Source organism: Phyllobates terribilis, unplaced genomic scaffold, assembly GCF_046119375.1.
Source record: "Phyllobates terribilis strain yellow unplaced genomic scaffold, ASM4611937v1 Scaffold_201__1_contigs__length_3545014, whole genome shotgun sequence".
Taxonomy (NCBI): Eukaryota; Metazoa; Chordata; class Amphibia; order Anura; family Dendrobatidae; genus Phyllobates; species Phyllobates terribilis.
In genome coordinates, this window is record NW_027362961.1 from 559,471 (window position 1) to 631,559 (window position 72,089).

Consider the following 72,089-nt stretch of genomic DNA (forward strand, 5'->3'; position numbering starts at 1 on the left):
CGCGGCTCCGCTCCGCACACCTAGTACACGCGCGGCTCCGCTCCGCACACCTCGTACACGCGGGGCTCTGCTCCACACACCTCGTACACGCGCGGCTCCGCTCCGCACACCTCGTACACGCGCGGCTCCGCTCCGCACACCTAGTACACGCGCGGCTCCGCTCCGCACACCTCGTACACGCGGGGCTCTGCTCTGCACACCTCGTACACCCGCGGCTCCGCTCCGCACACCTAGTACACGCGCGGCTCTGCTCCGTACACCTCCTACACGCGCGGCTCCGCTCCACACACCTCGTACATGCGCGGCTCCGCTCCACACACCTCGTACACGCGCGGCTCCGCTTCATACACCTCGTACATTGTTGAGTTGATCAAAAATGTTGTGACGTTTGGTGTTTTCACGTCAGTTTTGCCCAGCTTCACCAAAATGGGCAGAGTTGGGGCAGGATGGAAGTGTGGCACCACAGCTTGTCTAATTCATAGCGAACTGTGGCTTCCCTTACACCAGAAATCTTACTCCAGTCCGTGACTGGAGTAAGATTTGTGGCAAGATGCACACACCACTTGTCAGAAGTGCATAATTCATGCTCCACTTAATGAATGTGGACCGTCTGACTCCAGCACGCTCCCTCATCAAGAGCAGCTTGAATATGGCCAGTCTTAATGAATCCGTGTCCTAAGTGCTTTATTAGTTAAAGAATAACCGTTGTTTTAATTTTTGTTTTGTAAATTAATATTACACATGAAAATAAGTAATTTTATAATCTTATCAGAGAAGTCTTCTTTTTCCTGCTGGATTGATCTTTCAGTCTCAATTCGCGGTAACATCTGTAAAATCTGTATTCAGTGAAGACAAACTTTCCTATTAGTGAGATAGATGACAGTTAGTGCTATTAATACTCTTTAAAGAAGGAAGGGGAGGAGCTAGCGGAAGGGGGAGGAGCTAGCGGAAGGCACAGACCTTCTGCTGCAAGTTCTCCTGAAACCACAGTTACTTCTCCATGGAAGATTGCAGCTGGTGTTTATACATAGAATCCTAGAACATTAGAATTGGAGGAACCTCCAGGGTCCTAGTGTCCAACCCCTGCTCAATGCAGGATTCACTAAACCATCTCAGACAAATGTCTGTCCAGCCTCTGTTTGAAGACTTCCATTGAAGGAGAATTCACCACCTCTCGTGGCAGCCTGTTCCATTGAAAAACGCACCAAATCTGCAGCGTGTGCACACAGCCTTGTTGTTCTTTTGGTCACAGGCAGGTCTTTGCACAGTCCTGAATGATAAGTACAGCACATACACGCTAAGGCTATGTGCCCACGTAGCAGATTTACATGCATTTTTTCTGCCAGAGAGAAGTGTTTTTTCAGCATTTTTTCAGCGTTTTTTCAAGCACTTTTCCAAGTGATTTTGAGCATCACCTGGAAAGTGCTTGACAAGTTGGTCACACAATATAAATCCATGGAACCGGCAACCGGCATGGATTTATATTGTGTGACCAACTTAGATGCTTTAAATGCTGCATCTATAGTAAAAAAAAAAAGAAGTTAAAAATAAAAAAAAACCTGTATACTCACCTCTCCAGTCTCCTCCCGGCGGCGTTCTCTCTCTTTTCAGCGTCCAGCGGTATACTGGCAGGACCTGCGGTGACGTCATTTAGTCAGCTGATGGTCACGCGACCATCACCTGACCTCTGACGTCAGCGGTCGAGTGACCATCAGCTGACTAGATGACGTCACCGCAGGTCCTGCCAGTACACCGCTGGACGCCGAGGAGAGAGGATCGCCGCCGGGAGCAGACCGGAGAGGGGAGTATACAGGGTTTTTTATTTTTAACTTATTTATTTCTTTTTTTCACCGCTTGGTAGCCGGGATGAAGAGGAGTTGTAGTCTCTTCTTCATCCTGGGTACCACACGCACCCCGATTACGCTGCAAATTCTCGGCCATTGAATTTAATTGAAACGCAGCAAATCCACATATACCTGCGGGTTTGCTGCTTTTCAATGGCCGTGTAATCGCGGTAGAAATGGTCATGCTGCGTTTTGCAACGCAATGCGAATTCGGCGCTCTAATTAGCGCATCATGTGCACAGCACATCCCAATTCACATTGCTTTGCATGGCAGACGGTTTTACATGGGCACATAGCCTAAGAGCGGGGAGCGGCTCTAGTGTCACCTGCTGGGATGGCACAATCACTGTCAGCAGGATACAGGGGACATTATCAGAAAGGAGGAGATGACGTCTCTTCCCTCTCGCCTATCAGAGAATAGATTGCTGTATACGGGGGGCCTTATCCTCCTCTATTACACAGCACTCAGCTCCTAAAGGGAATGATTTGACCATAATACAATATATTTGAGTGGGGCCAGTGCTCCAGGTTTACCTTCATAATGTTGAATGGAGATTGATCAGTTCCAGTGTGTCTGAACAGGGTCCGAGCCCACATCTCCTGAGCTCAGGCTTTACACTGAGCATCACTGTCACGGAGGTCAGATTAGAAGGGCATGGAGCACGATGTGGATGGTTGCCTCCGTATCCGCCATTACCTGGACTGCTAGCTTTACCTGGACACTCTGGATCAGCTCCTCCGTCTTGTCGAGACCTCTAAGGGCCTGTTCACACAAGCAGATAAAATATCATTCAGAGTTTCATCCAGAAAAGTGGGAGAATTCTTTTCTCACTTGTCGTCCATGTGCAGTCCAGATCTAATCTGGCTTTTTAACCATTTACAGTTTCCAGGGCTACAGGATTGCAATGTATCTGTAAAAAGCAGATTTTTTTCTGTACCCATAGACTTGAATGGGTGAATCTTGTCTGACGGATGAAACGAGGACATGCTGCCATTTTCTTTCTTTATTTTTTGCTCACACACAGATTCGATCAGTGACAAAAAAGAAAAATGACTCCTCTGCACTTTCCCATTGAATCCCATTGGTCTGAGTGCCGTCCATTTGTTCCACAGACAACTTTCCTACTGAAAATACATTCGTGTGAACGAGTCCTAAGAAAGACATTGGAATTGGTTATTAGATGTTGACTGAAGTTTGGCTCTGAAAATGCAGGGCTCTTAAAGACGTTCTCTAATACTTTAATGCAGATGATTTATGCATAAAATAGGTGGTCTATATCAGATCGTTGTAGGTCCGACTCTTGGCTCCCCACCAATAAGCTGTTTATAGCTCTGGCAACGGCCGGATGTAACTTGTGAACAGAGCGCACCCCAGTGGCCACTGCCTGGTGCTGCAGATCACCTCCGGTACTCCTCAATAGCTGGTCTGCACCCGGCAGCGGCCGCAGTGTACGGAGCGGTTTTGTTCCACTTTGAACATTGCCTGCATCTTGCCAGAGGTGATGACAGCTGATCATCGGGGGGCCGATGGTTGGACCCCCACCTATCTTATATTAATGACCTATCCAGTGGAGTATAAAAGTGTTTGATAAATCTTGTTTCCATCCCATTGTCTTATACAGCATGTATCTGTGTTCTTTCTGTAACCAGATGGGCCTGACCTCTGATGGTTCTTCTAGGCTTCTATTACAGCTCTTACAGCCCCAGCATGCATCATTTGTGCTGGAGAGGAATATGAAGACGCAGGAGCAAATAGAAGAACAATTAGGAAAGCTTGGATTATTAGAAGAGCAAAAAATGCTCATAGTGGAGGTGAGCCGATTATTTTTTTTTATTTTTATTTTTTAACTTTTTTTTATATTTTTTTATTTTTAGGACATTTGTTTCCTCTCTTCAGAAAATAACAGTAGATAAGATTGATTAAAGCTTCTGGAAAGGTGTTCAATAACGTCTGATCAGGTGGCTGGTTTGTAATGGTTGTCCCATCTTACCAATCCCTCTCTTCTACCATGAATGGGACATTGTGGGATGAATATATATAAACACCACTGCACGACCAGCTCTACCCTCACCTACTGTATCCTCACCCATCCCTCGTAGACTGTGAGCCCTCGCGGGCAGGGTCCTCGCTCCTCCTGTACCAGTCGCTGACTCGTTTTGTTAAGATTATGTAAATGCTTTTGTTATGTATATCCCTATCACATGTAAAGCGCCATGGAATAAATGGCGCTATAATAATAAATAATAATAATAATAATAATATATATGTATATGTGTATGTGTGAAAAGTTGTTTGCCCCTTCCTGATTTCTCATTCTTTTGCATGTTTGTCATACTTAAATATTTCAGATCTCAAAACAAATTTTAATATTAGACAAAGATAACACAAGTAACCACAAAATGCAGTTTTTAAATGAAGATCCTAATTATTAAGGGAAAAAGAAATCCAAACCTACAGGGCCCTGTGTGAAAAAGTGATTGCCCTCTAAACCTAATAACTGGTTGAAGCACCCTCAGCAACAACAACTACAATCAAGTGTTTGGGATAATTGGCAATGAGTCTTTTACAACACTCTGGAGGAATTTTTGCCCACTCATCTTTGCAAAATTGTTGTAATTTAGCCACATTGGAGGGTTTCCAAGCATGAACCGCTTTCTTAAGGTCAGGACTTTGACTAAGCCACTGCAAAGTCTTAATTTTGTTTTCCTTAAGCCATTCAGAGGTGGACTTAATAGTGTGTTTTGGATCATTGTCCTGCAGCATAACCCAAGTGCACTTCAGCTTGAGGTCATGAACAGATGGCCGGACATTCTCTTTCAGGATTTTTTGGTTAACCAGCAGAATTCATGGTTCCATTTACCACAGCAAGTCTTCCAGGTCCTGAAGCAGCATAACAGTCCCAGACCATCAAGCTACCGCCACCATATTTTACTGTTGGTATGATGTTCCTTTTTTGAAATGCAGTGTTACTTCTACGCCAGATGTAATGGGACATACGCCTTCCAAAAAGTTCAACTTTTGTCTTGTCAGTCCACAGAGTATTCTCCCAAAAGTCTTGGCGATCATCAAGATGTTTTCTGCCAAAACTGAGATGAGCCTTTGTTCTTATTGCTCAGCAGTGGTTTTCGTCTTGGAACTCTGCTATACGTGTCATTTTTGCCCAGTCTCTTTCTTATGGTGTAGTCATGAACACTGTCCTTAACTGAGGCAAGTGAGACCTGCAGTTCTCTGGATGTTGTTGTGGGGTCTTTTGTGACCTCTTGGATGAGTCGTTGCTGCGCTCTTGGGGTAATTTTGATCAGCCGGCCACACCTAGGAAAGTTCACCATTGTTCCATATTTTCGCCTATTGTGGATAATGACTCCCACTGTGGTTCGCTGGAGTCCCAAATCTTTAGAAATGGCTTTAGAACTTTTTCCAGACTGATAGATCTCAATTACTTTGTTTCTCATTTGGTCCTGAATTTCTTTGGATCGCAGCATGATGTCTAGCTTTAGAGGATCTTTTGTTCTACTTCACTTTGTCAGGCATGTCCTATTTAAGTGATTTCTTGATTGAGAACACGTGTGGGAGTAAACAGGGCTGTGTGGGGCTACGGAAATTGAACTCAGCTTCCCAAAGATGTGACAAATTACAGTTAATTTATGTTTTAAGGAGGGAGGTGCATCACTTTTTCACACAGGGCCCTGTAGGTTTGGATTTCCTTTTCCCTTAATCATAAAAACCTTCCTTTTAAAAACTGCATTTTCTGTATACTTGTGCTATCTTTGTCTAATAGGAGTCTGCTGCTGACATTGGTATTGGGGTAATGTCCCCCAATTCTGTTAATATCCTCCATCCTGGTATGTATGGTCCCTCCTTCCTGGTTATATGTGGCTCCCATCCCATCTTGGTATACGTGGCCCTCATCCCCATCCTGGAATGCATGGCACCCCTTGATCCCCCATCCTGGTATTCATGGCACCTCTTTGATCTACCATCCTGGTATGCATGGCACCCCCTGATCCCCATCCTAGTTTTCATGGCACCCCTTGATCCCCCATCCTGCTATGCATGGCACCCCTTGATCCCCCATCCTGTTATGCATGGCATCCCTTGATCACCCATCCTGGTATGCATGACACCCCTTGATCCCCCATTCTGGTATGTATGGCACCCCTTGATCACACATCCTGGATATATACAGTAACAGACCAAAAGTTTGGACACACCTTCTCATTTAAAGATTTTTCTGTATTTTCAATGACTATGAAAATTGTACATTCACACTGAAGGCATCAAAACTATGAATTAACACATGTGGAATTATATACTTAACAAAAAGTGTGAAACAACTGAAAATATGTCTTATATTCTAGGTTATTCAAAGTAGCCACTTTTTGCTTTGATGACTGCTTTGCACACTCTTGGCATTCTCTTGATGAGCTTCAAGAGGTAGTCACCGGAAATGGTTTTCACTTCAGGTTTAATAAGTGAGATTTCTTGCCTTATTAATGGGGTTGGGACCATCAGTTTTGTTGTGCAGAAGTCTGGTGGATACACAGCTGATAGTCCTACTGAATAGAATTTGTACTATGGCAAGAAAAAAAGCAGAAAAACACGTCCCCAATATGAGACACCCATTCAGGGCCGATGTAAGGGCAGGCAGACTAGGCATCTGCCTGGGGCCTCCAGCCCGTGGCGTGCCGCTATAGGGCCCGTGAGTTCGTTCCCCCGCATTGGGCATTGAACTGTATCGGTAGCGGGGGAATGACTGTGCCTGCAGAGTGGAGCTGCTGAGACGCTCTGCAGAGCATGGAGCAGCTGGAGAACGAGGAGAGGTGAGTATTGTATGTATTTGTTTTTTATACGTGGTGACCATAATACTGCAGAACTGGGGGGCTGCATTATACTGTATGGAGTGGCTGAATTATACTCTATGGTTGGGGCCGAATTATACATTACGAGGACTATGGGTTTCATTATATTATATGTACTATATGTTTGGCTGCATTATACTATAGGGAGGCTGCATTATACTCTATTAAGGACTGAGGAGAATGCATTATACTATATGAAGGACTATGGGGAGTGCATTATACACTATGAAGAACTATGGAGAGTGCATTATACTATAGGGAGGGCTATGGGGAGTGCATTATACTATAGGGAGGGCTATAGGGAGTGCATTATACTATATGGAGGGCTATAGGGATTGCATTATACTATATGGAGGACTATGAGGTGCATTCCATTATATGGAGGACTATGGGAAGTATATTATACTATATGGAGGGCTATGGGGAGTGTATTATACTATATGGAGGACTATGAGGTGCATTCCATTATATGGAGGACTATGGGGAGTATATTATACTATATGGAGGGCTATGGGGAGTGTATTATACTATATGGAGGACTATGAGGTGCATTATACTATATGGAGGGCTATGGGGAGTGTATTATACTATATGGAGGACTATGAGGTGCATTATACTATATGGAGGGCTATGGGGAGTGTATTATACTATATGGAGGACTATGAGGTGCATTATACTATATGGGGGGCTATGGGGAGTGTATTATACTATATGGAGGGCTATGGGGAGTGTATTATACTATATGGAGGGCTATGGGGAGTGCATTATACTATATGGAGGACTATGAGGTGCATTCCATTATATGGAGGACTATGGGGAGTAAATTATACTATATGGAGGACAATGAGGTGCATTATACTATATGGAGGGCTATGGGGAGTGTATTATACTATATGGAGGGCTATGGGGAGTGTATTATACTATATGGAGGGCTATGGGAAGTGTATTATACTATATGGAGGACTATGGGGAATGTAGTATACTATATTGAGGAATATGGGCCACATTATACAATATGGAGGGCTGTGGGGCACATTATACTATATTGAGGACTATTGGGAGTGCATTATACTATATGGAGGACTATGGGGAGTATATTATACTATATGGAGGACTATGGGGAGTGCATTATACTATTTAGAGGGCTATAGGGAGTGTATTATACTATATGGAGGACTATGAAGTGCATTATACTATATGGAGGGCTATGAGGAGTGCATTATACTATATGGAGGGCTATGGGGAGTGTATTATTCTATATGGCGGACTATGAGGTTCATTATACTATATGGAGGACTATGAGGTGCATTATACTATGTGGAGGGCTACGGGGAGTGTATTATACTATTTGGAGGAATATCGGTCACATTATACAATATGGAGCTCTGTGGGGCACATTATACTATATTGAAGACTTTGGGGGAGTGCATTATACTATAGGGAGTGTATTATACTATATGGAGGGCTATGGGGCAGTATATTATACTATATAGAGGGCTATGGGGCAGTGTATTATACTATATGGAGGGCTATGGGGCAGTGTATTATACTATATGGAGGGCTATGGGGCAGTGTATTATACTATATGGAGGGCTATGGGGCAGTGTATTATGCTATATGGAGGGCTATGGGGCAGTGTATTATACTATATGGAGGGCTATGGGGAGTGTACTATACTATATGGAGGACTATGAGGTGCATTATACTATATAGAGAGCTATGGGGAATGTATTTACTATATTGAGGAATATGGGCCACATTATACAATATGGAGGGCTGTGGGGCACATTATACAATATGAAAGACTATGGGGAGTGCATTATACTATATGAAGGACTATGTGGAGTATATTATACTATATGGAGGGCTATGAGGTGCATTATACTATATGGAGGACTATGAGGTGCATTATACTATATAGAGAGCTATGGGGAGTGTATTATACTATTTGGAGGAATATGGGCCACATTATACAATATGGAGGGCTGTGGGGCACATTATACAATATGGAGGACTATGGGGAGTATATTATACTATATAGAGGGTTATGGGGAGTGCATTATACTATATGGAGGGCTATCGGGAGTGTATTATACTATATGGAGGACTATGGGCCTCATTATACAATATGGGGGGTTGTGGTGCACATTATAAAATATGGAGGACTATGGCATGTATTATACTAAACAAGCAAAATGCTGCCTATTCATCGAGTAATTGGATTGTTTATGCCAGAACAAAAATCCTTGTTCTCAGCAGCACATCGCCCGGTGTAACCTGCAGATGTGCTGCTGATAACATGATGCTGTATGGGGACAGATTGATCTATTAGTGATTGTTCTGTATCCATCATTCTTCCTCAGCTGGTGTAAAGAGGTCGGGAAACAAGCGTCGAACGGCTTCAGTATTGTGGATTGCGCTCGTTTAGCGGCCTGATCTCAGCGCATGTACATACAAGCTAAATGTTTGTGTGGTGCTGTATGTCAGCATTTGGGACCCCACTTTAAACTTTTCCCCAGGGCCCCACTTTATCTAAAATCGACCCGGCACCCATTTAAATGGTTCCCGTCCGCTGCACAGACTGGGAGAGAGAGGGGAGACTATTTGTGGCTTATGTAGTGGCGCTCAGTTTTGTGGACATCGGAGGGAAAGTTTTCTTTTAATTTATGAAATTCAATTCATGTGATAAATGTAAAAAAATATTAGTAACAATTCAACTTTATTTTAATGCTTAGGTTATGGGTGAGGATCTTTTGGCAGAAAGAACAGAGGAAGGACAAACGGACACAAAAACCACTCAGACATTGGCCTCTTACATAATGCCGTCTGACGCCGAGTTCAGAGTCAAATGGTTTCAGAAAGCGAGCACTTTCCTAATGAGCAGCGAGTAAAGATGATCAGCTCTCCGCCATCACTGACTGTCTGCCAACTGGAGCTCGTCCATCTCTAATCATTCCTGCTCAATGGGGGCACAATATTTTGACTTCACAGTAATCACTGACATCTTTTCGGAGTATATTGTATACATAGTGATCTTTATACGGCTGGAGCACTTACAGTAGCCAATCAGATGGCATGCAGGTAGCGTTGTGCGAGATCCAGTATGCCGTCCTGCTTCTATCATTAGAGGGTCCTGCTAGAGAACAGCGGCCACACTATTATACTGTGTCCAGAGTTACAGGAGTCGGTCAGATGTGGACTGCTACGTTCCAAAAAATGCTTAATGAGTTATTTTTTTTCAAACTGGATTGATATGCAAAATATTTTTAATAAAATCATTTTCGTATACTTGCAGGGTTTCTGTTTATTCAGTAATGTTGTAGCTGTTTTCTCTCACGCTGTGGATGATTGTAAATGAATACAGTTTCCTACATAATCATTGCAGCGGATCAGTTAAAAACGGGTGCCGTATGTGTTGTACCCAGGGCCGGCATCACCACCCGGGCAAGTGCCTGGGTCCTGAGCGAGCAGGGGGCCCACTCACCCTCTGGGACACCAGCGCGCTATGGGGCCCATGAGTCAGCGGGGCCTGATGCCAGCGAATGGGCACTTGCACTGGGACTTCCCCAGTGCTTTAAACTGTTTGCAATACTTACCTCTCCCTGTTCCTCTGCTGCTCCTCTGTCTTCTGCGTCTTCTTACTCTGTGACATCTCAGGGCAGAGGGCGCAATGACGTCACTACAGAGCGCCCTCTGCTGAGCAGTCCCAGTGCAGAGAGTCAGAAGACGCTGATGAGACAGGCCTGCTTCCAGCAAGGAGCGGTGAGTATTTGATTTTTTTTTTTATGTTATGAGTATTATATGGGGCTCATTATCTATTGAACAATATATGGGGCCCATTATGTATGGAGTATTATATAGGGCTTATTATCTATTGAACAATATATGGGGCTCATTATGTATGGAGTATTATATGGGGCTTATTATCTATTGAACAATATATGGGGCTCATTATGTATGTAGTATTATATGGGGCTCATTATCTATTGAACAATATATGGGGCCCATTATGTATGGAGTATTATATAGGGCCCATTATCTATGGAGCATTATATGGGGCCTATTCTTTATGGAGCAATATATTGGTCCCACTATTTATGGAGCAATATATAGGGCCCATACTGTATGGAGCAATATTTGGGCTCCATTATTCTGTATGGAGCATTATATGGTACCCATTATGTATGGAGCAATATATGGGGCTCATTTTACTTTATGGAGCAATATATGGGATCCATTATACTGAATGGAGCAATATATGGGGATCATACTGTATGGAGCATTATATACGATCCGTTATTCTGTATGGAGCAATATATGGTGCCCATAGTACTGGATGCAGGACCATGTGGTGCCCATAATACTGTATATGGAGGACCACGTGGTGCCCATAATACTGTATGGAGGACCACGTGGTGCCCATAATACTGTATATGGAGGACCATGTGGTGCCCATAATACTGTATGTGGAGGACCACGTGGTGCCCATACTACTGAAAATGGAGGACCACGTGGTGTCCATAATACTGTATATGGAGGACCACGTGGGGCCCATAATACTGTATATGGAGGACTACGTGGGGCCCATAATACTGTATATGGAGGACTACGTGGGGCCCATAATACTGTATAGAGGACTATATTGTCTGGTCTGAACTGTGCGCTGGGAGGATTCGCCGGTTTCTGAGCTGTTGTAGACTTTACAATAGATATCACTCATGTAATGTGAGAAGTCAGTGAAATCTTTAGCATTGTACTATACCTATATTTCTGTGCATCATGAATCGTGGTAGGTGTGAAAGGGGCCCACTGAGACTTTTGCCCGGGGCCCATGAAATCCTGGAGCGGCCCTGGTTGTGGCATCTATTTCTTTTTGTACTGGATGCATGAGTTTTAATGGCGAAATTCTTTCAAAAAACAGTGGGATAAACAGTCATCTGAACTTGTCCCTTAACTTACATTGGTCTGTGAGGTGATCTGAAAGCAGAAAATCCAGTGCTGACTTCTAGAACATTTGGGGTAACTTTCCCGCATTGGTCTCTACATGATCTGTGAATTCAGGGAACTGCTAGATCTGCGGCAGATAAAAGAGGGATTATATCAAAATGACATCATGCAGACCAGCAAGTGACACATCGCTGGGATAAGGTCCTCTGCCCCGACTTGTTGCTTTTAGATTACATAGCAAAAACCTGATGACAGTTTCCCTGTAATAAAATCCCAGAGCTTCTCCCATGGGAAATCCAGCGGGTGGCAGATACTGGCCTGGAATCCTGCAGATACACAGCACTGCCGTCGCCTATACACTGCATTGTGAAAGGATTTGGCCCCCTTGAACTTTTCTACCTTTTGCCACATTTCTGGCTTTAAACATAAAGATATAAAATTCTATTTTTTGGGGGAAGAATCAACAACAAGTGGGGCACAATCGTGACGTGGAATGAAATTTATTTGCTATTTTAAACTTTTTTAACAAATTAAAAACTGAAAAGTGGGGCGTGCAATATTATTCGGCCCCCTTGAGTTAATACTTTGTAGAGCCACCTTTTGCTGCGATTACAGCTGCAAGTCGCTTGGGGTATGCCTCTATCAGTTTTGCACATCGAGTGGCTGAAATTCTTGCCCATACTTCCTTGCAAAACAGCTCGAGCTCATTGAGGTTGGATGGAGGGCGTTTGTGAACAGCAGTTTTCAGCTCTTTCCACAGATTCTCGTTTGGATTCAGGTCTGGACTTTGACTTGGCCATTCTAACACCTGGATATGTTTATTTTTGAACCATTCCATTGTAGATTTTGCTTTATGTTTGGGATCATTGTCTTGTTGGAAGATAAATCTCCGTCCCAGTCTCAGGTCTTTTGCAGACTCCAACAGGTTTTCTTCCAGAATGGTCCTGTATTTGGCTCCATCCATCTTCCCATCAATTTTAACCATCTTCTCTGTCCCTACTGAAGAAAAGCAGGCCCAAACCATGATGCTGCCACCACCATGTTCGACAGTGGGGATGGTGTTTTGAGGGTGATGAGCTGTGTTGCTTTTACGCCAAACATATCGTTTTGCATTGTGGCCAAAAAGTTTGATTTTGGTTTCATCTGACCAGAGCACCTTATTCCACATGTTTAGTGTGTCTCCCAGATGGCTTGTGGCAAACTTCAAACGAGACTTTTTATAGATATCTTTGAGAAATGGCTTTCTTCTTGCCATTCTTCCATAAAGCCCAGATTTGTGCAGTGTATAACTGATTGTTGTCCTATGGACAGACTAACCCACCTCAGCTCTAGATCTCTGCAGTTCATCCAGAGTGATCATGGGCCTTTTGGCGGCATCTCTGATCAGTCTTCTCCTTGTTCGAGATGAAAGTTTAGAGCAGTGTTTCCCATACTCCAGTCCTCACAGACCCCACAGGTCATGTTTTCAGGATTTCCATAGTATTGCACAGGTGAGAAAATTCCTGATGCCTTGATGATACTTCCATCACCTATGCAATACTAAGGAAATCCTGAAAACATGACCTGTGGTGGTCCGTGAGGACTGGAGTTTGGGAAACACTGGTTTAGAGGGACGGCCGGGTCTTGGTAGATTAGCATTGGTCTGATACTCCTTCCATTTCAATATGATCGCTTGCACAGTGCTCCTTGAGATGTTTAAAACTTGGGAAATCTTTTTGTATCCAAATCCGGCTTTGAACTTCGCCACAACAGTATCTCGGACCTGCCTGGTGTGTTCCTTGGTCTTCATGGTGCTCTCTGCACTTGAAACAGAACCCTGAGACTATCACAGAGCAGGTGCATTTATACAGAGACTTGATTACACACAGGTGGATTCTAGTTATCGTTACCAGTCATTTAGGACAACATTGGATCAGTGGATTCTAGTTATCGTTACCAGTCATTTAGGACAACATTGGATCATTCAGAGATCCTCACTGAACTTCTGGAGTGAGTTTGCTGCACTGAAAGTAAAGGGGCCGAATAATATTGCACGCCCCACTTTTCATTTTTTATTTTTAAGTTTAAAATATCCAATAAATTTCATTCCCACTTGTTGATTCTTCCCCAAAAAATGTGAATTTTATATCTTTATGTTTGAAGCCAGAAATGTGGCAAAAGGTGGAAAAGTTCAAGGGGGCCAAATCCTTTCACAATGCGCTGTATCTACCACTCGCTGACCTCCCTCTGTGAGAAGCTGATGGTTATTAATGATGGAATACAATGTTTTATTATAGCGGTGAGTGCCGCATTCACTTCTTACACTCATTCATGTGGATTTGTCTGATTAGTGACCTGCACCAGCTTATATCATGGGGCTGCTCAGAGTATAAAAATTTACCAAAAAGGTGTGGTCTGTTTATTTTCTTTTGGTTTCCATTTTGTTTTACTTTTTTTTTTTTCTTTACGTGGATCTTTCAGTAAAAAATAAATAAATAAAAAATAAAATATAGTCAACCTCTGGTATGCTCTACTACCATGAGATCCCCATAATAAAGGCAGAATTTAATAAAGGGTTACACATTTATCCAAGACATTGAAAGTTATGGTTAAAAAGGTAAAAAGACTTTTCTTTTTTTGCAGCAAAATTGGCTACAATTGCCCAGACAGGTTATATTTGCCCACAGCGTCGGACTGGGGAGACTGGGGCCCACCCTACAGCTAGATGCAGATACCTGTTAGCCGTTATCCCCGTTATAGTGGGACCTCGACTGTAAAACACAGGCGGCTCCTGCACATCTACTGTGCGCACAGCACAACTGGGATGGACAATTACGGTAGTTTGCATTAAAGGGCTTCTTTGGTGAAAACAAGTTATCACCGATCCATGGGCTCCTCAGGATTGGTGATAACTTAATGATCGTTTGGGTCCGACCATTGGAAACTGCACTGATCAGAATTGGGAAGTTTTATCCCTGACAGGACACTTTTATCCCCATTTTAAAATGCAGCGGCAGGTGGGATGTCTGACCGCAGATTCATTCATTCTCTTTGGGGCTTCCAGAAAAAAACAAGAGCAGCGCTCGCAGCCATTGAGGAAATCAATGGATCAGTGGTGAAGTCGTACATGCTGCTCCAGTCTAATGGGGAGAAAAGCTCCACATTCTACTAATCGGTGTGGGTCCCAGCAGTCAGACCCCCACCAATCAATACCTTATCACTTATCCTTTGGAAAGGTGATTACTTGTTTTCACAGTAGAATTCCTGTAAGTGCATCTTGTTCCAAGTATTTAATCACAAATCTAAATAAAGATTATTCTCCTAATATCAGAGAGAACAATTGACTGCTGTACACAACACACTCCACTTTTTCAAGACCAATAATACCACATTCAAGGGAGAACTAAAGTGACACTGTGACCAGACCACATATTACCAGCATAAAGCGACCGAATAATCCCACGTAGAAGGGAGAAATACAGCCACACCGTGACCAGACCACATATTACCACCACATAGTGACCGAATAATACCACATATTGTATAAGGGACAAATATTGCCACACCATGATCAGACCAGATTTTAGCAGCATATAGCGACCAAATTATTCCACATAGAAGGGAGAACTACCGTCACACCGTGAGCAGACCACATATGACCACCACATAGTGACCGAACAATACCACATATTGTATAAGGGACAAATATCGCCACACCATGACCAGACCAGATTTTAGCAGCATATAGCGACCAAATTATTCCACATAGAAGGGAGAACTACCGTCACACCGTGAGCAGACCACATATGACCACCACATAGTGACCGAACAATACCTCATACTGTAAAAGGGAGAAATATCGCCACACCATGACCAGACCAGATATTACCAACATATAGCGACCAAATAATTCCACATACAAAGGAGAAATACCACCACACCATGTCCACACCACATAGTGACCAAATAATAACACATACAGGGATAAATACCACACCATGACCGGACCAGATATTACAACATAGTGACCGAATATTACAATACTGATCATTAATGAAATGTCCTCGGATGCACATTCAGTTGAAACCAGTGGGCCCCCTCTACGTCCTGCTCAGGGTCCTGCCAAGGACCCTGGCCCACCGGATAATCGTCCAGTGTCCCGGTGCTCCAGTCAGACCCTGTTTGCCCACCAAACTCATCCATTTAAATGTCTGATTTTAGAGTTTGCATTGTGTTCCTTTTCTTAGCTTATAAAAACATAATAATTATAGTCTATGGACCTTTTCTGATGCTGATGGTTCACAAAAGAAATTTGAGACATGTTTGATTGTAATCTGATTTGCAGATAAAACTGGCCATTCAAATGATTGGATTGCCAAAAAAAGATCCATTTGCATCCTTGTTCTGTATGTTTTTCACTGACTAATGTTAGAAGTTTGTAAATCTTCATCACTTTTTTTCTCTCATCAATAGGTGGCAGAAAATGTCATTTTACAACATGAGGAGAGAAAACTTCATTCCATCACTTTACCTGATGGGCCCATGCAGGTTCGGACTGGCCTGGTGTGATAAATTCCCGGTGGGCCCCGATGAGAGAGTGAGAGAATTGGTAACGGGGGCTCTTAAAAAGTGCGGGCCCTTTAAAAGCGCAGCAGAAGGAAATGTAGCGTCGCGTGCGGCGCTCCTACTATTCAGTGGTGACAGCGGGTGACGCGCATAGTCACATGACAGGAGGACGTGTTCTTGGTGGGCGGTGACACGCACCGCGCTCTGCTTTCCCGCTGGTGGCTGGCAGTTGTGTGGTGTCAGGTGACACGCTGACGTCACGCTCTCCTCTCCCTGCTCCCCTGCCGGTTTTTGATACGCCGACGCCGCGCTCTGCTCTCCAGTCCCGGCTCCTGCTCCCTTGGAATTGGCCTTGTAACACCGGCTCCCGTCCGGGTATGTAACACCGCACCAGCACCGCGCACCGCCCTCTTCTCTCCTGCTCTCTTGGCCTTTTAAGCCGGCTCCTGGGCTGAGTATGCGGTGACCTGCACTCTGCTCTCTCACCATCACCCTGGAAACAAGGCTGCCGGCCCCGGCTACAGCTCTCCCTGCTTCAACTTCAAGTCAAGTGCAATAGCCACATTTTTCTGGGTGAGTGTTCCCAGCATTAGTCATCATCCATATATGGAGGGGTCGCAGGCTGGTCACATGGGGACATGGATGGAGACATGGGGCTGAAGGGGGGGCTGGATGGACCCGTGGGGACATGTATGGAGACATGGGGCTAAAGGGGGGGGTCTGGCTGGACCCGTGGCGACATGGATGGAGACATGGGGCTGAAGGGGGGGCTGGTTGGACCCGTGGGGACATGGATGGAGACATGGGGCTGAAGGGGGGGCTGGTTGCACCCGTGGGGACATGGATGGAGACATGGGGCTGAAGGGGGGGCTGGCTGGACCCATGGGGACATGGGGCTGAAGGGGGGGCTGGCTGGACCCATGGGGACATGGGGCTGAAGGGGGGGCTGGCTGGACCCATGGGGACATGGGGCTGAAGGGGGGGCTGGCTGGACCCATGGGGACATGGGGCTGAAGGGGAGGCTGGCTGGACCCATGGGGACATGGGGCTGAAGGGGGGGCTGGCTGGACCCATGGGGACATGGGGCTGAAGGGGGGGCTGGCTGGACCCATGGGGACATGGGGCTGAAGGGGGGGCTGGCTGGACCCATGGGGACATGGGGCTGAAGGGGGGGCTGGCTGGACCCATGGGGACAGACATGGGGCTGAAGGGGGGGCTGGCTGGACCCATGGGGACATGGATGGAGACATGGGGCTGAAGGGGGGGCTGGCTGGACCCATGGGGACATGGATGGAGACATGGGGCTGAAGGGGGGGCTGGATGGACCCATGGGGACATGGATGGAGACATGGGGCTGAAGGGGGGGCTGGCTGGACCCATGGGGACATGGATGGAGACATGGGGCTGAAGGGGGGGCTGGCTGGAACCATGGGGACATGGATGGAGACATGGGGCTGAAGGGGGGGCTGGCTGGACCCATGGGGACATGGATGGAGACATGGGGCTGAAGGGGGGGCTGGCTGGACCCATGGGGACATGGATGGAGACATGGGGCTGAAGGGGGGGCTGGCTGGACCCATGGGGACATGGATGGAGACATGGGGCTGAAGGGGGGGCTGGCTGGACCCATGGGGACATGGATGGAGACATGGGGCTGAAGGGGGGGCTGGCTGGACCCATGGGGACATGGATGGAGACATGGGGCTGAAGGGGGGGCTGGCTGGACCCATGGGGCCATGGATGGAGACATGGGGCTGAAGGGGGGGCTGGCTGGACCCATGGGGCCATGGATGGAGACATGGGGCTGAAGGGGGGGCTGGCTGGACCCATGGGGCCATGGATGGAGACATGGGGCTGAAGGGGGGGCTGGCTGGACCCATGGGGCCATGGATGGAGACATGGGGCTGAAGGGGGGGCTGGCTGGACCCGTGGGGCCATGGATGGAGACATGGGGCTGAAGGGGGGGCTGGCTGGACCCGTGGGTCCATGGATGGAGACATGGGGCTGAAGGGGGGGCTGGCTGGACCCGTGGGGACATGGATGGAGACATGGGGCTGAAGGGGGGGCTGGCTGGACGCGTGGGGACATGGATGGAGACATGGGGCTGAAGGGGGGGCTGGCTGGATGCGTGGGGACATGGATGGAGGCACGGGGCTGAAGGGGGGGCTGGCTGGACGCATGGGGGGACTTATGGATGGAGGCACGGGGCTGAAGAGGGGGCTGGCTGGACGCATGGGGAGACACATGGAGGTGAAGGTGGCCAAGTTGGGGACCTGGATGGACACATGGAGGTGAAGGGCGGCAAGCTGGACACATGGGGACCTGGATAGATATATGGGGTGGGGTGGGATGCATATATGGGGGGGACAGGGTGGACACATGGAGGCCCGGATGGATATATGGGAGGGGCAGGCTGGACACATGGAGACCAGAATGGATATATGGGTGGGGGGGGGTCAGGATGGATAGATGGGTGGCCTCGCTGGACAAGGGACTTTATTACTGTTTAGTGGCCAGATTGAGGAACTTTATTAGTTTATGATGGCGAGTGGGGAACATTATTACTTTAAAGTCCAATTAGGGACATTATTACTTCTGTAATATAATTTACTTTTTAGGAAACTGTTTTCCATAAGAGGGGACAAAAGGGGGGTCCTGTTACTGTGCAGGGCGCCACTATGTCGCTTTATTTCTTCAACTGGTGTAGTGTAGAAGCCTGGGGAAAAGTGGGAATGTGCTCTAAAAGAGATCAGTTATTGATAACTGTGTGTTATTTTCTGCAGAGATGATTCCTCGCTGGAAGAAGTGATGGCGGACTGTGCCAGATGAAGAAAAGCGAAGATGAAGAACTTCACCTAGAGACATCACTGGTGAGTCAGTGTATTACTGTACACTTACACTATATAGTATATTCAGAGCTCCTGTGTATGTCACTGGTGACCAGTGTATTACCTATACACTATATACAGAGCTCCTGTGTATAATGTCATCGGTAATCACTGTATTACCTGTACACTATATACAGAGCTCCTGTGTATAATGTCACCGGTGATCACTGTATTACCTGTACACTATATACAGAGCTCCTGTGTATAATGTCACCGGTGATCACTGTATTACCTGTACACTGACACTATATACAGAGCTCATATGTATAGTGACAGTGTTGTTAGTATTGTGGTTTGTATTCCTGATCAGTATTGTAGTATTTGGTCACTATGTGGTGGTAATATGTGGTCTGGTCATGGTGTGGCGATATTTGTCCCTTTTGTATGTGGTATTATTGGTGTTATTATAGTGGATTATGTTGTGTATGGCGGTCATTTGTTCTCACTGAGATTAACTAGGAAAAGATTTTTTTCCATGAGGCCACGGCTTCACTATCAGTATTTGGTCAGTATTGTTTCTCAGTAGTGAGAGGCAAAAGCAGGAGTGGGTGATAAATCCAGAATTGGTGACTTGTTTCTATTATTCTCTTTCTCTGATTGTTCCTCACCTGGTTTTGGCTCCCACTCCTGAGAATAATCCTGACTGAATACTGATAGTGGGGCTGTGGCCTTAGAGATGAAATACTTGGAGCAGAGCGTCAGAGATGCACTTACAGGGGTTCTCCGGTGAAAACAAGTCATCATCTCTCCACAGGATAAGTGATAACTTATTGATTGGTGGAGGTCTGACTACTGGGACCTGCACCGATCGGCAGAATGTGGAGCTTTTCTCCCCATTAGACTGGAGCTCATGTGCGACTCGACCACTGATCCATTCATTCCCTCAGAGGCTGCGAGCGCTGCTCTTGTTTTTTTCTGGAAGCCCCAAAGAGAATGAATGAATCTGCGGTCAGACATCCCACCTGCCGCTGCATTTTAAAATGGGGATAAAAGTGTCCTGTCAGGGATAAAACTTCCCAATTCTGATCAGTGCAGTTTCCAATGGTCGGACCCAAACGATCATTAAGTTATCACCAATCCTGAGGAGCCCATGGATCGGTGATAACTTGTTTTCACCAAAGAAGCCCTTTTTTGGAAGCCCCCAAGAGAACGAATGAGGCTGTGGTCATACGTCCCACCTGTCGCTGCATTGTAAAATGGGGATAAGTGTCCTGTCAGGGATAAAACTTCCCCATTCTTCCAATCAATAAGTGATCACCTATCCTGTGTAGCCCATGAATCTGTGATCACTTGTTTTAACCACAGAAGCTCTTTCATGCAAACTCCAGAAATTGTCCGTCCCTGTTCTAGTCTGTGCACAGTAGATGTGAGGAGCCGCCGGTCACTGCTCCACTATAACAGGGAGAGCAGAGAAAAGACATCTGCATATTGCTGTAGGTGGCCCCTAGAGTCAATGTCCCCTGTGGCCCCAGACACCCCAGTCCGACCCTGCTGACATCTGATTAAGGCCTAAGGCCCCGTTCACATGTCAGGTTTTAATCAGTGTTTTTTTTCTCATTTTCATCTGATTTTGGTCAATGTGGCAGTTTTTCTCCTCAGTGGGGCATATTTTTTTATATGTAAAGTAAAAAGCTAAAGGTTTCCTAGCCTCGCTTGCCCGGCCTATAGACCCTGGAAAACAAGCAGTACAGGCAACATGGTTGGTTCTGGCCATTTTTCTGACAGACTCATTGACTTCAATAGATGATCTTTATCTACAAATCGGATGAAAATCGGACCGGTCTCAGTTCTGATTTACAGATCAATCGTCCACAAAAAATAGAGCTGTAAACCTGTCCCCGGTCTATAACGGAGCATATTCTACCTGTTAGAGAAATAACCAGACGTGAAAAGAGCCATGTGCTATTCTTACAGGGAAGGGGCCACCATTTTATGTTTTGTATTAATAATTATTGATTATGTAATCAATTATTTTTAATACAAAATTAAATGTCCGACTTTATTAGTTTTTTAGTTATTTATGCTGACATTGGCCACTTGGGGCTGCCATTTTTATTTGGGGGGGGGTGTAAAAAGTGCTCTTACACACCTCATTTACAGCAGCCCTGGCCATAAGAGACAGTAGTCTGTCACCGACCCCATCTCTAACATTAGAGGCCGCTCCTCCTGCCTCTAGCTGTGACCTGGGCACGCCCCCTTGGCTGTTCAGGTCGCAGCCGTGGGAGGAGATTGCAGCCATCTTTGTGGAGCCTGCAGTGTAAGCTGTACATTCCCCCTGTCGTCGCACGCACTGCTCAGTCAGAGCGTGCCATGACAGGAGCTGCCGGGGAGGAAATGCCTGGGAGTGGACGTCCCGAGTGAGTATCTGCGGCGGCGCCGTGCGGTGATCTCAGCTTCTCTGCTGTTATCACTGCCGACATCTTCAGGCAACACAGACACAGCGCTGCGTGGGAACGTGGAAGGTGAGTAGAAGCGTTTATTGTTTTTTTTTTTTCTCCTTTGCATTGAATATATGGGGGCATAAACCCACCAGGATGGAGGAGGAGTCATAAACCCACCAGGATGGAGGAGGAGTCATAAACCCACCAGGATGGAGGAGGAATCATATACCCACCAGGATGGAGGGGGGGCATATATCCACCAGGATGGATGGAGGGGGGGCATATACCCACCATGATGGATGTAGGGGGGGGCACATACCCACTAGGATGGATGGAGGGGGGGCATATACCCACCAGTATGGAGGGGGGGATATACCCACCAGGATGGATGGATGGAGGGGGGCATATACTGACCGGGATGGATGGAGGGGCATATACACTTACCCAGGATGGATGGATGGAGGGGTATATACACCTACCCAGGATGGATGGATGGAGGGGCATATACACCTACCCAGGATGGATGGATGGAAGGGTATATACACCTACCCAGGATGGATGGATGGAGGGGCATTTACACCTACCCAGGATGGATGGATGGATGGAAAGGCATTTACACCTACCCAGGATGGATGGATGGGCATTTACACCTACCCAGGATGGATGGAGGGGCATATACACTTACCCAGGAAAGATGGAGGGGCAGATACTCCTACCCAGGATGGATGGAGGGGCATATACACCTATCCAGGATGGATGGATGGAGGGGCATTTACACCTACCCAGGATGGATGGAAGGAGGGGCATTTACACCTACCCAGGATGGATGGATGGAGGGGCATTTACACCTACCATGGATGGAAGGATGGAGGGGCATTTACACCTACCCAGGATGGATAGATGGATGGAGGGGCATTTACACCTACCCAGGAGGGATGGATGGATGGAGGGGCATTTACACCTAGCCAGGATGGATGGATGGAGGGGCATATACAGTATAGACCAAAAGTTTGGACACACCTTCTCATTTAAAGATTTTTCTGTATTTTCATGACTATGAAAATTGTACATTCACACTGAAGGCATCAAAACTATGAATTAACACATGTGGAATTATATACTTTACAAAAAAGTGTGAAACAACTGAAAATATGTCTTATATTCTAGGTTCTTCAAAGTAGCCACCTTTTGCTTTGATGACTGCTTTGCACACTCTTGGCATTCTCTTGATGAACTTCAAGAGGTAGTCACCAGAAATGGTCTTCACTTCACAGGTGTGCCCTGTCAGGTTTAATAAGTGGGATTTCCTGCCTTATAAATGGGGTTGGGACCATCAGTTGTGTTGTGCAGAAGTCAGGTGGATACACAGCTGACAGTCCTACTGAATAGACTGTTAGAATTTGTATTATGGCAAGAAAAAAGCAGCTATGTAAAGAAAAACGAGTGGCCATCATTACTTTAAGAACTGAAGGTCAGTCAGTCCAAAAAATTGGGCAAACTTTGAAAGTGTCCCCAAGTGCAGTTGCAAAAACCATCAAGCGCTACAAAGAAACTGGCTCACATGAGGACCGCCCAAGGAAAGGAAGACCAAGAGTCACCTCTGCTTCTGAGGATAAGTTTATCCCAGTCACCAGCCTCAGAAATCGCAGTTTAACAGCAGCTCAGATTAGAGACCAGGTCAATGCCACACAGAGTTCTAGCAGCAGACACATCTCTTCAACAACTGTTAAAAGGATACTTTGTGCAGCAGGCCTTCATGGTAAAATAGCTGCTAGGAAACCACTGCTAAGGACAGGAAACAAGCAGAAGAGACTTGTTTGGGCTAAAGAACACAAGGAATGGACATTAGACCAGTGGAAATCTGTGCTTTGGTCTGATGAGTCCAAATTTGAGATCTTTGGTTCCAACCACCGTGTCTTTGTGCGTCGCAGAAAAGGTGAACGGATGGACTCTACATGCCTGGTTCCCACCGTGAAGCATGGAAGAGGAGGTGTGATGGTGTGGGGGTGCTTTGCTGGTGAGACTGTTGGGCATTTATTCAAAATTGAAGGCATACTGAACCAGCATGGCTACCACAGCATCTGGCAGTGGCATGCTATTCCATCCGGTTTGCGTTTAGTTGGACCATCATTTATTTTTCAACAGGACAACAGGCTGTGTTAGGGCTATTTGACCAAGAAGGAGAGTGATGGGGTGCTACGCCAGATGACCTGGCCTCCACAGTCATCAGACCTGAACCCAATCCAGATTGTTTGGGGTGAGCTGGACCGCAGAGTAAAGGCAAAAGGGCCAACAAGTGCTAAGCATCTCTGGGAACTCCTTCAAGATTGTTGGAAGACCATTTCCGGTGACTACCTCTTGAAGCTCATCAATAGAATGCCAAGAGTGTGCAAAGCAGTCATCAAAGCAAAAGGTGGCTACTTTGAAGAACCTAGAATATAAGACATATTTTCAGTTGTTTCACACTTTTTTGTAAAGTATATAATTCCACATGTGTTAATTCATAGTTTTGATGCCTTCAGTATGAATGTACAATTTTCATAGTCATGAAAATACAGAAAAATCTTTAAATGAGAAGGTGTGTCCAAACTTTTGGTCTGTACTGTACACCTACCCAGGATTGATGGAGGGGCATCTACACCTGCCCAGGATGGATGGATGGAGAGGCATCTACGCCTACTCAGAATGGATGGATGGATGTAGGGGCATATACATCTACCCAGGATGGATGGATGGAGGGGCATATACATCTACCCAGGATGGATGGATGGAGGGGCATTTACACCTACCCAGGATGGATGGATGGAGGGGCATTTACACCTACCCAGGATGGATGGATGGAGGGGCATTTACACCTACCCAGGATGGATGGATGGAGGGGCATTTACACCTACCCAGGATGGATGGATGGAGGGGCATTTACAACTACCCAGGATGGATGGATGGGCATTTACACCTAGCCAGGATGGATGGATGAAGGGGCATATACATTTACCCAGGATGGATGGATGGAGGGGCATATACACCTACCCAGGATTGATGGAGGGGCATCTACACCTGCCCAGGATGGATGGATGGAGGGGCATCTACGCCTACTCAGAATGGATGGATCGATGGAGGGGCATATACATCTACCCAGGATGGATGGATGGGGGGGCATATAAACCTACCCAGCATGGATGGATGGAGGGGCATTTACACCTACCCAGGATGGATGGATGGAGGTGCATACACACCTACCCAGGAAAGATGGAGGGGCAGATACTCCTACCCAGGATGGATGGATGGAGGGGCATATACACCTACCCAGGATGGATGGCGGGGCACATACACCTACCCAGGATGAATGGAGGGGCATATACACCTACCCAGGATGGATGGATGGAGGGGCATATACTTCTGCCCGGCATGGATGGAGGGGCATCAACACCTACCCAGGATAAATGGAGGGGCATATACACCTACCCACAATGGATGGAGAGGCATCTACACCTACCCAGGATGGATGGAGGGGCATCTACACCTGCCCAGGATGGATGGAGGGGCATCTACGCCTACCTAGAATGGATGGATCGATGGAGGGGCTTATACATCTACCCAGGATGGATGGATTGGGGGGCATATAAACCTACCCAGCATGCATGGATGGATGGAGGGGCATATACACCTACCCAGGATGGATGGAGGGGCATATACACCTACCCAGGATGGATGGATGGAGGGGCATACACACCTACCCAGGAAAGATGGAGGGGCAGATACTCCTACCCAGGATGGATGGATGGAGGGGCATATACACCTACCCATGATGGATGACGGGGCACATACACCTATCCAGGATGAATGGAGGGGCATATACACCTACCCAGGATAGATGGAGGGGCATATACTTCTGCCCTGGATGGATGGAGGGGCATTAACAGTTACCCAGGATGAATGGAGGGGCATATACACCTACCCAGAATGGATGGAGAGGCATCTACACCTACCTAGGATGGATGAATGGAGGGGCATCTACACCTGCCCAGGATGGATGGATGGAGGGGCATCTACGCCTACCCAGAATGGATGGATCGATGGAGGGGCATATACATCTAGCCTGGATGGGTGGGCATATAAACCTACCCAGCATGGATGGATGGATGGAGGGGCATATACACCTACCCAGGATGGATGGATGGAAGGGCATATATACCTACCCAGAATGGATGGATGGAGGGGCATATACACCTAACCAGGATGGGGACCATATACCATATACGAAGATGTGGCCATATACAAGTATGGGGAGGGCATATACTGTGGGGCATATATGGGACCATTACGCTGTAGAGCACTATATGGGGCCATTACGCCTTTGGCTCACCATATGCGGCCATTACGCCTTTGGCTCACCATATGTGGCCATTACGCCTTTGGCTCACCATATGTGGCCATTACGCTGTGGCTCACCATATGGGGCCATTACGCTGTGGCTCACCATATAGGTCCATTACGCTGTGGGGCACCATATGGGGCCACTGAAGTTCTCCACCGAGGGGGTTAAAAACTCCTATTACAGTTACTGATGATTACTGCATGGCTCCTGTCACACAATTATGTTATAGCCTATTGACTTTGTACTTATATATAAAGATGATAATCATAGTGTCTTTTCAGCAGGGACAGATGTTACAGACTTTGCAATAACTAATAAAAATGATGCCTTAAAACATTCTCTCATTATTCTGGCATTTAGCAAATATTAAAAATTATGGTAATCCTAATTGACCTAAAACGGGAAAGATTTATTCTGATTTCATGTCAGATATTGAGAAAAACATGCAGATGTGTCTATTTATACAGTGTATGGAAACTTCTGATTTCAACTCTGTGTGTGTGTGTGTGTATATATATATATATATATATATATATATATATATATATATATATATATATATATATATATATATATATATATATATATATATATATATATATATATACATACTAGCTATTGAACCCGTTCTACGCCCGGGTGGTGAGCATTTTTATTGGTATATCGTCTCCCATGCTGGTATGTGCTGCCCCCATCCTGTACCCACCATCCAATCCCGGTATGCGTGGCACCCCTCACCCCCAATCCTGGTATGCATGGCACCCCTCACCCCCAATCCTGGTATGCGTGGCACCCCTCACCCCCAATCCTGGTATGTGTGGCACCCCTCATCCCTATCCTGGTGTGTATGATATCCCTCATCCTGGTATGCCTGGCACCCTATCCCTCACTCCCAATCCCGGTATGCGTGGCACCCCTCACCCCCAATCCCGGTATGCATGGCACCCCTCATCCCGGTATGCGTGGCACCCCTCACCCCCAATCCCGGTATGCGTGGCACCCTCACCCCCAATCCCGGTATGCGTGGCACCCCTCATCCTTATCCTGGTGTGTGTGGTATCCCTCATCCTGGTATGCATGGTACCCCATCCCTCATCCCTATCCCGGTGTGTATGGTATCCCTCATCCTGGTATGCATGGCACCCCATCCCTCATCCCCAATCCCGGTATGCGTGGCACCCCTCATCCCCAATCCCGGTATGCCTGGCACCCCTCACCCCCAGTCCCGGTATGCCTGGCACCCCTCACCCCCAGTCCCGGTATGCGTGGCACCCCTCACCCCCAGTCCCGGTATGCGTGGCACTCCTCACCCCCAGTCCCGGTATGCGTGGCACCCCTCATCCCCAATCCCATTAAGCTTGGCACCCCTCATCCCGGTATGCATGGCACCCCTCATCCCTATCCTGGTATGTTTGGCACCCCTCATCACTATCCTGGTGTGTATGGTATCCCTCATCCTGGTATGCATGGTGCCCCATCCCTCATCCCGGTATGCATGGCACTCCATCCCTCATCCCCAATCCCGGTATGCGTGGCACCCCTCATCCCCAATCCCGGTATGTGTGGTACCCCTCACCCCCAATCCCGGCATGCGTGGCACCCCTCACCCCCAATCCCGGTATGCGTGGCACTCCTCACCCCCAATCCCGGTATGCTTGGCACCCCTCACCATCAATCCTGGTATGCGTGTTACCCCTAACCCCCCAATCCTGGTATGCGTGTTACCCCTAACCCCCCAATCCTGGTATGCGTGTTACCCCTAACCCCCCAATCCTGTTATGCGTGGTACCCCTCACCCCCAATCCCGGTATGCGTGGCACTCCTCACCCCCAATCCCGGTATGCGTGACACTCCTCACCCCCAATCCCGGTATGCGTGGCACCCCTCACCCCCAATCCCGGTATGCGTGGCACCCCTCACCCCCAATCCCGTTATGCTTGGCACCCCTCATCCCGGTATGTGTGGCACCCCTCATCCCTATCCTGGTATGTATGGCACCCATCATCACTATCCTGGTGTGTATGGTATCCCTCATCCTGGTATGCATGGTACCCCATCCCTCATCCCGGTATGCATGGCATTCCATCCCTCATCCCCAATCCCGGTATGCGTGGCACCCCTCATCCCCAATCCCGGTATGCGTGGCACCCCTCATCCCCAATCCCGGCATGCGTGGCACCCCTCACCCCCAATACCGGCATGCGTGGCACCCCTCATCCCCAATCCTTGTATGCGTGGCAACCCTCATCCCCAATCCCGGTATGCGTGGCACCCCTCATCCCCAATCCCGGTATGCATGGCACCCCTCAATCCCGGTATGGGTGGCACCCCTCACCCTCAATCCTGGTATGCATGGTCCCCTCACCCCCCAATCCTGGTATGCGTGTTACCCCTCACCCCCCCCAATCCTGGTATGCGTGGTACCCCTCACCCCCCAATCCTGGTATGCGTGGTACCCCTCACCCCCCAATCCTGGTATGCGTGGTACCCCTCACCCCCCAATCCTGGTATGCGTGGTACCCCTCACCCCCCAATCCTGATATATACATGGTCCCCTCACCCCACAATCCTTTTATGTGTGGCCCCCTCATCCCTTTCACACTGTACACAAAAAAAAACAAAAAAAAAAAAGTTACACTCACCTTTGTAATAAAGGTAACCAAAAAATTAGAGAAATATTACAAAAATACTGGTACATACTGAGACAAGATCCCCTTCTACGGGATGTACTACCAGAGAGACCAGGCATCACCTTTAGAAGGGGTAAAACACTCAGAAACATTATAGCACCTAGTCGCTTGAAAAAATCTGTAGTGAAAAGCTCTGGAAAAAAACAAACGTCTCTCCAATCTAAAACTACTAATCCTATAATAAAAAAGACAACCAATACACTCAATGGCACTTTTAAATGCAACCAGAAAAAGTGCCAATGCTGCCAAACAATAACCCATGGCCATCAATCTATCACCTCCAATAGTACAGGAGAAACCTTTCCCATAAAACATCACCTGACTTGCACTAGCAGCTATGTTATATATGTAATTACATGTAGTTGCGGAATGCAATATGGTGGCCGGACGACACAGATGGTCAGATCACGTTTAAACGCACACCGACATAATGCAAAAATTGGGCTACTATCACATAGCCTATCGAGACATCTCTTACTAAATCATAATAAGAGCTTTGAGATAAGTTTGACTCCTGTCGAAGAAATTCCGCAGAATATATCAAACAGAATCCATCTACTGAACAAGAAAGAGGCTTTCTGGATGTACAGATTGCGCTCTCTACATCCGGACGGCCTCAATGATAGACTGGAGAACATATAGAACATCGAATTAGATCAGGACAGCGATGCTGACCAATAGAAATATATAGAAAGAATGGAATATATGGTAACCCAGGCTAGATATTTTTTATGATATATTCTTGGGTTTGCCCATAAACCCCTGACTAGTGAAGCCAGCATCATGAGGACATCCACAGCATAGAAGTAAATACCAATGAGAGAAACACAATAGACCCTGGAGTGTGGACTACACGAGTTCAATCCCAATAGAAAAAACTAACTTATCTAAAAAGTTCCCACAGCAATTAAAGATATAGAACTCACAATATGATTAGATTAATGTAATATGATTATTCTTTTTATTTTTTAATTATTTTTTTTTTGTGTTGTGTTTTCTCTCATAAGAAAAGTTTTTCTAGTAAAAGAAGTATAATATAATAGTCCTAATATGATCATTGAATATATGCTGTATGTGTGGATAATGCCATAGATTTACATTTTTTTATACATCCACTCATGCTGTACACTAGTGTTGAGCCACCCCCGTAGTGTTCGAGTTCGGTTCGGTTCGTCGAACACCCGTGTGTTCGTCGAACTGTTCGTCGAACACCTTCGAACACCGTTAAAACCAATGGCAGGCAAACAAAAACACATAGAAACACATAGAAAACACCTTCAAAGGTGTCCAAAAGCTGACAAACTGCTCAGAAGACACAACTAACACATGGAAAAGTGACAAGTACATATAGTCATGTGAAAAGAAAAGAGGTGGAGGAGTAAAAGGAGGGGGAGACACAGATATAGGCATGTCATGCCCTTCTAAAATCCAAAAAGTGAGAAGCCGACACGGCCAGTCCGTTCCTGCCTGTGCCACCTCCGTGTCGCCGGGTTTGTGCCAGAGCCGCGGTGGACCCTGACGGCCAGCCCCCCTATCCCAATACTGGTGCCTGTCCGCCGGTGGGTCGAGGCCCCCCACGGTGGGGGGGGAGTAACATCTGCAGAAGAAAGACCATCTTCCAGCCAAACTAAGATGTCGACTTCTTTTCGTGGACAATGTGATACGATCCCATTCTTACGGACACGCCCATCGCTACAAATTCTAGATGAGGCACAAAAACAGCAGGTGCTTCAACGGATATCAAGTGCTCCTTCAAGTGGGCTCTCCATCACCTCAATTTCAACATCACAAATACTCCAGTCCTCAGAGGTGTCACCCCAATCGCACTTGCTTCCTCACAGCTCCCAAGTCTCCAGCTGCCCATCTGAGTATGGGATAACACAGATGGCTGAGTCTGCCCAGCTGTTTACTCATACTATAGCCTGGGAAACGGAGGTCTGCTCCAGAGCTTCTGTTAATCCAGATGAGGAAATGATCTGATCCGATGCCCAGAATCTTTATAAGTTGGATCCAGGACCAGATGAAGAAGGTTCTGAGCATAATGTAGACCCTTGTTCCCAAACTGTAACTCCTGTTGGTGGAGACAATGATGAAGACGATGATGAGACTCAAATACCTGATTGGAGCGACAACTTGACTTTTCGGTCAGGGCAGGAAGAGGTTGGCTCTGAGGGCGACGGGTGTGATAACACACAGGGTGATGATGACGAGGTTGGAGATCCCACTTACTGTCAACCCACAGTCAGACAGTCGATGAGGTCAGCAGAGGAGGTGGAGGAGGATGTGACTAGCCCTGGGGATGGGGATGACTCGGTACCCGGACATTTGCCTGGCCTTGGGGATGTCGCGGTGGTCGGCTCCCTGGCCCGTACCCTGGGGTCTCTCTTTAAAAGGGTGGATAATTGTTAATTTTATAAGAGTTCATGACGCCACCTGTGGTATCTGGTGACAAGCACCAGCGCTGCAGCAGTCCACTGAGGCCGGTGATAAGGCAGCTCGATGGTATAGCTCCCCACAGGTGGAGCTAGGTCTCAGGGCAGCGTATGCAGGGGGAATGCAGGACAGGCGAGACCCAGCTGGATCAGAGCAAGAACGGGAACGGACACGGTAGTCACTTCAGTACCTTTTACTGGTGGAAATTCAGGCACATCCCGGAGCACTGTAGGGTGAAGGGTGCATATCAGGATCCTCCCCAATGAGCGGGTGTAGGGCCTCCTGTTTCTTGCCTCTGCGCAGTAAGTTTCTGACCTGCCTGGAGCTAGGCCTAACTTTGTCTCTGTCCTGCGCTGGCTGACCTTGTGGTAGGGCCTTCTCTTGGAGTTCACGCTCCCAGTATGCGGGGCCTAAGCGTCTCCTGGCTCTGTTACATATCAGCACCTTAGCGATCCTGGGACTTGTAGTTCTCCAGGGATTCCGGTTATGCCTTACTGGGTCATAGAGATACCGGTAAGCTCGGATCCTGTGTCCGGTAAATGCTTCGGGGTGAGCTGGTTAAGCTCCTCTGCCCCTTATGTACTAACTCGCCACTCGCCTTCGGCCTACTCGGGCCCTCACTAGGCTATACACACTAACGGCAGCTTGCCGCGCTTCATTGATCTTACGGCACCGGCACACCTTAAGCTCTATCTGGGCTCGCTGAATCTAGCAAGCAGGAGCTTCGTGCTCCACTGCTGAACTATTAACTGCGTTCTCTAGACTAGACTGAGCTCCACTGCAGACTGACCTCTCTTAGGCTTCTCTACTGCAGGAACTCTTCAGAGGAACTGAACTGCCTAGCTCCACCTTCCCTATTTATATCCCTAACGGGCTCCCTCTGCTGGACTGAGGTGGAAGGTGGAGATGTGTGAATGTGACTCGCCCCCTGGGCCGTGGGGCACGCGGATCCGGGCGATAGGGAGATGCTGGGAGTAGTAGTGGCGGCCCGGTCCCGCGGCTCAGGGTGGTCAGACCAATGGTAGTCTGCTACTGTACTTTAGATAATGTCCGACTACGCCACCCGTGGATTGCGGTTATTAGGAACCGCCGCTGCAAGGCAGTCCGCTGGGTCTGATGATGGGTGCAGCTGAGGTGATGTGACTCCCCACGGGAAGAGTGCAGCCCCAGGGCAGTGTAGTGGATGGTGGGAGTGATGGTAGTGCGAGTCCCGGTGCTGATAGTGCTGGAGGCGCGAAGGAGCACACAGACAACAAGTTAAAGTCCAGGGTCTTTACTCACAGTTCGTTTGTTCCGGGTCACTTCTGTCAGCAGTGACCGCCCGAGCCGTGCTGCGTCCACCAGGTGAGGGGCTCGGTCAACTCCCAGGCAGCTCAGGAGCATGGCACAGGACCCCCTTTAATCCTTTCTCTGGCCTGCCTTACCAGTGACCCACTTTTGTCCAGCTGCCGCGGACTTGTGCGGTTAAACGTGGGCCCCGTCCTCCGCTGTCCTATATGGTGCCTTCCTAGCAGGTTTGATGAGGTGTCGCACCAATAGATGATCACGACGACCGGTCTTTGGCTGAGGGTTGTTTCTCCTCCACCAACTTGGGATCCGGTACCCTTAATCTGCCTGACCCTGCACCCTGGATTCTCGTGGGTTCTTAGGGTCCCTTCCACCTTCTTGTTCCTGAGCCCTTCTGTTTCTCTGTCTCTCCTTCTTTGCAGTTCCTGTTCTGTTCCTTTCTCTTGGAGCTGAGATGAGCCAGAATCTCAGCTCCCCTTCACCTCCTCCTCGGCCTCTCACTAGGCCCTCCTGGAGTAGAGCTCCTACAGAGCCTCTACTCCCTGTCTTCTCCTCTGGCTGAACTGACCCAGAACTAAGATGGTGCCCACCTTTTATACCTCCCTCTAGCCATGAGCCCAGGTGACCAGCAACCAATGGGCTCCTTCCTACACTCAGGAACCGCCCCCTATCTGCCCCTACAGTACTGGGTGTTCCACCCCTCCCTCCCCACTCCAGCAGGGACATGGTCGGTCGTGCCTGCACTTATGTCTAGTGGGAGCACCGTTGAGCTGTCCCTCGGAAATGGGGTGTGTGTGCTGCATGCAGCTAACTGAGCCCTGGTCCACACTCCATCCTTACCCGGGAGTGGAATACCACACCTCTGGCAGAGGTGCAATACCCCTGTAGCGGCCGAGCCCTCGGGGCGCTACATTCCCCCCCGGTAAACCACAGCACGTCCTCGGGCTGGAAAAGAGCAAAAACAGATAATTACAGGACATGCAAAAACTTTTTCAATAACTTTTCACATCAGAAAACAGGTAACATGGTTCAATTCCCTTTATGGGAAACACTCCTCTTCTCTTGCCACTACCACAAAACACTTTGCTAATGCCTCTGGAACTCTTTTGTCACTTATCATATAAAACGGTCTCAAAATTATGTAAAACATTTTCTAGCAGCATATAAAACTTTCTCATGTAACACATTTTTAAGTAAAGCACATTCTTGGATTCTTGGCTGCGGTGCAACTTGCAACCAGGTAAAGGTGCAACAGTCCAGTAAATCTTGAGGTAGACGTTGCGGTTTTTGTATAAAACCAGTAGGGGGCGCTTTAGGAAGCGCAACTATATACAAAGGGTTGACCGCTCTCAGTCCTCGGCCAGTTTTGGGAAGGGAATGGCTGCTCACAGTCCTCAGCCTGATAGGGGATGAGGGGCACACAGGTAGCAGTTCAATATTTGTCCCAACGGGGACCACACTTTCAAGACGGGAACAGTCCCAAAAACAGTTCTGATACCCTGACGGGTAACTATGTACACGGGTACTTTGCTACTTACTAGTAGCGGTGTCCTCCATATGCTCCTTCTTCCTCCTCATATGGTTCTTCAGACCCGTCCGGGTCCTCTTGGCTCTCCTCATAGCCGTGGTATTGTAGCTCCTCCTCGGTGAGCCGATGAACATGTAGGGCGTATGGTCCTTTTGCACCCACGTGGCGGGTAAAGGCGACCACATCACCAGGGTACAGGTCACGGCCACGATGCCCCTCAGGTAGATGACTCTCCACGTCCCTGCGGGTCACAAAGACCATCGCCTGCGGTTTCTGGGCCCCTGATGAAGCCCCAGCCGTTCTCCATGTGGAACTTGACTACGGTCCCGGTGATTCGGGGACCACGGGCTGCTTGGGGGTCTTGGCGGGCCTTGCGCTTTTGTTCAGCACTCTGGACTTGGAGCCGTTCCTCCCTGACGCGCCTCTCTCGTTGCTCCCGCTCAAAGGTCGCCAGTTGCTGGTGACAGGCCTCCAGACGACGGACCGCGTCTGTCCGGGTCTCTTGAGAGAACCCCATCAAGTTCTCGCCGGTGGAGTCCCACGCAAATTGGACGTCTTCTAGTGGGGGTAGGGTGACCTCGACGGGTTCAGGAGCCGGTATCAGAGGCTCGCGCGGGGGCTGGGCCTTCCATGGATGATTGCCGGTCACTTCAGCCGGCCACTCCAGCGGCAGTCCATCCGGACCGGTGTGATGGGCAAACAGGTCCACGCCCAGCGATGGTATAGTGGGGGGACCTGATCTGGGAGCAGCGCCCGGGGGCACTCGGCCTTGCGACCAGGCCGGGGGTCTTGTGGCTGCGCTAGGTGGCAGTCCCATCCGGGACAGGGGCGCAGGCTTGGCGATGGCGCCCGGGTCATAAAATGTGGGCACCACATTTTAAAAAAGACATAGACAAACTGGAGCAAGTTCAGAGAAGAGCGACCAGAATGGTGACTGGTCTGCAAACCATGTCCTATGAGGAACGGTTGCAGGATTTGGGAATGTTTAGCTTGCAAAAAAGAAGACTGAGAGGAGACTTAATAGCTGTCTACAAATATGTCAAGGGCTGTCACATTGTAGAAGGATCATCTTTATTCTCATTTGCACAAGGAAAGACTAGAAGCAATGGGATGAAACTAAATGGGAGGAGACACAGATTAGATATTAGAAAAAACTTTTTGACAGTGAGGGTGATCAATGAGTGGAACAGGCTGCCACGAGAGGTGGTGAGTTCCCCTTCAATGGACGTCTTCAAACAGAGGCTGGACAGACATCTGTTTGAGATGATTTAGTGAATCCTGCTTTGAGCAGGGGGTTGGACCAGATGACCCAGGAGGTCCCTTCCAACTCTACATTCTATGATTCTATGATCCAGGCCTTGCGACCGGGCCGATGATGCTTCCTGCTTTACGGCACCCGGGGTCAAGGGGCATGGCGCTGGGCGGGGCGTGGCCGCGGCGCTCGCCGCTTGAGGCCTAGCCGGGAGCAGTGGCGGCGCGGCAACAGGTGCGGTGAGTGGGGCCTCTGGTGCTGCGACGGGAGGCTGGGGCAGGCTTGCGGGTGCTGGGCTTGGGGTGGTGACGTCCCCTTCACTTGCCTCAGTCCTCGTGGCTCCCTCTGCGGCGTCGCCTCCGGTCCTCTCTCCTCCTGCGCCGTCCTCCGAGGCAGGCAAACCGCGGGGTGCGGCTGAAGCCTGTCGCTGGTGGGTCTCGGCCTGCCGGGCCAGTTCCTCTCTCCACTCGGTGAGTGCACTCCGCTGCGCCCGGACCATCCTCCGCTCTAGGTCCTCCAGTGCAGCTTGCGCACGCTCCGGATCTCTGGGGAGCTGCGCCAGGACTTCTGCTAGGCTGCAGAACGGTTCGGCCTGCAGCAGGCTTCGGGCCAGGAGGCTGGTGCTGCTCAGGGCGTCCATTCCCGGGTGCGGTCTGTCTGGACTGATCCAGACCACTCCCTGCCCCGCAGTTTTCTTTCCTATCCGCCCCCATGGGGGGTGGTCCTGGGGCATTCTGCTGACAATCACTCTCAGGGGCAGCCCCCCCACGTTGACGGACATTTCCACAGCAGTGCTCATGGTTGTTGGGGGCGGGCTTCCTCTTTGGCGCCATTCTGGGACCCGGCCCACGATGGGAGGCGGCCTCCTGTGGTCTTTTGGCGCGCACATTATGGCGCTCGTTCTTCTGGGGCGGGCGCCATCTTTAGTACCGTGAAACAGTCTCTTTTCAGGCGCGCAGTACCCGTGGTTAGCGGGCACGAAATCCTGCCGACTACGCCAAAGCTGACTCGCCCCCTGGGCCGTGGGGCACGCGGATCCGGGCGATAGGGAGATGCTGGGAGTAGTAGTGGCGGCCCGGTCCCGCGGCTCAGGGTGGTCAGACCAATGGTAGTCTGCTACTGTACTTTAGATAATGTCCGACTACGCCACCCGTGGATTGCGGTTATTAGGAACCGCCACTGCAAGGCAGTCCGCTGGGGCTGATGATGGGTGCAGCTGAGGTGATGTGACTCCCCACGGGAAGAGTGCAGCCCCAGGGCAGTGTAGTGGATGGTGGGAGTGATGGTAGTGCGAGTCCCGGTGCTGATAGTGCTGGAGGCGCGAAGGAGCACACAGACAACAAGTTACAGTCCAGGGTCTTTACTCACAGTTCGTTTGTTCCGGGTCACTTCTGTCAGCAGTGACCGCCCGAGCCGTGCTGCGTCCACCAGGTGAGGGGCTTGGTCAACTCCCAGGCAGCTCAGGAGCATGGCACAGGACCCCCTTTAATCCTTTCTCTGGCCTGCCTCACCAGTGACCCACTTTTGTCCAGCTGCCGCGGACTTGTGCGGTTAAACGTGGGCCCCGTCCTCCGCTGTCCTATATGGTGCCTTCCTAGCAGGTTTGATGAGGTGTCGCACCAATAGATGATCACGACGACCGGTCTTTGGCTGAGGGTTGTTTCTCCTCCACCAACTTGGGATCCGGTACCCTTAATCTGCCTGACCCTGCACCCTGGATTCTCGTGGGTTCTTAGGGTCCCTTCCACCTTCTTGTTCCTGAGCCCTTCTGTTTCTCTGTCTCTCCTTCTTTGCAGTTCCTGTTCTGTTCCTTTCTGTTCCTTTCTCTTGGAGCTGAGATGAGCCAGAATCTCAGCTCCCCTTCACCTCCTCCTCGGCCTCTCACTAGGCCCTCCTGGAGTAGAGCTCCTACAGAGCCTCTACTCCCTGTCTTCTCCTCTGGCTGAACTGACCCAGAACTAAGATGGTGCCCACCTTTTATACCTCCCTCTAGCCATGAGCCCAGGTGACCAGCAACCAATGGGCTCCTTCCTACACTCAGGAACCGCCTACTATCTGCCCCTACAGCACTGGGTGTTCCACCCCTCCCTCCCCACTCCAGCAGGGACATGGTCGGTCGTGCCTGCACTTATGTCTAGTGGGAGCACCGTTGAGCTGTCCCTCGGAAATGGGGTGTGTGTGCTGCATGCAGCTAACTGAGCCCTGGTCCACACTCCATCCTTACCCGGGAGTGGAATACCACACCTCTGGCAGAGGTGCAATACCCCTGTAGCGGCCGAGCCCTCGGGGCTCTACAAATGTTTATGGGGGCCTCATGTGGAGGATTCCATCAATGCACTCTTGTAGGATCTGTGATACCAAGCGCAGCGGGGCATCACAGATGCTATTGACGACGAGGTTAGGTTGCGCCTTCCTGAACAGAGACGGAGTACTGGAAGCACGTCAACAACTGCATCCTCAACCACAACTCTGCCTCTGACCACAAGTCGTAGTGGCTCTTCAGGTCACATGGGCTCTAAGCCTTGCATAGCCTGGGCATTTATTCAGATCGATAAGGATGACCCAACTCGTGTTATCTGTAATATTTGTCAGCAAAAGCTAAGTAGAGGCCAAAAAATCCATAGTTTGAGTACTTCATGCATGTACCGTCACATGGATATGAAGCATAAGTTGCAGTGGGAAGCTCACTGTGCTACAATGCGGCCTAGCCGGCTGGGCCAACCACCGTCTGCCCCATCTTGTGCATCCGCAGCCTCTTCATCCTCTGTGACTGGGGGGACAGCAGTCACACATGTTTTTGGACGCAGACCTGCCACCTCTTTACCCGCAACAGCCAGTGTGATTGGCAGGTCGTCAGTTCATTGGGAAGTGGAAACACCTGCTAGTGTTGAGCGCTCTCCGACATCGAGAGCACCACCTTTGGATCAAGGCAACCTAACATGTCCGCCTGCATCTTCCTCACAGATCGGCAGTTGCCGGGGACACCCTACTCAACACCGTCTAAGCACAACAGCCAGCCCTCGGTCCCTCAGATGTGGAAAAGTAAAAGACCATTTCCTCCTAGCCATGAGAAAGCTAAGAGGTTGAATTTCACCATCTGCAAGCTGTTGGCTACAGAAATGCTGCCTTTCCACCTGGAGGACACAGAGGATTTTCAAGACCTTATGTCCGTCACAGTGCCCCAGTACCAGATGCCCAGTCGGCACTACTTCTCAAAGAAAGGTGTGCCTGCACTCCACTAGCATGTCGCACACAACATCACCGCTTCTTTGAGAAACTCTGTGTGTGACAGGGTGCACTTCACCACAGACACTTGGACGAGAAGGCATGGACAGGGGCGTTACATGTCGCTGACTGGGCACTGGGTAACTATGGTGACAGCAGGACAAGGGGCTGCTGTCCAAGTCTTACCGTCCCCACGAGTTGTGTGTTAATCCTCTTTATCTCGAACTTCCTCCACTGCTTCTGCCTCCTCAACCTCCTCTCGGTCCTCCACCTGCACCCAAAGCCTGTCTGGTAATGCCACCTGCTTTCTAACTGCGCAGAAGGAATCCTGCACACCTCCTTACTATGCTGGCAGCTGGGCTCAACGCATCAGTGTTTACTTTGAAATGTCTGGGAAATGTGAGTCACACAGCTGAGGAGTTTTGGTCAGCTCTGGAGACCCAGTTTCATGAAAGGTTGTCTCCACTGGACCTGCAACCAGGGAAGGCCATGTGCGACAATGCTGCAAACCTGGGTGCGGCCCTTCGCAGGGGCAATGTCACACACGTGCCTTGTATGGCTCACGTGTTGAACCTGGTTGTCCAGCAATTTTTAGCCCATTATCCCGGACTAGATGGCCTTCTGCAGAGTGCACGGTCGCTGTGTGCTCACTTCCGCCGTTCGCATCCCGCAGTTCAACGACTTACATCTCTACAGAAGTCGTTGGGCCTGCCAGTTCACCGGCTGAAATGCGATGTGCCGACACGGTGGAATTCAACTCTGCACATGTTGCAGCGACTGTGGCAGCACCGACAAGCCCTGGTGCAATACGTTCTGACGTATAGCCTGGGCCAACGAGATCCAGAGGTGGGGCAAATCACGCTGGAGGAGTGGTCTCAGATCAGGGACCTATGCACCCTTCTGCACAGTCTTGAAATGGCGACGAAGATGTTTAGTGCTGACGATGCCATTATCAGCATGACTATTACGGTGATTTACATGCTGGAGCACATGTTAAACAGAATTCGGAGTCAGGTGGTGGGACAAGAGGAGGTGGAGGAAGTAGAGGAGGAGTCGTATGCGGAAGGGATAACATCTCCAAGGTCCAGACGGTTGGCAGCACCAAGGCGGCAGGCATGGGAGGGTGGGGGAGAGGGATTAACCAGGGCGCATGGTAGCAGCCAAACTGTTGAGGAAGGTGCAGGAGCCGAGGAAGAAGTGGAGGACGAACTGGCAATGGGCATGGAAGACTCATCAGATGAGGGAGACCTTGATCACATTTCTGTTGTGCGAGGTTGGAGGGAGAGGGCAGAGGAAGGAAGCATGATTCTTACCTCGCTACCAACACAACAAGGACTTGGTCCTTCTGGATGCGCAAGACACATGAGTGCCTTCTTGCTGCACTACCTGCAACATGACCCCCGGATTGTCAGAATTCGAAGTAATCCCGACTACTGGGTTGCCACACTCTTAGATCCCCGGTACAAAAGTATATTTGCCGAAATAATTCCTGCCATAAAAAGGTATTGACGAATGCAGGAGTATCTGTTGCAGAATCTTACATGTGCTTTTCCACAAAACACCAGTGGTGCACGTAGTGAATCTCACAGTTCTAACTTGCCAACGGTGGGACTGTCGAGTCTTCATCACTCAAACAGTAACAGTAACACAGTATCTGCTGGTAACAGCAATTTTGTGGAATCGTTTCACCACTTTTTTAGACCATCCTTTGCAAGGCCACAGGAGACAAGAAGTCTGACACATAGTCAATGCCTAGAGAGGATGGTACAGGAGAATCTCCAAGTGAACATCGAAGCCATGACTGTGTCACTGGACCCTTGCTCATTTTGGTATTCCAATCTTGAAAAATCGCCGGAGCTCGCCACTCACGCCTTGGAGATCTTGTCATGCCATGCAGCCAGCGTTCTCTCTGAACGTGTGTTCAGCGCTGCTGGTGGTGTGCTGACAGATAAGCGCACGCGGCTGTCCACTGAGAATGTAGACAGACTCACGTTCATAAAGATGATCAAATCATGGATTCGCAAGGACATTTCTACCCCTGTGTCATCCTTGGGAGACTAAAAGCTTGGGGATTTGGTAAAATCACCTCACCAACCGTTTTAAGCAACAGTGGGGCAATTGATGCCACTTAACCCTAGAACGCATGACCATAAAAATCTACACTTTCACATACCTGGGGCCCTTTAGGCCCGTGTGCAAATAACATGGAATAACTCAAACTCAAATGACAAACAACTATATACATGAAGAATACCTAGAGTTTCAAAATTCTAACTAAAGCAATCTTGCAGAAAATAGAAAACAATTAACTGGGCGGGCCTGCAAGGCCACAGGTATGCGTTCTAGGGTTAAGTGGTGTCTGTGCCACAATTTTGGGAGTCCCCTTGCTGTGTCTTACGTGACGTTGGCATCGTCAATTCCAGGTGGGTTGGGTCGCACCCCCCCTTTTAACTGTAAGAAACTACATACACTATGGCTTGGGGTAACACAGATGGTTGAGTCTGAAGAGCTGTTTACTCAGAGGTCTGCTCCAAATCTTCAGTGTCTGCTAGTCAGCGTAGAATTTTTAACTGTATCTAGCCTAGGCAATACTTTGGGCATAGTAGCCCAGCTGCGAAGCAAGCTGCACCGCCTGTGTATCTAATAAGAATTTTTAAATTAATCTAGCCTAGGCAGACTGTGGGGACCCCCAACCAAACCCAGATGCTCAGCCCCCCTACCGCCCCCCTTTTATGGACAACCCAATAATGTAACTCTTACAACTGGATAGGTGAGGATCGGTCACAGCTTTATTAACTCTTTATACTCATTCCATTAGAAAGGCATTTTATTTCTAAAATAATTCAGCTTGTTGCAGCATGCCCTGGGTCCCCACTCCGGCAAGTTGGCCAACAAGTGTAACTCTCCAACATGTCCTTTCTATTTCCAGGCCACGGAGGATCCAGCGTACTCGTATGCAGGACTCTGACCCCCACCCATCACTCTTAACGCTTGTTCCACTCTGTCCTGGAGTCCTGACAGGAATATGTCCAGTCCAATATCTATTAAGTGAACACCGTCGGGCCGTATGAGGCCTGCTTTATCTCCTTCCAGTTGTCGGTGTCGTATCACTACACCGCCTCTGTCTCTTCTAAATTTTGCCATCCGAATATTTATTACCCGCCTTGTCCATTCGATGGCCGTGATGTCTCGCGCACCTTGCCATACCGCTATCGGCACAATCTCTGACCATACTATAGCTAATTTTGTGAAAAATTCTCTGAAGCGCTCAGTGTCTAGTTTCATTATTGCCATTAGTTATGCGCTCTTGTGATGACCTAGGTTGTTTCCCCCGGCCTGTATAACTAAGATGACCGGACCTCTTGCCTCTCTCCCTACCTTGATTACCTCCATTAGTACCTGTGGCCATAGCAGGCCTCTAATACCTCTCCAGTTGAAATATGTGTTATGAAACTCTAATTTCCTCCCGCCTGGGCGGACTTTCGCCCTTTTTTGTGCCCAATATATATACGAGTGGCCTATCACTCACACTGTTGGCTTATCGTCACCTGTAAAAGAAACAAACCACGTTAGGATAACAAGTCCGGTCTTATGTATCTCGCCAAACACGTGGATCGCCATCTCCCTATCCTCTGAACTTCCGTTTCTGACAGTCCTGCTCTTGCTGCTTCCGTGGCCGCACCTATGCGGAATGAGTGTGTCCCGTAATCTTTGGGGTGGTTCCCTGCCGATGTTATGCATTTATTAAATATAGCTTGGAACAGGTATCTTGATAATGGCGTTCCATCAATGTGTGATACGAAGAAATTACTTTGTGATCTGATGGTTAGATATGTTTTTACTATTGTTACCCGACTCAGTGTACCGTTTGTGGGTTGTAGAAGTACCCAAGTACCCCTGCCCGCTGGAACCGTTTTCGATTGGTGTATGCGTACACGTATTGCATTATTGGCTATGACTACTTCCTGGTGTAATAAGTGTCCACTGGTGGTAATTTTGGATTGAGGGACTAATTCGCTTATACATAGCGCCCCGAAGAAGGCGATCACAAATGCAGTAGACATTAGTGTTGCTTCAAATTGTGAGTGTCATGTTAATGGTGTTAGGGATAAGATGTGAGAAATCAGTTTTAGTGACACGGGACGGGACGTCTACATTCCTGACTTGGCTGACCCCTTTTCCACCCTTTTATGGATTGTCTGATGATGAATCTTTGTCACATCTCCCCAATTCAGTAGTTGGAAGTGAAATGCTACTCCGGTCCGCCACCGCTGCGCTGACGCCCCTGATATGCCCCTCATCATTAGCTGGTGGAGAAATTCTATGGTGACTTGTGATCTGGCTTGTTCACATTGGTCAACCCGTCTGCCTGCTACTAGTCGTGTCCACTCTTCCCATGCCTTACCGTATGCTTGCCACGTTGACGGGGCAACTGACGCTCTGATTAATGGCATCAACTATTCGCCACTAGATCCCATAGGGAGGGTGGGCAACTGTTGCCCGATGGGTGGGCGTTGTGGAAGAGCTCTGTGAAAATCTGCCAATTGAATTGTTATAAAGCGTTAGCAGCAGCTTTATACCCCTCAACATAGTGGCTAGCGCGGACCCATACATTGTGTTTTAGGCACAGGAATACTAGCCTGCGTAGTAGGCCTAGCACTGGGAGAGACGATGATGCCATCTTATTAATGCAGTGCGCTAGGCTGGTGTTTTGTGTTATTAAGCGTATATTTTTGTTAGCCAGGCGCGCGCCCCATATTTCTATTGCTACCACTATTGGGAAAAATTATTTTCAGGGCTAGATGCAGCTAAAAATTATTATTAATTTCAAAGCTGGTGGAGCTTGGTATAGATGGCCTAATACAATGAGACCCACACACTGCTAGAAGCCCAAATATTTTTTCAGAGGTAGATGCAGATAAAAATTATTTTTAATTTGCAACCTGATGGAGGTCAGTATAGATGGACTAATAGAACAAGTCCCACACACTGCTAGAAGGCCAAATATTTTTTCAGAGCTAGATGCAGATAAAAATTATATTCAATTTGCAACCTGATGGAGGTCAGTATAGATGGACTAATAGAACAAGTCCCACACACAGCTAGAAGCCCAAATATTTTTTCAGAGCTAGATGCAGATAAAAATTATATTCAATTTGCAACCTGATGGAGGTCAGTATAGATGGACTAATAGAACAAGTCCCACACACAGCTAGAAGCCCAAATATTTTTTCAGAGGTAGATGCAGATAAAAATTATTTTTAATTTGCAACCTGATGGAGGTCAGTATAGATGGACTAATAGAATGATGCTATGCCCAAAAGATTTTACTTCACTAGGTGCAGTAAAAAAATTGGTATTCTATACACAGGTGGTATATCTTGCAACACAGATAGGCTACTCCACTGACTAACACACTCTGCAATAGGCCAAAAAGGATTAGCTTTGCTAGATTCAGCCAAATGCTGTGAAAAAAACTTGCACAGCACTGGCACAGACCTGCCTGGCAAAAACTGATAGGAACTGATGTAACCTAGTCCTGAAAAGGACTGCAATTACAATTAGTCTTTACTCCCACAATCTATCTATTTAAGAGCACAGACCTGCCTGATAAAAGTCGTAGGAAATGCTGTAACCTAGTCCTTAAAAGGACTGCAATCACAACTATTCCCTACTCCCAAGCTATCTGTAGATTTGTGCGAAAATTGGCTTGAAATTAACAAGGTATAGCGCACACAGCAACAGCGGTGCCGTCTAACACGCAGCTGCAGCAGTGAGAAAATGGTGGCGACGGGGAAAATGGCTTGGTCTTATAGGGCAAGGACATGTGACATACACTGCCAATCACACATGCCCTTGCTTGTGTGAAAAAAAGCACTTCGCTCCGTGTGTGCGCTGCTGATAGGCTGACAGATTGCACCTCCCCACTGCAAATGCGGGAAAGAGAAAAAAAAATGGAGATCTTCATTATTCCTGCAGAGATCCATCCCCTGCCCCTCCCCCCACCCCGCTGTACACTCAAACTGCGTATTAACATTAATTTTCATCATTACTGAGAAAAAATCCAGTTATGATTTTGGTGCACGAACAGTTATCGAACATAACCTCGAACAGCCGAATTTTTCTCAAATTGTTCGTGTTCGCCGAACGGCTCGAACACCGCCCAAAACAGCTCGAATTTGAGATTGGCGAACAGTTCGAGTAGAACAACGCTCATCTCTACTGTACACACGCAAATCAATGTTTGTAATGTTTTTCATGTGTGTGTTTTTCACCATATATTTTATCATGTACTGCAAATATACCTGTAACAACAAAAGAAACAAGCATACTGAAAACCACCAAGCAGCAATTAAGCTAATGAAGAACCACCAGGTCTTGACCATTTAACCTAATTAATTTATTCAAGTGAACCTATATAGACTATATAACTCTAACAGACTGTAAAGCAATATCTTACCTGAGGAAGGCTATTCTGTACCAATATATAGCCGAAACGCGTTGTTCTATGTATCGTTTTTTTATGATGATTTTTATCTAAGTAAATTTCTGAAGACTTTTAATACCTCCGCCTGGTGCCTGTCTCCTGGGAGCGCTGAACAGACTAGATGAATCCTTTCATTTTCTCCTGACCTTCTCAAGAACAGAGGAATTTTAATTTCATATTTTTTTTAATCAAATCATTCTGAACTTCAATTCCCATAACCCACCCTAAACCCAAATCCCAACACTCCAGAGAACCATTTTCAGAGCAGTTCTAGAATAACGGACTATAGCATTCGTAGAAGGGGAAGAAGATAAAAAAGTGACTAACAAAGGGGTAGCAGCGTTTTAATGTTATCATTTACTGCTTGATGCCTGAGCCGGGGAGTGCACGCTGAAAACTGTTGCAGGCTGCTGTAATCACAGGACACAAGCAAACAGCATGGCATTTCCTATCAGCAGGGAGGAAGTAAAGGGAACAGTAATGAAAGTCTCCTCCTACTCCGCTCCATATTGAAATGAATAGTGTGCATCCTACAAATGAGATGCATACAGCAAACAATTGATTTTCCATACATAGGTTTTGAGTTGACCACTGGATATACACATGTGTATCACTAATTACCAGAAATGGAAATCGAAAAAAAAGACGAGCAAGTTTGGGGTGAATCCTGCCTTCATTACTGCACAGCCGCTCAGAGGGATCGGTACTAGGAACAGCAGGAGTGCCGGCGATGTTCACAGATTTACCTGCTGCGGGACTGAAGGAGTCTGATCGCGCTCGGCTCGAAGCTTTTTACCTGGTTTACGATAGGAATAATTGAAAGCTGTGCTTCAAAGGCGAGGAAGAAGTTTGCCACAGTCTGCGCTTGAATACCCTTAAGGGGGGAAAAAAAAGATATATACAAATACTGAAACATCTAAATGCATTAGAACATCAAACCTGGTGAAGCGGTAAATGACTTGTCCTCCAGGGATACAGGCTACTGTCATTCAGTAATTATTTAATAGGAATTTTACATTTTATGTGATCACCACGCTAGAATGTAAATGGAGAAAAACACAACACAACTCCTCATCATATGAAGATATTTTGTGTTATAGAACAGGATTTCTGTGGCACAACAAGACTGATTTACTATGTATGTGTGTCACCCTGGCCTGGATGCCACAAGTGTAATTAAAGCTGTGTCTGAGAGCAAGGGGGAGGTTCTCTAGTCAGGGGAACATTAGCATGCAATGCCTCCTGTCTCAGGCCAGTAGGGGGAGCTGGCTGCCCCTATAAAAGCTGGTACTGGGGGCAGGGTTAGAGAGAATGGATGGCCTGTCTCAGCACTGAGACGTGTCCCAGAGTGGAGCAGGGACAGAAAGTTGATTGCACCTAAGAGGAAGTGTGGCAGTAGGAGAGCCACCAGCCAGAGACGAGAGGCGAAGAGAGCCTGTCTTGGCAAATCAGAGACTGACCTTACCAGACTTTGGTGTCTGAGGCTGGAAGGATTCCACATCCCCCAGCAGAGAACCAGTCCGCAAGGGACTGTATATTCCTTGGCCTAAGAAGCCTGGAGGCCCTGCCACAACCGAAGGGACCAGTAAAGCCGTACAAGGCTGGGAGCAGAAAGGAACCCACGTCGCAGGCCATACAGGCGAGAATACACGGAAAGCTCGGAAACGTGGGCTGTTACCCTATCAGGAGGAGATAGCCAGAAGGAGCGCAGAAAGCACGGTAGGCCTACACCCTCACGCTGACCAGGGCCAATTTCCCCGTTACTCTCAGACATCCAGGTCCCCCTCCTAGCCGGGACTGTTTATGGGTCAATTTACCTGTTCTAGTAAAGACCCTGGACTGCAACCTGTTGTCTGTGTGCTCCTTGCTTCTCCAGCACTATCAGCACTGGGACCCTCACTACCATCACTCCCACCATCCACTATACTGCCCTGGGGCCGCACTCTTCCCGTGGGGAGTCACACTACCCTAGCTGCACACCTCATCAGCCCCAGCGGTCTGCATGCAGCGGCGGTTCCTAATAACCGCAAATCCACGGGTGGCGTAGTCGGACATAAACATCAGCACATAACGGACTACCACTGGCCTGACCACCCTGAGCCACGGAACCGAGTTGCCACTACTACTCCCATCGTTCCCCTACTGCCCGGATCCGAGTGCCCCACGGCCCAGGGGGCGAGTCATATGCACCATAGCCTTCATTTGATGTCACTTACTTAGCACCAACACCTTGCCCCAACTCTGCAATCCCCAATATCAGTCCATGACCTCAATGGGGTCACTATAAAATTATAAAGAGGACTGGTCATGTCTTTATTAGAAAATAGACAAACTTAGGATAGAAACAATATGAACATATACCCTGCTATAAGTAAGTAAAAAGCAATAGGAAATATATATAATATAGGGTACTTAGTAAACATGTTGTTTGATTAAAAAAAAAGCCATCCCACCAGCACCAAGGTGTACCCAGTCAGTTATGTGAAGTATATAATAAAATACACTTTAGTACAATATTAGTATCTTGTCCCTTTAAATCTGCAGCTACTTCTGTCACCATGGTAACTGCATTCATACTCAGCCAATAGGATTGCTCGGTTTGAATTTGAAGAAAAAAAAAAAGTCCTATATCGTCAGTTTGTTCCATCTCATCTGAGTGTGAAGACAGACACCTGCGATCAGCGAGATTATAGGTATAAGACGTGATATAATATAACGGACGGAGCCACATCCCATCACACGCACTCAGCGACCACAACTGACAGGAATCAGCACATTTATCAGAGGAGAAGTCATTATTCCCCAACACATGATAAGTGACAACTTCTAGATCTGCTGGGAACCCAACTAATCCCTGCTAGTACCTCCCCGGACCACCGCTCCATTCATTCTCTATGCAGGAGAAAGCTGAGTACAGCGCCCCCCATAGAGAATGAACGGACCGGCGGCTGAACATTTGCACTTCGCTCACTTCTATCTATAAGTGCTGTTCTGCTGATTGGGTCATAGCGGCCAAACCCACCGATCTAAGAGTCATCACCTATCCAGAGATCAGTGAGAACTTGTTCCAACTAGACATCCCCTTTAATTGAAGAGATCACATATCTAACAGCCAATCCTATTCATTCCCAATCTTCCCTGTGCCCAGTAATGCCCCTGGGTATATCGCCAATATGAGCCAATCACCAAACCCTCTGCTGACTGTTCCCCATGTTTTATAGATTTTGGATCCGTTTCTACAAGAGAAGATCTCAGCGGCCTCCATGGGGATGGGTTACTCTGCCAGCGATGGAGCAGGTAGTATCCACCAGCCGGTGATATCTCACCTTCCTCCATATTCTGCTGTTACATGCGTTTCTTCAGCTTTACCTCTTCCCAACAGAACCAATTGATGGTTTTTTCTGTTTTTTCCTTGGCTTTTTCCAAGGGCTATAACTTTTAATGTCTGTCCACATAGTGTGAGGTCTTGTTATTTTGTAGGATGAGCGGTACTTATAAATCCCACCATTCATTTACCACATAGTACTAGAAAACGGGAAAAACATTCCAAGTGCTGTAAAAGTGCGAAAAAAAAAGCCTGACCTTGTTTTTCTGGGAAGGATTTTAACGGCGCACATAGTGTGGTGAAAATGACCTGGTAATAGGATCCTACTCCTCAGTGTGATCACAGCAACACCAAACTTCTCCAAGAGTTTTTCTGAGACCCGTAACATTTTCGTTTTTCGGGTTGATGGAGCTGTGTGGGGGCTTATTTTTTGAAGGGCAAGAGGACTTTATTGATAACATTTTGGGACACATATGACATGGTCATCGCTTCTTACAGGGTTTTCTGCAGTATTGTGGCGAACGAAAAAAATGCAATTTTGTCTTTTTGAATTTTTTTCTGTGTTCTCTGATCGTTTGTTTTTTATATTTGGATAGATTGTATTTCTCTGAAAGAGACCATACCACAAATGTGTATATTTTTATTATCTTTATTTTTAGTGGGAGGTGAGTTGAACGTGTGGGGTTTTAATATTTTAGACTTTTTTTTTTTTTTTTAAATTTTCACTGCATTTGTATACATCATCTGATTGCTTGTGCTATATACAGCGATACCACAGTAATGCTCCATATAGCAAAATCACTTTCTTCTTTACAGCCCAAATGAAGCTTTATGATGACAGGCACGGAGGCTTCAGCAGACCCCCGGATGTCATAGCGGTCCATCTGCGCCCTGTGATCGCGTCACAGGAGCGCCGGTGGGCGCATGGAACGATGCATCCCAATGCCGGCGCGCTGTTAATGCTGCTGTTAGAGATTGACAGCAGCACTGAACAGGTTAACAGTGGTGAGCAGATCTTCGCTCCACTCGCAGCTCTTAGAGGCAGGTCCTGGTTGTTTGTCACAGCCATTATCTGCCATGTACGGGGCGAGCTGACTCTGCTCCATGCACCCGCTACTGACTTATACCATACATGTACGGCAGATGTTGGTAAGGAGTTAAAGCGGTTGTCCTGCTTTGCGGCCATTTGTTTTTTTTACTTTAATGCAAGTATTTGGGGCTAAAATTGATTTCCGTTATTGAGTTTCATTAAAAATGTTGCGTTCTGTAGCATCTGTGCTGCACTGTCTATTCCTGGCTGCAAAATTAGCTAACTGAGAATCTATCAGTGAGCTCCTTCTGACAGTCTTAAGGGAGAGTTTGTAGATCTTTCATCTGTTTTTTTTTCCTGAGTGCCTTTTAGCTGATCTATGCCCAAAGAAAACATGAAACTTGAATGTGCAGGGAAGCAATAAGTCTGTAATAACCAGTGAAAAATGAAATCTAAATGTAAAAAATTACTTTTAGTAGTAAATACATGGACATAAGAAAATACACACTGCAATGTCCTGCATTAGGAGGAACTCAGGGCCCACTGCACCAGCATATTGTCTCACAAGGGGCCTGAGGATCTCATCTCGGTACCTAATGGCAGTCAGGCTACCTCTGGCGAGCACATGGAGGACTGTGCGGCCCTTCAAAGAAATGCCACCCCACACCATTACTGACCCACTGCCAAACCGGTCGTGCTGAAGGATGTTGCAGGCAGCAGATCGCTCTCCACGGCGTCTCCAGACTCTGTCACGTCTGTCACATGTGCTCAGTGTGAACCTGCTTTCATCTGTGAAGAGCACAGGGAGCCAGTGGCGAGTTTGCCAATCCTGGTGTTCTGTGGCAAATGCCAAGCGTCCTGCACAGTGTTGGGCTGTGAGCACAACCCCCATGTGTGGACGTCGGGCCCTCATACCACCCTCATGGAGTCAGTTCTAACAGTTTGTGCAGACACATGCACATTTGTGGCCTGCTGGAGGTCATTTTGCAGGGCTCTGGAAGTGCTCCTCCTGTTGCTTCTTGCACAAAGGCGGAGGTAGCGGTCCTGCTGCTGGGTTGTTTCCCTCCTACGGCCCCCTCCACGTCTCCTGGTGTACTGGCCTGTCTCCTGGTAGTGTCTCCAGCCTCTGGACACTACGCTGACAGATGCAGCAAACCTTCTTGCCACAGCTCTCACTGATGTGCCATCCTGGATGAGCTGCACTACCTGAGCAACTTCTGTGGGTTGTAGAGTCCGTCTCATGCTACCACGTGTGTGAAAGCACAACCAACATTGAAAAGTGACCAAAACATCAGCCAGAAAGCACTGGTACTGAGATGTGGTCTGTGGTCCCCACCTGCAGAACCACTCCTTTATTGAGGGTGTCTTGATAATTGCCAATAATTTCCATCTATTGTCTATTCCATTTGCACAACAGCATGTGAATCATAGAATCATAGAATAGTAGAGTTGGAAGGGACCTCCTGGGTCATCTGGTCCAACCCCCTGCTCAAAGCAGGATTCACTAGATCATCTCAGACAGATGTCTGTCCAGCCTCTGTTTGAAGACGTCCATTGAAGGGGAACTCACCACCTCTCGTGGCAGCCTGTTCCACTCATTGATCATCCTCACTGTCAAAAAGTTTTTTCTAATATCTAATCTGTGTCTCCTCCCATTTAGTTTCATCCCATTGCTTCTAGTCTTTCCTTGTGCAAATGAGAATAAAGATGATCCTTCTACAATGTGACAGCCCTTGACATATTTGTAGACAGCTATTAAGTCTCCTCTCAGTCTTCTTTTTTGCAAGCTAAACATTCCCAAATCCTGCAACCGTTCCTCATAGGACATGGTTTGCAGACCAGTCACCATTCTGGTCGCTCTTCTCTGAACTTGCTCCAGTTTGTCGATGTCTTTTTTAAAATGTGGTGCCCAAAACTGTACACAGTATTCCAGATGAGGTCTGACCAAAGAGGAGTAAAGACCGATAATGACTTCACGTGATCTAGACTGTATGCTTCTGTTAAGAACACCAGAATTGGCACCGAAGAGGAGACCCCACCGAAGAGGAGACCCACCGAAGAGGAGACCCAAGAGGAGACCCACCAAAGAGGAGACCCCACCGAAGAGGAGACCCCACCGAAGAGGAGACCCAAGAGGAGACCCCACCGAAGAGGAGACCCCACCGAAGAGGAGACCCCACCGAAGAGGAGACCCCACCGAAGAGGAGACCCACCGAAGAGGAGACCCACCGAAGAGGAGACCCACCAAAGAGGAGACCCCACCAAAGAGGAGACCCCACCAAAGAGGAGACCCCACCGAAGAGGAGACCCAAGAGGAGGCCCACCAAAGAGGAGACCCAAGAGGAGACCCCACCGAAGAGGAGACCCCACCGAAGAGGAGACCCCACCGAAGAGGAGACCCCACCGAAGAGGGGTCTTATTAAACATTGACCTGTCTTTAGATGAAAAGGGAGCTTTTTTTTTTCTTTCTTTCTTTTATTGTATTCCTACTTCTTCCCTGAACATGATTTTTTATTTTTTTTTAAATCTGCCATACTGTTCCAGAGATATGGGCCTTTTTACTTACTGCTAAATTTTATGATCTATATCAAAGGGGGCGTGGCTCACAGGATCCTCAGGGGCGTGTCTTTAGGCTGCTCTGCATAATTATCCTGTGGGCCACGCCCCCTTATAAAGATTACACACAATCAACACTAAATAAAAAGGCCCATATCTCTGCAACCGTATGGTGGATTTAAAAAAATGAAAAAGTGTAATACTCGGGGGAGCAGCGGGAATAAAGTAAGGGCAAACACTGGTCACTTCTGACTTGGTGACATGTCCTCTTTAAAGTAGAATTTTTGTTCTTCTTCAATTCTGGTTATTGTATGTGATAAATTGGGAACATGTCATTTACTTACAGGATTGTGCTGGCGTTATCCTTTACTCTGCTGAATCTGCTACCCAAGTGGCCCTCGATGGTATTCAGTGTCTAGGTAAGGAGAGTCTAACCTGTGCCTTTTGGCCAACACCTAAATCCACCAGCACTACTGATACATATTTATTCTTCAGTTTTGCCCTCGATGTTTCCAGCAGTCCACAACACAAAGCGATCACCATTACGGCTGTGGGGGTTTTTTTTGGTTTTTTTTTGCCTAATGTTTTCAGCCGATTCATCAATTGAGCAAACTCTGTGCCCGAAAAATATAACCTCCATAATTGATTTTATATGATACATTTCTCGCACAAAATTTTGCGCTGTGTTAGAGGAGCATCCAATTTTTTTTTCATTAAAGTCACAAAAAAAAAAAGATTAAAGACGAAAATAAAGAATTCATTGTACTGTGTGCGCCATTTTGAAGAATTATTTTGGTGCAAAAAAAACCCCATCAAGTAATGATCCAAGATGTAAAAAAAAAAAAAAAATGAGAAAATGACTTTAAATTTTAACTGCAAATGAAACTTGCCCTATGTGTCTTCACCTGTATGAAAAGACTGGGATGGCTCTGGGAGCAAGCGCACCACCACCGCTGTGTTTTCATATATAGGCATCTCCAATGTTTAGGAATTCAGTGTTGACAAGCGTTGCGATTTGTGCAAGTAAAGGTGTCAGGTTTAGATTGTTGCCTGTATTCACTTTAAGGGAATCTTTAAGTAGGTTTTTGTTATATAATCGGAGAGCAGCATGGTGGAGGGGCAGAGACCCTGATTGCAGCGATGTGTCATTTTTGATACAAAAACAGTTTTCTCTGCTGCAGAGCTCTAAATGCTTAGCCCTGTATAACCCCTCCCACACCACTGATTGGCAGCTGTGTATAACACCCGCCCACACTACTGATTGGCAGCTGTGTATAACCCCCGCCCACACTACTGATTGGCAGCTGTGTATAACCCCCGCCCACACTACTGATTGGCAGCTGTGTATAACCCCCGCCCACACCACTGATTGGCAGCTGTGTATAACACCCGCCCACACTACTGATTGGCAGCTGTGTATAACCCCCGCCCACACTACTGATTGGCAGCTGTGTATAACCCCCGCCCACACTACTGATTGGCAGCTGTGTATAACCCCCGCCCACACTACTGATTGGCAGCTGTGTATAACCCCCGCCCACACTACTGATTGGCAGCTGTGTATAACCCCCGCCCACACCACTGATTGGCAGCTGTGTATAACACCCGCCCACACTACTGATTGGCAGCTGTGTATAACCCCCGCCCACACTACTGATTGGCAGCTGTGTATAACCCCCGCCCACACCACTGATTGGCAGCTGTGTATAATCCCCGCCCACACCACTGATTGGCAGCTGTGTATAACCCCCGCCCACACCACTGATTGGCAGCTGTGTATAACCCCCGCCCACACCACTGATTGGCAGCTGTGTATAACCCCCGCCCACACCACTGATTGGCAGCTGTGTATAACCCCCGCCCACACCACTGATTGGCAGCTGTGTATAACCCCACCCACACTACTGATTGGCAGCTGTGTATAACCCCCGCCCACACCACTGATTGGCAGCTGTGTATAACCCCTGCCCACACCACTGATTGGCAGCTGTGTATAACCCCTGCCCACACCACTGATTGGCAGCTGTGTATAACCCCCGCCCACACCACTGATTGGCAGCTGTGTATAACCCCCGCCCACACCACTGATTGGCAGCTGTGTATAACCCCCGCCCACACCACTGATTGGCAGCTGTGTATAACCCCTGCCCACACCACTGATTGGCAGCTGTGTATAACCCCCGCCCACACCACTGATTGGCAGCTGTGTATAACCCCCGCCCACACTACTGATTGGCAGCTGTGTATAACCCCCGCCCACACCACTGATTGGCAGCTGTGTATAACCCCCGCCCACACCACTGATTGGCAGCTGTGTATAACCCCCGCCCACAACACTGATTGGCAGCTGTGTATAACCCCCGCCCACACCACTGATTGGCAGCTGTGTATAACCCCCGCCCACACCACTGATTGGCAGCTGTGTATAACCCCCGCCCACACCACTGATTGGCAGCTGTGTATAACCCCCGCCCACACCACTGATTGGCAGCTGTGTATAACCCCCGCCCACACCACTGATTGGCAGCTGTGTATAACCCCCGCCCACACCACTGATTGGCAGCTGTGTATAACCCCCGCCCACAGCACTGATTGGCAGCTGTGTATAACCCCCGCCCACACCACTGATTGGCAGCTGTGTATAACCCCTGCCCACACCACTGATTGGCAGCTGTGTATAACCCCCGCCCACACCACTGATTGGCAGCTGTGTATAACCCCCGCCCACACCACTGATTGGCAGCTGTGTATAACCCCCGCCCACACCACTGATTGGCAGCTGTGTATAACCCCCGCCCACACCACTGATTGGCAGCTGTGTATAACCCCCGCCCACACCACTGATTGGCAGCTGTGTATAACCCCTGCCCACACCACTGATTGGCAGCTGTGTATAACCCCCGCCCACACCACTGATTGGCAGCTGTGTATAACCCCCGCCCACACCACTGATTGGCAGCTGTGTATAACCCCCGCCCACACCACTGATTGGCAGCTGTGTATAACCCCCGCCCACACCACTGATTGGCAGCTGTGTATAACCCCCGCCCACACCACTGATTGGCAGCTGTGTATAACCCCCGCCCACACCACTGATTGGCAGCTGTGTATAACCCCCGCCCACACCACTGATTGGCAGCTGTGTATAACCCCCGCCCACAGCACTGATTGGCAGCTGTGTATAACCCCCGCCCACACCACTGATTGGCAGCTGTGTATAACCCCTGCCCACACCACTGATTGGCAGCTGTGTATAACCCCCGCCCACACCACTGATTGGCAGCTGTGTATAACCCCCGCCCACACCACTGATTGGCAGCTGTGTATAACCCCCGCCCACACCACTGATTGGCAGCTGTGTATAACCCCCGCCCACACCACTGATTGGCAGCTGTGTATAACCCCCGCCCACAGCACTGATTGGCAGCTGTGTATAACCCCACCCACACTACTGATTGGCACCTTCCTGTGTATAACCCCTGCCCACACCACTGATTGGCAGCTGTGTATAACCCCCGCCCACACCACTGATTGGCAGCTGTGTATAACCCCCGCCCACAGCACTGATTGGCAGCTGTGTATAACCCCACCCACACTACTGATTGGCACCTTCCTGTGTATAACCCCCGCCCACAGCACTGATTGGCAGCTGTGTATAACCCCCGCCCACAGCACTGATTGGCAGCTGTGTATAACCCCCGCCCACACCACTGATTGGCAGCTGTGTATAACCCCCGCCCACACCACTGATTGGCAGCTGTGTATAACCCCCGCCCACACCACTGATTGGCAGCTGTGTATAACCCCCGCCCACAGCACTGATTGGCAGCTGTGTATAACCCCCGCCCACACCACTGATTGGCAGCTGTGTATAACCCCCGCCCACACCACTGATTGGCAGCTGTGTATAACCCCACCCACACTACTGATTGGCAGCTGTGTATAACCCCACCCACACTACTGATTGGCACCTTCCTGTGTATAACCCCACCCACACCACTGATTGGCAGCTGTGTATAACCCCACCCACACCACTGATTGGCAGCTGTGTATAACCCCCGCCCACAGCACTGATTGGCAGCTGTGTATAACCCCCGCCCACACCACTGATTGGCAGCTGTGTATAACCCCACCCACACTACTGATTGGCAGCTGTGTATAACCCCCGCCCACACCACTGATTGGCAGCTGTGTATAACCCCACCCACACTACTGATTGGCAGCTGTGTATAACCCCCGCCCACAGCACTGATTGGCAGCTGTGTATAACCCCACCCACACTACTGATTGGCACCTTCCTGTGTATAACCCCCGCCCACACTACTGATTGGCACCTTCCTGTGTACACTATATATTGATAGAAAGCTGCTGATCAGACACCTAGTGCTGTAATGATAATATCCTGCTGATTTAAGACTGATTTTATTGATACAGCAGCACACAGCCCTGTAGTAACACATTGCTGGAATCTGGCCGGACATTATTCTGATCTCAGATTACATAGACAATCCTGCTGACAGATTCCCATTAAAAGGTTCTTCCCGTCCTCTGCTCCCCATCCTCTGGCTTCCTGCTTGCTCCTGATGATTGACAGTTCGGACCAGAGGTGCCACCCGTCCTGTGCGCTCTCCAGTGCTGCAATCAGAAGCAGCCTTCCCTCCTGGAGAATCAGAGGACAGAGGCATAATGAAGCCGGCCGGATCCAGAGCGGACAGCACTCCTTCCCTAGGAGACCGACCACCTCTGACAGACTGGCAGAGGTGGCTGGTGACCTAAAAATATCTCTCTTCTCTAGGTCTGAGAGGATTTTTAATAAGAAGTAAATTGAAAAGTTTTTACCGTATTTTGCAATTTTACCCATGAAGACTGAGACCACCCCATGTTCACTGTTCTTTTATAAATGTTTATTTCTCCACAGGGGGCAATGGCTATATAAACGACTACCCGATGGGCCGCTTCCTTCGTGATGCCAAGCTTTATGAAATAGGGGCTGGTACTACCGAGGTTCGGAGACTGGTCATAGGAAGAGCCTTCAATGCTCTGTACAAGTAACCTGCCGACCTTGGAGATCACCGATCATGGCTCTAACTCCGAACTCAATCCGCAAAAATCTCTCTGCACCCGGGTGGATGAGGAGCGATGGGCACTCACTGCCTAAAACACTTACCTCGTAGCTGCGAGCCTCGTGGCCGCACAGACTGGACTGTTAGGAGACCGGACCGGTCCAGTGCTCTGTCTACCGACTCTTTATCAAGTGAATGTGAAGATTCTTATACCGGGGACATGAAACCATGAACCGTATAGTTATATCCAAGAGATGGGGGGCTCTGATCACCCCCACTGATCACTGTTTATGGAGTCTGTGTATTGCTCCAGGAACAAATAAAGCATACGTCAATCATCTGTCATTATTTTCCCCAGTGCTGTCTATAGTGATATCTACAGCCTGTTAAAGGAGTTGTCTGGGACTTAAACATTTAACATTGATGACTTATCCTTAGTATAGGTCATCAATGTCTGATCGGTGGGGGTGCGACACTCTGCACCCCCGCCAATCTGCTGTTCCTGGTGTCAGCGGCCAGGACTGATCAGTTACAGAGCTGCACAGTGGGTGCGACCGGGCACTGCACTCCACCGGGCACTGCACTCCACCTGCTATTGATTTGAATAGGGGGCGGATGTGCAGTACCGGCCGCGGCCACTATACAGGCGCTGTGCAGATCCATAACTGAGCAGTTTTGTGATGCCGCCGACATCAGGAACAGCTGACTGGTGGGAGTCCCGGGTGTCTCACCCCCACCAATCATACATTAGTGACCTGTCACCAATGTAAGTCTTAAAGGGGTTGTCTAAGTGTAACCCACCCTGTAAGAGCAGAGATGCATTACAGAAAGTGGATGCTTCATCTCTTCATTCCTGTCCTGTCTGTCATCCTGCATAGTCCAGTGAAGGCAATGGCAGGAGAAATGCATGCTGGGAGGTGAAAGGAAGTCAGTTCCAGCTCCTATAGTGCTGATGAAATACTGCACATTCAGAGTATGAGAGTTTTTGGACATATTAGACTATATCAGCACCAGTGGCGGTTTTAGCTTATTGTGGTGTATGTGGTCGGCTTCACTCTGCTTTTCTACAGGATTTATGTGAAGGGCTTTAAGAAAATATAAGCTCTTAAGAAAAATTATAGAAAATTTCAGTTAAATTACTTGTAAAAATCACTGATTCTTCTGTGGCAGAATCAGGGGGAGATCTGGAATTTTTACAAAGAATATAACTCAATTTTTTGTTTTTAAGCAAGCGACAGGTTCTCTTTAGCAGTAGTCCTAAATAAAATACACATGGAATAAATGGGGAAAGAGTTGATACGAGGAGTAAAATAATAGAAATATATCCCCCCGGTGGAGGTTTAGTAGATTGCAGGCAGGTGTCACAATGTACTTTAGTGACCCCTGCTGGTAGTGGTGGGGATTTGTTTTCAATTGTATTTTAATTCTATTCTTGCTGCATCTCACAATAAATACTAAGGAGGGAAATTTCCTAAGACAGGCGAGTCACAGTCCAGTCTGATTTGTGCTGGATTTATGAAGAGGGGAACACCATGTAATAAATAAGGTAAAGATTTAGCCGTTCTTGAAGCAAATTGAAATCTCCATCTGCTGTGAGCAGCCATAGAGCTGCTTTATGTGCTGAATTCTGGTATATTATAGAAAGTCTATCAGATGTATAGGCCGCCCCTCAGGCCTAATCACAGACACTTTATAAAAAGAAACAATTGCAAGTTTTAGCACAAGACAGATTTCTAAATAAAACATTTAATAGATCGCCCCTATGGGCATATTATTAAAATCTAAAAGAAAGTTATTCTATCCATTAGCACATATGCTCCTAACATGGGAAATAATCACCACAGAATTGTTTAATATGCAGTAAATGAATAACCTGCCAGACACCCGACGGACTGACCGCGGCAGGGGCAGAAATCACACTTAGGCCACGGCCCCACTATCAGTATTCGGTTAGTATCTTTCCTCTGGAGTGGGAGCCAAAACCAGATGAGGAACAATCAGAGAAAAGGTAGAATAGAAACAAGTCACCAATTCTGGATTTATCACCCACTCCTGGTTTTGTCTCCCACTCCTGAGAAAAAATACTGACTGAATACTGATAGTGGGGTCGTGGCCTTAAAAGGGTTATTCCCAAATGGGTATTGTTGGATAGTTCTTGTAAATACAAGTGATTTTTGCAATTTACTGCTTATTAAAATTGTCAGTCGTTCTTGAAATATTAACACTTTATTCTTTTAGTTACAGCTCATTGCTTTGGAGACCGACCACTGCTGCTGGACAGCAGAACATAAGCAGTGCTTACATGCTCTTTTCCATTGAGCTTGTAAGCGCTGTATTGAACCTGTCCCGAAACGCTGAAGCGCACCACAACTTCCTAACCAGTTTCAGCACAAGGTAGACCACAGCGGTGGTCGGTCTCCAAGGCAACAAGCTGTAAACAAAAGAAAAGCGTTAACTCAAGAACGACTGAAAAGTTTAATAAGCAATGAAATGCAAAAGTGCTTGTTTTTACCAACACTATCTGACAGTGCCCATCTATGAAGATGAGGAAAAACCCTTTTAAAGGCCACTGACAAAGGAACAATATTTGCAGCCTGTTTTAATATTTCTCATCTGGAGCCTCCCTCACAGCAGTATATGCCGAATTTGGGGGTCTGTACGTCCATTTCACTGTTGCCTTCACTAGCTCGCAGGTATCTGCACCGAGGTCTCTTCTATAGCGGCCATGTAGTGGTAGATACCAGTTATTTTTCCCTATTACTGTACGTGCTCCTCTCCGTGAGTCACATAGTATTCATGTCCCCGTTGTGCCCTATAGTTGGTAAAATTGCCTTCTAGAAACATGAATGCTACCTGTGGATTCATTGGAAAGTTATCATACCCTGAGTGTCCCTATAGTGTAATAATGCCCTTTAGGTGTCCACTGAACTGCTAATAATGCCCCCCTGAGGATTCCTTTTACAGTTATATTGACACTGTCGCCCACAAAAAATAGGGCCCAAAAATGTAAAATAATTATATATTCACCATAAACCGGATCCTGAGTGATCTGCGTCCTACAACGCAGGCTGCCGTGAGCACTTCTGCCTATCAATGGGTACTGATTGTACAGAAACTCCTCCGTACTCCAGTAGATGTATGTAACATCAAAATCAGATTTAGGCTATGTGCCCACGATGCAGAATAGATGCAGATTTTTCCTGAGCGTTTCTGCCTCTCCCTGGCAGAAAAAAAAACACATGCAGATTTTACATGCGTTTTTTTCTGCCAGGGAGAAGCGTTTTTTAAGCATTTTTGCATGCATTTCCGCATGTAAAAAACGGGTCATGCAACCGCCGACATCAGCGGTCGTGTGACCATCACATGACTAAATGACGTCAGCGCAGGTCCTTTTAGAACACGGCAGGACGCCAATTACAGAGGACACCGCGGAAGAGGTAAGTATAATGTTTTTTTTTTTTTTTACGTTTTAATTCTTTTTTTTTTTACTAATGGTACCCGGGTCGGATGAGAGTCTCCTCTGCTCCAGACCCGGGTACCATCCACGCATTGAACCGCATAACATTCGCATGCATACATGCGGATGTTATGCAGTTCAATGCAAGTCAATGGCGGCAATTACGCACAAGAAATGGACGTGCTGTCGATTTTTCCGCAATGATAATACGCAGCGGAAATTTCTGCAGCATGTGCACAGCACATGCAGATTACCAAGCGTTTTTAATGCACTTTCGTGGTGGAAATGCATTAAATCCGCATCGTGGGCACGCAGCCTAAAACACTTTATGCAATAAAATGAAATTGAATTAAAAAAATAGTTTACTACCTGTTTGCAAATGACAAACTGCACTTTTACTATTTCTAGACGATTTATGAAAAAAATCACGGCCAGACGATATTTATTACGGACACATTGGAAAACCATAATAAATGCTTGTGATTATAAGTGATAAATGTCCACAGCCCATAATCCTGATGTGTAACGTCAGCTGCAGTCACTGTCATCTGTAACATGATGAGAATTACTCACAATAATCTGCAGAAGTTTCTTCAGCTTCAGAAAATGTAATTGTTTCTCCAGAGCGGGCGATAAAGTGCCGTATTGTTCTGTGCTGGAGTTTGTGGTGGGCCGGCGACCCTGGTGCTGGTTATAAGCCCGGTCTATGGACCTCAGCGTTACAGGTCACCTAAACACCTCTACATGGAGCCTGTAACCTGTATTCTCAGGCCGTGTAAGGGACGCCATAATGATAAGGCGCCTGCCTGGTAACAAGTGCAGATTAATGGCCGCTACAGTGAAGAGAATGGCCTGTGGTGAAAGGGTTAATACTGGGGCCCTGCATCAGTAATAGCCCCTGTAGTCACCATGACAACTGTTATGAGGTCATAAACACATGTCATAAAGAAGATTCCGTGAGAGAAGGCCGCGCTGCCACGATCAGCGCCATTACTGATGGACCGAGGACCTGGAGCGCGGCCCCCCACGTAATGTACCCACCTGGGTGTAATATGGAGGTTCTAGCAGGGGGAGGGGTTGTCCGCTTTAGACGCCCCCAGGGTGTATGAAGATAATAGATGGGGGTCCGCAGCAGAGGATAGAGAGACCCTCTACATACAGCCCCTCTCCTCAGGGTGAACATGGATAGACCTATGAATTTCATGGGTGCTGTGGGGAGATGGGTAGAGGGGAGGGGGGATTTATCCTATTAGGGGTCATCCATAACCAACAACCCCTGTAACCGAGTGTCCAACTTCTTGTGACTTGGACCTGGATCTGTAAGGGAGAGTTATAATAATTTCTGTAATGAGTATATCATGTCATCCATGTTGTATATATATATTCACTGTGTCCATTAGTGGAGATTTGAATCCTTAGTTATGTTCTCTATAGTCAGCAGCAAGAATTAATTGTAACTGACTATTATCTGATTCTGCATTGTCTGTATAACCTTGATCACAATGTATTAGGGTCAGACAGCCGCTCAGCTTGTTTGTCTCCTTGTTAACAGGTAAACAGAGTTTTACTTCAGAATTCAGGTGTCGTCTTATCCTCTTGGTAAAAGGTGAAATTCTCCTGTCATCTTGGTCCTTCGAGCCGGAATTCATCATCTCCTCCAACATGAGGTAAGTGCTGATACCGCGCACGAGGAGGGATGGAAATACCCTCTGTGGAACAAGTCCTCCGCCTGAATTGGCGTCAAAAGAGGCCAAGGAGAATTGAGAGTCGACCACATCTGAATTTGGGTAAGAAAAATGGTATTATTATTATTAATTAGGTAATATTATTAGTCCAGTATTAATGGTATTTATAAGTTGCTGCAATTGGGGTTCGTGTGACCCCTGGAAATTGCTGCAATTGGGGTTTGTTTGACCCCTGTAATTGTTGCTATTGGGGTTGTGTGACCCCTGTAAGTTGCTGCAATTGGGGTTTGTGTGACCCCTGGAAGTTTGACCCCTGGAAGTTGCTGCAATTGGGGTTTGTGTGACCCATGTAAGTTGCTGCAATTGGGGTTTCTGTGACCCCTGTAAGTTGCTGCAATTGGGGTTTCTGTGACCCCTGTAAATTGCTGCAATTGGGGTTTGTTTGACCCCCTGGAAGTTGCAAATAGTCCATAGTCTATGTGAGAAGACTACAGGAATAAATAACTCTGTGTGCCCATTAAACGATCTACATGGTGAGGGTCTAGGACCAGGGGGCATTGTTAATAATCCGCTGGGCTAACTTGCAATAATACTGATGGTTGTGTGTGTGTATGTATGTATGTATGTATGTATGTATGTATATATATATATATATATATATATATATATATATATATATATATACACATATATACATATATATATATATATATATACATATACACATATATATATATACACACATATACATATATATATATATATATATATATATATATATATATATATATATATATATAATATAGAAAAAAAGAAAAGAAAAAGAGCAGCACAAGCAAACAACCAACTTGTAAATGGGTGGGTGCCCATCCTCCAGGTAAATAGCAAACCTCCTTACATATAAAAAAAAAAAAATAGCTCCACAGTCACCATCAGGGCGGCGTCAGCACCCGACGCACCCGGGCAAATGCCGGGGCCCTGAGCAGGTAGAGGGGCCCACTGGCGGTCGCGCACCCCGCCGGGCTATGGGCGGAGGAGAGCTGTGCCAGCGCCCGCCCTTCTCCGCCGCTTGCTCAGCGCCCCGGCAGCCGGATACTTACCTCTCCCCGTGCCTCCGCAGATCTGCTGTCTTCCTGCTCTATGCTCTCTGTGACGTCTCAGGTCAGAGGGTGCGGTGACGTCTTTACACCGTGCCCTCCCCTGAGCCGTCACAGGCCGCGCAGAGCGGGAATATACCGGCGAGTCGGCGACGCTGGAGTCCGGAGCTGAGGCATGGGACATTATATGGGGGGGGGGTGACATCCTGCATGGGGCATTATAAAGAGTGGGGGGTGACATCTTGCATGGGGCATTATACAGAGGGGGGGTGACATCCTGCATGGGGCATTATACAGAGGGGGGGTGACATCCTGCATGGGGCATTATACAGAGGGGGGGTGACATCCTGCATGGGGCATTATAAAGAGGGGAGTGACATCCTGCATGGGACATTATAAAGAGGGGGGTGACATCCTGCATGGGGCATTATAAAGAGAGGGGGGTGACATCCGGCATGGAACATTATAAAGAGAGTGGGGTGACATCTTGTATGGGGCATTATACAGAGGGGGGGTGACATCCTGCATGGGGCATTATACAGAGGGGGGGGTGACATCCTGCATGGGGCATTATACAGAGGGGGGGGTGACATCCTGCATGGGGCATTATAAAGAGGGGGTGACATCCTGCATGGGGCATTATAAAGAGGGGGGTGACATCCTGCATGGGGCATTATAAAGAGAGGGGGGGACAGCCTGCATGGGGCATTATACAGAGGGGGGGGGGTGACATCCTGCATGGGGCATTATAAAGAGAGGGGGTGACATCCTGCATGGGGCCTTATACAGAGGGGGGGTGACATCCTGCATGGGGCCTTATAAAGAGGGGGGTACATCCTGCATGGGGCATTATAAAGAGGAGGGGTGACAGCCTGCATGGGGCATTATAAGGGGGGGGGGAACAGCCTGCATGGGGCATTATAAGGGGGGGGGGACAGCCTGCATAGTGCATTATGTGGGGGGAACTGCCTGCATGGAGCATTATAAGGGGGGGGACAGCCTGCATGGAGCATTATTTGGGGGTCAGTATCTTGTATGGAGCGTTATAAGGGGACCAGTATCCTGTATGGAGCGTTTTATGGGGGCCAGTATCCTGTATGGAGCGTTATATGGGGGCCCGTATCCTGTATGGAGCTTTATAAGGGGACCAGTATCCTGTATGGAGCGTTATAAGGGGACCAGTATCCTGTATGGAGCGTTATATGGGGGCCAGTATTCCGTATGAAGCGTTATATGGGGGCCAGTATTCCGTATGGAGCGTTATATGGGGGCCAGTATTCCGTATGGAGCGTTATATGGGGGCCAGTATTCTGTATGGAGCCTTATATGGGGGCCAGTATTCCGTATGGAGCCTTATATGGGGGCCAGTATTCCGTATGGAGCCTTATATGGGGGCCAGTATTCCGTATGGAGCCTTATATGGGGGCCAGTATTCCGTATGGAGCCTTATATGGGGGCCAGTATTCCGTATGGAGCCTTATATGGGGGCCAGTATTCCGTATGGAGCCTTATATGGGGGCCAGTATTCTGTATGGAGCCTTATATGGGGGCCAGTATTCCGTATGGAGCCTTATATGGGGGTCAGTATTCCGTATGGAGCCTTATATGGGGGCCAGTATCCCGTATGGAGCGTTATATGGGCGCCAGTATTCTGTATGGAGCGTTATATGGGGGCCAGTATCCTGTATGGGGCATTTTATGGCGGCCAGTATTCTGTATGGAGCGTTATATGGGGGCCAGTATTCCGTATGGAGCGTTATATGGGGGCCAGTATTCCATATGGGGCCTTATATGGGGGCCAGTATTCCGTATGGAGCCTTATATGGGGGCCAGTATTCCATATGGAGCCTTATATGGGGGCCAGTATTCCGTATGAAGCGTTATATGGGGGCCAGTATTCCGTATGGAGCCTTATATGGGGGCCAGTATTCCGTATGGAGCCTTATATGGGGGCCAGTATTCCGTATGGAGCCTTATATGGGGGCCAGTATTCCGTATGGGGCCTTATATGGGGGCCAGTATTCCGTATGGGGCCTTATATGGGGGCCAGTATTCTGTATGGAGCGTTATATGGGGGCCAGTATTCCGTATGGGGCCTTATATGGGGGCCAGTATTCTGTGTGGAGCGTTATATGGGGGCCAGTATTCCGTATGGGGCCTTATATGGGGGCCAGTATTCTGTATGGAGCGTTATATGGGGGCCAGTATTCCGTATGGGGCCTTATATGGGGGCCAGTATTCCGTATGGGGCCTTATATGGGGGCCAGTATTCTGTATGGAGCGTTATATGGGGGCCAGTATTCCGTATGGGGCCTTATATGGGGGACAGTATTCTGTGTGGAGCGATTCGCCGGTTTCTGAGCTATTGTGGAATTTACAATAGATATCACTCATGTAATGTAAGAAGTGAAATCTTTGCATTGTACTATATATATATATTTCTCTGCCGTATCTCTGCATCATGAATCGTGGTATGTGTTAAAGGGGCCACTGAGACTCTTTCGCCCGGGGCCCAGAAAAACATATATATATGCCGGTATTTTGTTGTTATATATTTATGTATTTATGTATACGCCGGTATTTTGTTGTTATATATTTATGTATATATGTATACGCTGGTATTTTGTTGTTATATATTTATGTATATATGTATACGCCGGTATTTTGTTGTTATATATTTATGTATATATGTATACGCCGGTATTTTGTTGTTATATATTTATGTATATATGTATACGCCGGTATTTTGTTGTTATATATTTATGTATATATGTATACGCCGGTATTTTGTTGTTATATATTTATGTATATATGCATACGCCGGTATTTTGTTGTTATATATTTATGTATATATGCATACGCCGGTATTTTGTTGTTATATATTTATGTATATATGCATACGCCGGTATTTTGTTGTTATATATTTATGTATATATGTATATGCCGGTATTTTGTTGTTATATATTTATGTATATATGCATACGCCGGTATTTTGTTGTTATATATTTATGTATACGCCGGTATTTTGTTGTTATATATTTATGTATATATGTATATGCCGGTATTTTGTTGTTATATATTTATGTATATATGCATACGCCGGTATTTTGTTGTTATATATTTATGTATACGCCGGTATTTTGTTGTTATATATTTATGTATATATGTATATGCAGGTATTTTGTTGTTATATATTTATGTATATATGTATATGCCGGTATTTTGTTGTTATATATTTATGTATACGCCGGTATTTTGTTGTTATATATTTATGTATATATGTATACGCCGGTATTTTGTTGTTATATATATATGTATATATGTATACGCCAGTATTTTGTTGTTATATATTTATGTTTATATGATATGCCAGTATGTTGTTGTTATATATTTATGTATATATGTATACGCCGGTATTTTGTTGTTATATATTTATGTATATATGTATACGCCGGTATTTTGTTGTTATATATTTATGTATATATGTATACGCCGGTATTTTGTTGTTATATATTTATGTATATATGTATACGCCGGTATTTTGTTGTTATATATTTATGTATATATGTATACGCCGGTATTTTGTTGTTATATATTTATGTATATATGTATATGCCGGTATTTTGTTGTTATATATTTATGTACATATGTATATGCCGGTATTTTGTTGTTATATATTTATGTATATATGTATACGCCGGTATTTTGTTGTTATATATTTATGTATATATGTATACGCTGGTATTTTGTTGTTATATATTTATGTATATATGTATACGCCGGTATTTTGTTGTTATATATTTATGTATATATGTATACGCCGGTATTTTGTTGTTATATATTTATGTATATATGTATATGCCGGTATTTTGTTGTTATATATTTATGTATATGCCGGTATTTTGTTGTTATATATTTATGTATATGCCGGTATTTTGTTGAATTTTGTCTTTTGTCAATCGTGTCATTGTCATTTGTCTTTTAATATCGTAAAATCAAAGACATAAAATGTATGTTTTCTGTAGACACATGAGGCTCCTTGAATGATCTCTAGAGTGAATGTATGAGGATTAGATATAAAATCCTGAGTGTATAAGGGAGTCCAGTTAGGTGCGGTTGACGGTCATTTGTGGACTGAAGACAATTGATAGGTTATTATAACTGTGTAAACACCAAGGTACACGGCACCTGATCCCATGGATGATATTTCTTGTCGTCTTACAGAATACAATCTGTATTGTTCTATGTATACTTCTTATAATAACACAGAGTGACTGAAACCTCCACGTTTCAAAAGTGAACGCAGGGTTAAACCTGTGGCGGTTGAGCGAGACCTCGTCACGATCACTGTGGAGTTAGTAGAGTCCGCGACGGTGGTGTTCTGAATACCTGATTTTAAGAACGGGAACGTCTCTGGATATAAAGAGACGGTGTCGATAGACTTTATCTCAGCACTTCAGGTCTAGGAATACGAGGGAACTTTTGTCTATTGTCTTATCGTTTCTCTTGTCTTAATTCTGTGGGTCACATGTCTTCATGTGCGTGGTTGTCCAAACGCTGATTGTGAAAGTTGTTGTGAATTGTGTGTTTGTATTGTTATCCTCGTCAATTACACTGTGCTGCCATATTCCTCCTTTACAGGCCTTCATTGGACAAAGGTGGGAACACATAGAATATCCAGTAAATAAGCAGAGATCTCCTTCCTGGATTCAGGTGTTGTCCGATCTCACTTGTAGGTGAAATTCTCCTGTCAGAGAGATGGTCGATCCACCTGCGCAATCAGATCAACCAAATTCGTTCTAGCAATCAATATGGTGGAAGATATCGCAGCTGGATCTCTCCAACATCCACTTTATCACATTTATCATCTACATTTGTTATGTCGTTCTCTGTAAATCTGGATAAATGTACAAATTGTAAAACTCTGCAGTTCCACCTGTTATATATCGGCACTAACTCTCTAAGCCCAAGGGAAGGGCAGCCCTCCAGCCATGGTTCCCTAGAGGTTTCCTCCACAGGGGGTTTTCCTCTCCTGAGTGCTGGAGGGTGACTCTTCGTGAGTCGGGGGTTGTGCCATTTTCGGTGTCATGTAAATTTAAATAAAATTCTGACTATTTGACACCTAATTGCAATGCTTTGTGTATTTATTTTGTGTGCTTCTGTCTGATTCATTTTATTTGGGGGTTGGGGTCCATCACATACGGCTGGACATCTGCCGGCCGCACAGGACGTAGTAAGCATATTATGCCCCGGGGGTCGCCCCTGCTCTGATGATGATGATGGAGAAGAGGAGACAAGCATTACAGCACAACTCCTGAACGTGTGCTCTCATCATTGGAATAAAGAATTGTATTACAACATTATTAAAAAGCAGATTACTTGTCTATTCCTGTAGCTCACATTGTTTTCAAAGGAGAAAGCTGCATGCAAGATGGTCTGTGGGAACAGGGGCTACACAAAATCTTCTTTATCCTGATGGGTCATCCCTGCCACCAGATGGGAGCTGCACCCCCGACCTAAGGGGCAGCCTCAAAATAATGCTTCCTTAAAGGGAAACTTTTATGTCTGATAACGCTATAAACCTGAACATATAGGGTTAATCTGCAGGTTAATAGCTTTAGGAAGGTGCCCAACCGCTGGACAGTAAGTGTGGCACCCGAGAGAAAATTAACTTTATTTATCCTAGGAGACGCCATCTTTCAGTCATTCAGACATGGCCCAGAGCAATTATTGTCACCGCTCACAGGACTGAGAGCAGCAGCTGTAAGCATGCCCCGGCACTGACTGACAGCCGGCTATGCAGTGCAGTCAGTGCCAGGCCGTGCTCACAACCGCCACTCTCAGCAATGTGAGTGATGGCTGTAATGTTGTTTTAGTACCAAATTTGTAATTTTCACAGGGGATAATAGGAGAACACGGACCCCATAATTTGTTACACAATTTCTCCCGAACGTAATGATGACCCCTGTGCGGTCAAAAACTGCAGTGGGAGCAGACGGCCGGGCTGGGAGAGGAAAGAGCGCTATTGGATTTTGGACTGGAATAGATTGTGAATGCTGTCTCACATGTGAAGACCCCCTGACATGCCAAAACAGCAGAAACAACCCACAAGTGACGCCATTTTGGAAACTAGACCCCGGAAGGAATTCTTCTAGCTGTGCGCTGAGTATTTTTAACCCACAGATGATTCACAAAACTTTATAACAATTAGATGTGAAAACAAAAAATAAATATTTTCCACTGAAATACTGTGTTAGCCCAAGTTTGCAATTTCCACAAGGGATAATAGGATGAAATGGATCCATATATTGTTATGTAATTCCTCCGAATGCAGTGATCCCCAGGGCCGTATTCACAGGTCATGCTGCCCCAGGCACTGGTCATAAATGCCCCCTGATTACAGGCCATTTATAACAATTATCCGTATGGGAAGGTCATGTCTAGTCAGGCGCAATGCTAATCAGTCAGTAATAACAAAGGAGAACCTGAATAATAAAACTATTGTCTATAACTGATCACTAGTTATAATAATGTAATAATAATTGGCACCAGTTGTACAATTTCCAGAAGTCTGATCCCCCCAGCGAGCAGCCTGGTCCTGGTGGTCAGTGGTGGGGATTGTGTCCTAATCATCTGGTCTTCTGGAGCACATAGTAATAAATGCTGAGACTAAATATTATTCCTATACAGAGACAGAATAATACCGCTATATCACTTCCTAATAACAGCACCACACACCCATACAATGAGTATATAGTCCCATCATATCACCGCCACCTTGCTGGGATTGGAGAACCATCATACATAGACTGAATAATACCACTATACTGTGACTGAATAACAAGACCAAAGACTGAATAATACCGCCATATTGTTACCAAATAAAAACAATCCTATGGGAATCCATACAATGCAGAAAATGTAACTGAGGGCTCTGTGCACACAACATCTTCTCAGGCGGATTCCTCTGCAGAAACTGCCTGGAAAACCTCCCAACCAATGTCCAAAAGAAAGAACATCTTCATCTCCATGTAAAGCCACTTGCTTTGCTCATGTTCCGACTTCTGAACGTCTTTTAACCACTTCAAATTCCTAAAAACGCCAAGAGACTAAAAGAAGCGACCTGAGCGCTGTCTGGAGTTTGCTGCTGGGAAGACGCTGTTACGTTACAATACAAGTCAGTGTTAGAGCTGAGATTGTGGACTTTCCTCTCTTCCTCCAGACTCTGGATCTTGATTTCCAAATGAAATGCAAAATTTACTTTCATCTGAAAACAACACCTTGGACCAGCGCTGCCATCGGGGCTTTAGTGCCCTTACTAGATTCCTCTTTCATTGCCCCATGCCCCCTTAAAGTATGATGCCAACAAAAGTGCCCCCCAAACACAGTATGATACCCCCATGGTGAATTCCTCCACATACACAGTATAATGATCCCTACTGGACCCCTACCGTACCCCACCAACTCCCAAGTCAAAGTATGGTGACCCCCAACACAGCATGATCCCCCAACTGTGACCACCACACAGCCCCCCATGCTGTATAATGGGCCTATATACATTATAATGACCCCACACCTCTCCACACTCCACATAGTATAATGCACTTGTCATGGTCCTCCACACAGTATAACGCACTCGCCATGGTCCTCCACACAGTATAATGCACTCGCCATGGTCCTCCACACAGTATAATGCACTCGCCATGGTCCTCCACACAGTATAATGCACTCACCATGGTCCTCCACAAAGTATAAGACACTCGTTATGGTCCTGTACACAGTATAATGCAGCCCCCCATAGGGTAAAATGCAGCCCCCAGTCCTCCAGTATTATCAGTACACACTGATTTATAAATAAATACATACTTACCGCTCCTCGCTCCCCGCTGCTTCAGTCTCTGCAGCGCGTCTGTCATCACCTCCGCAGCTGCCAGCTCCACTGTCTGACAGAGCGTGGAGCGTCATCATGCCGCTGCGTCAGACGCAGAGGAGGAATGATGGGAGAGGGAGTGTCACATGACGCTCCATCATTGCTTTCCAACCAGGGCCGGCTCCAGGTTTTCGTGGGGCCCAGGAGAAAGAGTCTCAGTGGCCCTTTTAACACATACCACCATTCAGGATGCACAGATACGGCAGAGAAAAAAAATGTTATATATATATATATATATATATATATATATATATTAAAAAATAATGCAGCATGGCTCCATATGGCCAAGATACGTCTTAACAATGAAAATATTGGATCTAGACTGTTTTTTGCTCAGGAACAAGTACTTACAAAAAAACAAAGGTTTTTAGCGCATAAATTGGCTCATATTGTTATAAGGGGGTGTAACTGCCTCTTGCTGATTCTGCACTCCTCCCAGTAACCAGCTGGTGATGTATAAACAGTTCTACTTGCCCTCTAAATGTAGATGTATTTAGCCCAGAAAAAGACGATTGTCCGTTTAGTTGTAGGCTTGTAGCCCGAAAGTGGCATGTAAGGCAGAGTAGTTACCCATCAGGGGGAGGTTACCTTGCCATGGTTGATGGGCACACATGAATTGGCCAATTTATGAGCTAAAAACCTTTATTTTTTGTAAGTACTTGTTAGTGAGCAAAAAAACAGTCTAGATCCAATATTTTCATTGTTAAGACATATCTTGGCCATATGGAGCGCTGCTGCATTATTTTTTAATATATTTTATAGTTAGAGGAGCTGGCACCAGTTCACACTAGGAGGTGCTGGTCAGGTTTATCTGGTTCATAAATATATATATACACTACCGTTCAAAAGTTTGGGGTCATTTAGAAATTTCATTATTTTTGAAAGAAAAGCACATTTTTTTCAATGAAGCTAACATTAAATGAATCAGAAATACACTCTATACATTGTTAATGTGGTAAATGACTATTCTAGCTGCAAACGTCTTGTTTTTATTGCAAGATCTACATAGGTGTATTGAGGCCCATTTCCAACAACCACCACTCCAGTGTTTTAATGGTACATTGTGTTTGCTAACTGTGTAAGAAGGCTAATGGATGTTTAGAAAACCCTAGAAAACCCTTGCAGAAGTATGTTAGCCCAGCTGAAAATGGTTTGGCTGATTTGAGAAGCTATAAAATTGACCTTCCTTTGAGCTAGTTGA

The 72,089-nt window shown here is 47.2% G+C and overlaps 1 protein-coding gene across 1 annotated transcript; it reads left to right on the top strand.

Annotated features, from left to right (window-relative positions):
• Window positions 1-16,461: 16,461 nt before the first annotated feature.
• LOC141213647 (isovaleryl-CoA dehydrogenase, mitochondrial-like) lies at window positions 16,462-57,064 on the top strand. Its single transcript, XM_073665254.1, has 4 exons — window positions 16,462-16,769; window positions 18,980-19,066; window positions 52,003-52,075; window positions 56,575-57,064. The coding sequence occupies exons 2-4, from the start codon at window positions 19,022-19,024 to the stop codon at window positions 56,706-56,708; spliced, it is 252 nt and encodes an 83-aa protein (XP_073521355.1). The 5' UTR covers window positions 16,462-16,769; window positions 18,980-19,021; the 3' UTR covers window positions 56,709-57,064.
• The last annotated feature ends 15,025 nt before the right edge of the window (window positions 57,065-72,089 follow it).

Excerpts from the sequence above, each read along its gene's own strand:
- LOC141213647 (XM_073665254.1), top strand. The coding sequence starts at position 19,022 with ATGAAGAAAAGCGAAGATGAAGAACTTCACCTAGAGACATCACTG. Across the intron at positions 19,067-52,002 it reads TTCACCTAGAGACATCACTG|GATTGTGCTGGCGTTATCCT; the intron begins GTGAGTCAGTGT and ends ATTTACTTACAG. Across the intron at positions 52,076-56,574 it reads CGATGGTATTCAGTGTCTAG|GGGGCAATGGCTATATAAAC; the intron begins GTAAGGAGAGTC and ends ATTTCTCCACAG.